Source organism: Cryptomeria japonica, chromosome 5, assembly GCF_030272615.1.
Source record: "Cryptomeria japonica chromosome 5, Sugi_1.0, whole genome shotgun sequence".
NCBI lineage: Eukaryota > Viridiplantae > Streptophyta > Pinopsida > Cupressales > Cupressaceae > Cryptomeria > Cryptomeria japonica.
The window spans coordinates 731,997,423-732,069,511 of NC_081409.1; the positions used below are offsets into that span (position 1 = coordinate 731,997,423).

Sequence of the window (72,089 nt, forward strand, 5' to 3'; positions counted from 1 at the left end):
TATTCCAAGTTCTCACATAATTAGACCTTGATCTTAATTTTGTTTGATTCTAAATGTTTTGTGTCAATAAAAAAATTATAGTTGAATTTGTATCTCTTAAAGTAATTTAAAAGTTATATGGTTTTCTATCTTTAGTTAGTACATATAACAAAAAAAAATTACAAATCAAATTTGGAATTATTGGAATCTAAAATAGTCAATAGAAAACCAACTTCCAAACTTAGAGATGAATTGCTTTATGCTATGGGAGAAAACTTTGCATGTGTCATGCTAATTACAATTGGCAACCACTTGCATATCAAGAATATTTGGAATTTAGAATCAAAACTCTATCAACCCATTGTCAACATTTCTTTTCTCGAACTTTTATTATATAGTAGAATCCTTTATTTTTTTCTTTTGCATGGTTGAACTTCTATTCATGCTTAGTATTTAGGCAATCTCATTTAGAATGATATACGTAGAACTTCCTCTTACAAGGCATAATCCTCCATTGATTCAAGTGATTTCTTCTATTAAAAAGGGTCAACAATTGAGGTCAAGGTTAAATTCCACAAACATAGGGACCCTATCCATGTTTGTCTATACATCACAAAGATTTAAATTAGGATTGAAACCTAGAGCTCAATTTGTTTGATTGAAGTTGAACATTGGTAGAACATTAGGTTCTTGTTCAATTGCAAACAAAGATTGCATACGTAGTTAATTGATGTGTGATTTCATTCTCATTCCAATTATCCTCTTTGTAGAATGAAGGCAAAGGCTACAGTAGACAAATTAGAATAAGAAGAAGATGCTAATATGTCAAATGGTTTAGATAATGTAGTCATTGACATGAATTTTGCAATCAAACAATTTTAGAATACAAAATTTTATATATAATTCTTCATAAATTTAATTTTTTACAATTTATATTTTTCTTAAAAATTATCAAGTGAAGTACAACCTGAGTTGGCCTAGTGGTGGAGAACTCATAATCTTGAAATATAGTTCATGAGTTCAAATCCCACAAAGTGGGTAGGGTGCGTACACCTTATCAGCTTTGGTCCATTACCTATCAAAAAAAAAATATCAAGTGAAGGGTATTTAAATGACCAATTTGAGATAAATTATAAAGCAAAAAAAACACTATGTACCAAACAAAAGTGACCATCAAATTTCAAAACTATTTAAATTCACCAAAGACCCATATCACCATTTTATAATAACAATACCACAACGAAAACACAATTTAAACTTTACACATATTTCCTTCTCAATTTTAGGAGCTCTTGACTGAACACAACCTCATAATTGTTTGCCAGATTTGAATGAATATTAAATTTAGTCTTTTTTATGTAATATCTTGATATCACAAGAGATAAGATCACAATCGTGTACAAAATGGCTTCAATGGAATGGATACCTCTCAGTCTTTAACTTTTTGCCAATAAACCTATATTTAAACTCACGATTCTATGAGTTTAATGTTAAACTTTCAAATAAAAACCAACAATCAAACATGTTTTCAAATTCAAATCTTCCATTCTATGGTGGAGAATTCTCTTCTTCATTAAGATTGAGCCTTCAATACTTGTTCGTCATCTGCTACACTGGTACAAGTGTGGTTGTCGTTGCACCAAAAGATCGAACTGTTAATGCCCGATACAACCACTAGACTTATAGAATCCACGGGAGGTGGTTAAGCCATGTCACAAACCCAAGCTATGCGCTGCAGAGCACAAGGAGACCAAGGGCGCACACCTTGCAACAATCCCCCCCAATGCAAGCGAGGGGTTTGAACCTGTGACCAAGATTTGATGCCACTTGTTACAAGTGTGGTTGTCGTTGCACCAAAAGATCAACCTCTTAATGCCTAATAAACCACTAGACTTATAGAATCCACAGGAGGCGGTTAATCCATGTCACAAACCTAAGCGGTGTGTTGCACAGCACAAGGAGACCAAGGGCGCACACCTTGCAACATACACATGGTGCAAGCATGAACAGTCTCCAAGAATGTTTGTCAAAAAAACTAGACAGAGACAAGACAACTTGACATGAAAGCAATACAATTGGTTTTGATAAAATGACAAGCAAAATTTGGTTTAAGAATACTAACAGATGGTATAGAATGAATGTTCCAAATTGTCTAGTTTTTGGTGAATTGATTAAACATGTACTCTTTGACTGCATGTGTCTGCAAAAATATGTTAAGAAAGATGAGTTCAAAGATTTGAAATTTATATTGGAAAACTTGCGGCATGAGAGGATATCTAGTCTTGTTCCTTGTCCGATGTGAACAACAATTCTTATTTTTTATTAGATTAAGTGGATAAATGTCTCCACTTAAATTTTGTGGTGGAAACACATCTTCTGACACAAGGAGAGGAGAGTACCTATTAAATTCACAAGTGGGTATATTTTGATGTGTTGTTTTGTATGATTATCTCTAATTGCAATTATGACAAGAAGATCTAAAACACTATTCTTCTTTTTCATTTTATCTCAACAAATATGTATTGAAGTATAAGAGGTGGAAAACTTTTGTGACTTTAGTTTCCTCTTATTCTTCTTCTTTTTTATTATATCTCAGCAAATATGTATTGAACTATAGGAGGTGGAAAATTTTGGAGACCTTGGTTTCCTCTTCATGATTTGAAAGAGAGATTAGGAAGTGTGGTTTTTAAGAACTATCAAGATATCTTTATTGGTATGTAAGTTTTGATGAAGGATCTAGATCCATTTGGAATCAATCAAATGGTAATGTGATTCGACCCAATTATGTCATTAGAATGGGATTTTCTCCTCTAGAAGACAATGATAAATGTATGCCAAGACAAAAAAAAAATGGTAAACAAAGTTTTCTATGAATAGAGGATGTATATAATTGAGTAGAAGGTATTGAAGTGCGAAAAGAGCGTTCTATTGAAAATAATTGAACTGTATTGAAGTGGGAAAAGAATATTCTATTGAAAATAATTGAATTGTGTGAAGACATGTATAACCATAAACAAAGACTACTTATGGCTACTTATAAATGAAGATTATAAACAATGAAAAGATTATGAAAAAATGAACAAATACATATCCCAAAATAATTTGAATATTTATATTACTAATGATTCCCTTCAATTTTTGGAAAATATATATTCAACTAGTGTAGGGTGAATGGATGGAGGGGGGACAACAATTTTAAAATTAGAAGTTTCAAATAGTTACCAGGTAATCTAGATGGAAAATTTAGTATAGGATTGTTTGAGCTTTATAATCCCTCTCCAAGTGATAGAACGTTTGAAACCCTCAAAAGTGGGTCAAATTCTCTTCTAAAGATAAAACCAAATTAGTTGAGGTAAAAAGAAAGAAGAAATAAAACTAAAGGGGGGAGCAATGAGCCATGATAGATAGACCCTTCAACACAATATTTTTAGTTTGTCTATACACAAAATAACTTAATTTCCAAGATTTCCTTAAGAATAACTAATAAAGAAATACAAGAAGTAAGCAATTCAGCACTACAAACACATCAACCCTTTCACAATTAGCTCAAATGAAGAGAAAATAAAATGACCACAGCATTTTCATTAATACTTTACAATACATAATTACAAATTTGGTCTTAATTTGACATAATACTTAAAAGACTAAATTACTAAGGAATTGCTAAAAGAAAAGGATGTATGTTAGATCATTGAAAATGAAAACAAACTTTTATTTTTACAATCTTGTAAGTGACAAGCCTTTATTGTACTAAATCCAAGCTATAATAAAAAATCATGTGAGAGAATGCATATTGCCAATCATTAGCAATTTTCTTTCTATATCAATGGATTACACTTCAAAAGAAAAAAAATCCTATATTTTCTCTATTGGTTAGATAGCAAAATTTCTTGATGTTGATTTTAATTTCCTATATTTGCTAGTATGGGCTTTCAAACCATGTGTAAAGTATACTTCACTTGCAATATTTCCACATAAACTTATTCATTTCATATTTCTTCCAAGCATTTATGAAATCATTACCTTCAATCCTAGATATTTAGGAATCATTTATTATAACTTCATAACATCAAAACCCATGGTTTATGTACCTTTATGTCTTACATCTCTTCACAAAGCCCTAGATTAGGTTTATTTTCTTGTGCTCTTGAAGCACACTTTTCCTTTCACAAAGTATCAAAGCTTTACCTTTGCTTACTTTATTTATTTGGGTGTATTTTCCCCTTTTGCATTATCAATAGCATTGATCTTCTTTTGACACTTCAATAAAAAAATTCTCTAACATCCATGGACCATTCAATCTTCCAAGCTACAATGTGATCTAATTATTGGTGTCTTGGTTATAGGGCCTGGTCTTATTTGTTTTGGAGCCTACTTTATTTTAGGGGCATAGGAGGATGCCCCACTCCACTACAAAGTCCAAGAGGACTATCCCCTCAGTGGGAGTTTCTAGATAGTCAAATTTTAGATACATATTTAAATCATAAATATTATTTTTATGTGGGGTAAGTGCACCAAGATGGGGGACAAAAAGGGGGTCTTAAAATGTCACTTTTTTCCTTAAATTAGTAAAATCTGAACTTAGATAGGAAATTGAAGATAGTTACACTCAAAATTTGAAAATGCAACAAGAACAAGAGTACTATAAATATTAAAATTTTCATTACCAACAACACTTACATGTGAGGATATTGATTTAGCAACATATTCATCACTCGCCTTCTCTATGGAATTAAGAAATGCATGCCTATTACATGTTTTTATTTTAAAATATGGTTGCACTATACCCAAACTAGCCTTATAGGCTTCCTATAATGAGCCAATAAAGTCAATTATGTCAAGTATAATATCACTCAAAATTTGTGAAAGAGAAAGAAAACTTATGGCTCAAGTCGATGCTTGACTGTCCATCTTGTCTTACAAGAATAAGATCAACATTACTTACAAATTCTTCTTTAAAAGAAGCCACAAGATCATCTCAAGAAGAAAAAAATCCTCTAAAAAATCTTCAAGCAATTTCTTTTCCTTTTTGTGTAAAACTAACAAACCTCATCCATATGTCTTCATCTTCAAATTAAAATTTATCTACGCTTTTTTTTAAATACCTTAACATGTTTGACTTTTGCCCGGATATCATACCCATCAAATCTAAGCATCTATTTGTAGACTTTGGCTTTTATAATTTCCATTCCATAATCAACCTAATTGATTCCTAGTTTTCCATACATAGTGTCTAAGGGAACAAGTAACTTGAACTTTTATAGCAACAAGGTGGAGATTGAGTTGCAATGCTTTCATTCTTTCTTCATACTCTTTTTTAACACTAGCCAGATTTCTAATTTTTTAATTTTTTTATTTTGTAGATGTAACGATATTTAAGCAATGGGTTTATACAAAATGCAAGGCTACTTGAATAGATTGAGTAAGCATCACCTGAACAATCATAGATAGCTAGTGCATCTTTCTTCATTACCCATTGTTGTGTATTACAATTATTTTTTGTCATTTTTTGGATAACATTGTTGTTCTTAATAGTGTTCTCTTCCCATTGTGGTCGCTTATTTAAACCCATGGGAATTGCATTTGATCTAGCAACAATATCATTAGTTAGTGCAAGCACATGTTCAACCCTTAACTAAAGTTCATTTTCTACTTACACCATTGTTTTTTAATCAAAAGTAGTGTTGACTAGGGAATCAACCCTTTAACATAGTCAAAGACTATCCACATTCCAATAACACATGCCCAGTTACGCAAGCAAACAAAGGGGCCTGCAAAACATTAAACAAAACTGGCCCAAATCGAGGAGGAATAGAAACATCCACACCTTGAATGGGGACGGTTTGGGGAAGAGGAAGGGGCCTCCTCTTCCACCTAAGGCAAACAATTGTCCAAGCAATGTTGTCCTTAGGATTAGCAAGGGGGGAATCATTCAGAGAGGGGTCCTTATGAAAAGGACCAGTAAGATCACCATTAGTAGGCAGTACGAAAGTTGCAAAAGAATGAACTGGTACCATAGTAGGTGCAGCACACATAGCTTCCAGAGGATGCAGAGGAGTTGTAGCATTTCATCGAAGAGCCACAAAGCTAGGTTGTGTGGTCTCGGAATCTGAAGGAATGCCAAAAGGATCAGTAGGTGACTCCTCACCCAATCCATTTGGAAGCTCCTCTAAAGCATAAATAGTTGAATGATCAAGTGTAGCATCCTTCCACTAGGTCGTAACTCCCTTGCGTTGTGAAGTAGAGCAGTTTGAAGCCAGGTGTCCTATAGAGAAGCACCTCCGGCAGTGGAAGGGGAGACCCTCAAAGTCCAGTGGTTGTATCCAAGGCCTATCCCCAACCATGAGAACCACATCAACAGGGAGAGGAGAAGTGACCAATGTCGACCAAAATGTAGGCAAAGGTGGAGTGACCCATCAAGGAAGTGTCATCATCCAGCATCAGGAAGTGACCTATGGAGTTGTCAATGGCCTCATAGCAGGATTGTTCCCAAAAGTACAAGGGAATATTTAGGAGACAGACCCACATAGGGCGCACGAAATTTGTGGCTTAGTGAGGGGGTTGAAGGCAATGGTCCAGGGTTTGACAGAGAGAGGGTAGGTGCCCCAAGCCCACAACTTTCCCAAAATCAAATCTCGATCAACTGAGGAGGTAAAGGAGGCAATGAAAAAGCCTTTAGCACACGGAAATAGCTCAATATTGTAAGCAACCAAGGGATTCCAAGAGTCACTTACCCAATGATGAAGGTATGGTAGGGAGGGCCAAAGCCTAGAGAATCTACACACCAGAGCACAGCGTTGATAGAACCCTATGTTGTCCATGACATCCGGCCCACAAACAACCACAAGGGATGACTTGGCAGAGGGGTATCCTTGCCAGAAGAAGTTGTCATACCATGGGCCAAAGCAGAAGCCATAGAGCCCATGGGAGGATGGGGTTGAGCAAGAGTTGTGGCAACAACAGGGGAGTAAGTGAAATCACCACTCGAGAGGGCAAAGCCCCTCGTAGCAACAGCGGTTGAGGGAGCCCGAACAGGGTGAACCACAGAGGAGTCCAGCGGCCTTGAAGTCGAAACGCCCAAGCAAACAGAGGCAGGAGGAGGCAAGCCAAACGAGAGAGAATTCAAACCAGGGAGAACAAGAGAGCCATTGCGCATCATGAGCATCTACATGGATTGTCATGTTTTTACATGGTATCTTGGACTACAAGGATAGTTGCAAGAGTTCCCTCGGATGTTGTATGTTGTGAATTCATAACTCATATTGTTCTATATTAGTACTATGGCTATCTTGAAATTTTAGATTAGTTGCATCATATTGACAATACTCATATTCATCCATGGAGTCATATCTTGATGCAAAGGATGGTCATCTTCTTCTTCATAATACTCAATAAATTCTTACTCATAATGAAGATGCCCCTCCCTACTCATTTGGGGTATTTCAATTTATATGCGTGGCATGTTGAACTTCTACAATCCAACCTCCACAATAAATTCTTGTTGTTCCTTTTTAAGGTGATACATCACCTTATCTTCTTCAACTTATTGTTTGCATGGAATCATGGACGAAAGAGAATATTGGTAATAATCATATATTTATATGTTAAGATAATTTGTGCCAAAATTGTGTGCTTTGTATTTCATATCCATGTTCATCTTATCAAGAAGCATAGCATTTATTTATAATTGATTCTCTTGTTGTTCAGCAATTGCCATCTACTTGTGTCTTTCCTTTTTGAGCCAATTTATCAATTCATCTAGTTCATCATTATAACCATATGATGTGCTAAGGGAAGGGGAGGATCAATGACCAGGATCTGCAATATAGTATTTTCATGCATCTTCTACTAACATCCATATCATTTATTTCTTAATAATTAGACCCACAAATTTGTCCATGTTTTTTATTATGTTGCTACTCGAATCTTCATAAGTGTACAAGTGTTGATCTCTTGAATCAATCAATAAACTACTTCTACATGCAAAACCAACTTCTAAGATTTGAGAGGTGTGTCTAAATGACTTACCATTATGATAAGCTTCCCATGATGGATGTCTTCATGAACTATTTGACACTGCATCTTCTTATTGTTGGTAATAGAGATGCCTTCTTCTCTCCATCTCAAATCCTTTTTATCTAATTTTAAATTTGGGGTTTGACTTGAAAAAAGTTGTCACTCTTGACTTGGAAAAAATCGAAATACTTTTCTAGAAATTACAACTACAAATACTAGGAAAGAATATTTCTCTATTCTAAGTTGTTGAGTTTTTAATGATGAGAAGAGAGATTTTGTCTCCCTAAAAATGGCACCATTTGTTGGTGTCAACTCATGGGCAATCAAACTCACTAAAACATATTTTCTTTTAGTTAAAATTCCCAATCAAATTGTAAAGGTTTTGAAGATATGAATTAAGATCGCACTTTATTGGTAATGGCTAATTTAAAGTATCCTTGAAAACCCACAATTTGTTTGCATAAGTTGGTGGGATGTCAAATTCAACACATGACAAAATGCAAACACAAACTTTCTAGTACTAGGGTCTTCAAAATAAAAAATGAATATCATCCCTAGCAATGACGTTATTTGTTTGTGAAAGTTGACAAGATGTCAAACTTACCCAAACGAATTGTTTCTTCACCAACTATGGTAAAAGTGTTTTCAAAATATGAACCAAGTTATCTCCTCCCTGATAGCAATGCCAATTTGTTGGTGATCTAATTTGTAAGTCCCAAATCTCTAAGGTTGGATGGTATCCCAAGTGTCAAGGTTGTCAAACCTAGGAAGAGTAACACAAAACCTATGTTCAAACCAAGAACTAAGAACCAATTATAGAGATGGGTAAGAAATCCTTCACTTTTAGCTCTACTAAACCAATGGTAGTTTCTCTAAGGTGTTGCAACTAATATCACTAGAAAGAACAAACACTAACCTTGACACAAACCACTCCCACTATAAAGTGAAACCCCTCTTTCACTTATAATTTCATATCTATATGTTGGTTTGTAATACTCAAGGTCAAGCACCTTATTAAAGAAAATAGTTTGCTATATAAATGTCTAGAATTTGATTGGTGGTAGCCCCTAATGCTATTATAGATTAGACATGGAATTGAGAATACACCAAAAAAATAAAATTGAAAATAAGTTTATATTGAGTTGTTTTGATTGTGTTAGGATGATGGGGATATGGAGCTAGTAGCAAATCAATCCCTTTATCCTATTGAGTAACAAATTATCTAAGTTTATATAAAATTTTAACACTTGTAACTAAAGGTGACACCTTAATCAAGATACCACAAAAAAGAGCATGCCTTTCAAAATGCATAGGGAAGTTGGGCTCTACACATACATTTAAAAATAATAATAAATGAAGAACATTAGATGAATCTATTTAATAATCCACAAGCATACCCATACATTTCTTTTATGGTTCTAAAAGGAAATATTACAAAATCATTATAAGAATTTTATAATCGTTTGGCTAGCCAACTAATTGACACACTCAAAAAATATACATTATACACATGGAGACACTTACTCAAGGTCGATTATGATTTTAATTACTTGGTCTACAAAGATCACAAATATTTTATTATAAATTTGACACAAACCCAAACCATTACAATATTAAAATGTTATTCCCAAATCTAAAAATTGTGAACCCTAGAATTCTAATGTGTAAGTTTTTTTCTCTACTATGCTCCCTTCATTTCTCCATTTTTTCCATCCTCTTTTCAAATAAAGTGTCCTAGATACTTAATACCCCAAAGGAAGATGTCACATATGTAATAAATTATATGACCCACCATGGGTATGTTGTAGAGAACGCCCATATTTCTTGAGCGTCATTTTCTTCAAATTGTGTGACAAATTTGCTTAAATGTCCCATGGAAACATGGCATAATGTTCCTCCTAGATCTACAAGTCTTTTCTTCATTTATGACACCTTTGGATCTAATGTGATAGGGCACAAAGAAGCCCACAAAAACAACTTCAAATGCAATTTGAATATGGCATGTAATCATTATATTAATTAGGGTGTCTTTTTTCATTTTTGTCCTAGATATCTATGCCCTTTTGATTAAACTATGTCTTATGGGCCTCAATGAATTAGATTTTATTATTGATGAACACTATAGACACATTAATGACATTTCTAGGTCATTTCTTTCCCTATTGTTGAGATTTTTTTTGAAGAGCCACTCCAAAATGATGAATAATGGTTCCTCGATAGCAATGGACCTTTTTTGTACTTATTGACCTTTTATGACTCATCAAATGCATTCAAAGTTCTCTAGGAGGATAGGTGGGAGCTAAAGTGAAAATGACAACAATGTTGAACTTTCAAGGTTAGGGGGAACTCATGCTAGACGCCTATGATTGAAGTGTCAAGGATCAACGTTGATTGGGAAGTCATGCCAAGAAGAGATGTGGAATGGAGGAAGATGTGTACTTGGGATGAGAAAGTCTAAAGATCCAATGAAAAACAAAGGGAAAATCCTAAAAGGAAAATGATTGGAAATTAGGGGTTCAACATGTGATAAAAATGGGTACCAATTGAGAGACAAGTCTGACACATCATAGATAGAAATATTTCTAAGCCATAACTCAACCTTTTTGTACTTGGGATGGATAGAATGACATCCTTGACAACCCAATATGTCGACAAAAGCAACACTTAGAAAATAATAATAAGTGTACGAGTCAGATATCGAGATTGGCAGGAAGGATGACAATATGAACAACCTCAACAACTCAATAGGCTGACAAACAAAGAACCTAAGGAATTGATCACTGTGGCTTCAATACTTGGAATTTTTTGGACCTTTTAAAAATATTGTAGCATGATGAACATATGGTGGACACCACAAAGTAGACATGCAAATTTTTACAAATGAAAAACCTACTTATACATCCTCAAAATGATTGAGAAAAGTGGGCTAAAACAAAGCTAGTATAGCCCATGGGTAAACATGACCAAATCTACAAATTTTGAGACTTGTTGAAGCTAGGCTCGAATAGATAGGAAATGAGTAGGTCATGGATTCCTGAATTGTTATAAGAGAGCTTGAGGGGTCTCAAGGGGAAATAGTTACCCTATTACAATTATAGTGAGATGTACTAGAGGAAGATCCTAAGTAGGGAATAAAACACCAATAGTGTAAGTGTAAGGCTTAGGTGTTCCTTTTCCCACAAAGGTCAACACACTAAGTTGTAAAGATCCACAAGAGAGATGCAAGTACCTCTACTAGTCGAGTATGATCATTAGGAGGCCATTGACAAACAACTATTCAGTGAATACTACTTTAAAAACATCATTAGAAGTGGGATCAAGGGGGGAAATCGCCTTAGAGGATCTGTTAGCACTTCAAGCAAACAATTGACCAAGAAGTTGTTGTAGAACAAGAGAAATAGGAGTAAAAACCTGAAGGCCAGGGGAGGCCACACCAATAGCAAGAGAGGGAGTAAATTTCAGGGGGGCAGCAAAGGCCACAACAGCAGTAAGAGGCACAACATCATCTCAAGAGGAGTCATCATTAGCCTTTGAAGAGTCCTCAAAATTGGAAGCCTCAACAATCAAATGATCATCATTAACATCCTTCCACCAAGTAGCAACACCTTTACGACGCGAAAGAGAATAGTCTATAGCTAAGTGGCTAGTTGAGAAGCAATCTACAAAAACGAAAAGGAAGGCCCTCATAAGCCAATGATTGAGTCCATGGCCTATCCTCAACATTGAACCACATCCCCAAGGAACTCAAGTCAACACAAATTTGAGTCTTTAAAGCTGAAACTGAAGTCCTGGTCGTCAATATTGTCATCAAGGGACAAATCACAACAATCCCCTAGAGGTACTGATATCAGAGGACTATTTGACGTTGAATAAGAAAAACCAGTACTCAATGTAATATTTAAAGTTTTAAACAAGTTAACTGAACATGCAGGGGCTTCATGTAATTAGATCCAATCACCATGTCTTGGTCCCGATTTTTGGTATTAATAGAACAATTGACTTTCAATCTAGAAAGTGTATGAGATCCAGTTCTCAAAATGTTATTAAATAGTAAATTAAGTTTTAACTGTGAAGGCAGGAGCTTCACGTTTTAGTCCTTATCTTTGGTATTTAACGCTGGAGTTGAAACTTTTCAAGCTAGAATATGTAAGAGGTCACCTGACATACACCATTGTTGAGAAGTAGCGCTTCACCTATATTTTTTAATGTTAGTTTCACTAAGTATTTTACATTCAACAGCAGAAGTCTTTAGGTTGAAACTTCTCAAAAAGAGACAACTTAGTCCAGAAGCATTAAATAAAAATAGCACTACACAGATAATGAGTTGCAAATTAAGGAATGAAATATGTTAAACATCCAAGTTTCGGGTATTTATTATAAAATGCAATCTTGTAAATTAAGATGCCATTGAATTTCACATGGCCTAACCAAAAGATTGCCTAAGCTAAAAACAAAAATAAAATACAGATCTTACCAATTTAGTATCCAAAAAAACAAGAAAAAGGAACAAATGCCTTGAAGGAATACGTAGTCCAAGCATATTGTGAGATTATTTGCACAAGTTTTCAAATTTGAAAGTATATATATGAAGATTAATCAATTTAATCCACTTATTTTAAATAAGCAGATTGAACATAGTTATATTCACATACATTCTATAAATATGAAAACCTAAACAGAGTGCCTGTTACATGATGGATCATTTTCATGACGATTTCCATAAAATTGAGTAAACCGCAAGTTTTCAAATAGCAGCAGCAGTCATACTTTTCATTTATAGTTGTAAAATAAGTGGATTAAACATAGTTATATTCACATACATTCTATAAATATGAAAACCTAAACAGAGTGCCTGTTACATGATGGATTATTTTCACACAGCAAGCTAATACTAGATTTCCATAAAATTGAGTAAACCGCAAATTTTCAAATAGTAGCAGCAGTGATACTTTCCATTTATAGTTGTCCATGAATAAGTTTAAGGAAAAAAAGATTATTTAGGCATTCTTTATGTTGAAAAGAATGTCATAAGTTTTCATACTATCACATTCAAGCCTAGAAGCATAATAAGATAAAGTTATTTCTGACTACTATTTTAGGCATACTTCAGTTATTACCAGCAATCTTCTGCAGGAAAGATAAATAAAAAATAGAAGCTACAAAATAAGATAATTGTATCTACCTGCAACAAAAAATGATTTTGCTTTATCCCTGAAGACAAGGAAATGTCATTTTACATTTTGAATAAATTCAAATAACTGATTTAGTATTTTTTTTTAAATAAACTAGAAAGAGAAGAAATGCTTTGAAAGATTGCATAGTCCAAACATTTTTTGAGATTATTTTCACGAGTTTTCAAATTTGAAGTATATATCTGAAAATCACTGTATTTAATCCACTTATTTTAAAATGCATGGATTGGACACTGATAAGTCTTTTTCATATATATTTTGTAAGTATGAAAACCTAAACAAGTGCAAACTGTTGCATAAGGGACTATATTCACACAATGACGGTGAGCTAATACTGATTATCATTGAAATCAAGCAAACCACAAATTTTTCAGAGTACATAAAAAAATTTAAATAGTAGCAGCAGTTTCACGTTTCATTTGCAATCAAGTCCACGAATTAATTCAAGGAAATGAAGAATATTTACACTTTTTTATGTTGAACAGAATGCCACAAGTTTTCATAAAGTCACATTCTAAAATAGAAGCCCATTAAAATAAACCATACATTTTTGGCAACTGTATTAAGCATACTTTAGCTATCACCAACATTCTTCTGTGGGAAAGATAAACAAAAATGTAAGAGCTACAAACTAAGATAGCACCAACAAATAATTTTGAGTAATCATTTACAGACAAGGAAATTATGTTTTAAATAAAATATTTCCAAAGGCAAATGCGGTACAACCTTTATGCCATGATCAGGAAAATGGGTCTCACCAACAAAAAAACATTTCCTCTCTTCCTAAAATTTAAATTTAAGGAAATACAATTGCATCAAGTGCAGGCCATCTGTCCAATATAAGACATAAAACATACCAGGAAACTTCAGAACATATAAGGAAAGTTTGCACTGATAATATCATCAAAAGTGTTTTTAGCTCGCCATGTATAGAACTAACGATGTAAGATTTCCACGTGTCCACTAATTTCCTTGCAAATCAATGGAGTCCTTTTTGCTAATATTTTACTCTGAGCTATGATATGTGTTGTCATTTTATGACAGCTTTGGTCCATCAGTGAGAACCGATCAAAGATATGTTCCATGGACCAGCGCTGCTCCAGTTGAACGAGGAGAGAAGAATCATGAAGTGTGAAGTGTTGCCTTGTCCGGAGGAGGTTCCTCCCTTGGCCTTTTCTTCTTCCCCGGAATTCCGGAACTCCGAGGTTCCGAAGTTCTTTCTCTTTCCCTTCTCTCGCTTTTCCTTATCCGAAACTCCGGAAGCCCGAGGTTCCGAAGTTCCTTCCCTTTGCTGCCTCTCCTTTCTTTTCCCGAAACTCCGGAACCCCAAGGTTCCGAGGTTCCTCTCCTTCTCTCCCTTTCTTTTCTTCTCTCCCAGAACTCCGGAACCCCGAGGTTCCGAGGTTCCTTTCTTTTTCCCTTCTCCGGAACCCCGAGGTTCCAAAGTTCCTTTGCGTGGTTTCCCGGAACTCCGGAACCCTAAAGTTCCTTCCCCTTCTTCTCTCCAGAACTCTGGAACCCGGAGGTTCCAAAGTTCCTTTGCACAGTTCCCCAAAACTCCGGAACCTCGAGGGTCCGAGGTTCCCTCCCCTTCTTCAGTTCCCTCCTAGTCCTTCTTCCTTCTTTTCTTCGAAACTCCGGAACCCCGAGGTTCTGAAGTTCTCTTCCTCGCTTCCCCTTCTTCCCTCCGAAACTCCGGAACCTCGAGGTTCCAAAGTTCCTTCCCCCTTTGCCTTCTCTCTCTAGTTCCTCCGAAACTCCGAAACACCGAGGTTCTGAAGTTCCTTTTCTTCTCTTCCTCTCTCTATCCCGGAAATCCGAAACCCCGAGGTTCCGAAGTTCTTTCCTTAGCCTTTTGAAGTTCTCTGGAACTTCGGAACCCTCCGAAGTTCCTTGCTCCTCCCCTTGTCTTCCTCACTTCGGGAATCCGAGCTTCCGAAGTCTCCGGACTTCCTTCCAACTAGCGACACTTCCGGATGGCGTGATCAGCACTCGGGGCTTTTAATGCTCCAACAATTTTGGTGACTTGTGCATTTTCTTTTGTGGAGCCACAAGGGTGCATTAAATGTTTTTGGCAAGATTTCCATAAAGGGAGGTACGGGGCCATGCTTGGTGACTTATGTCATGTCTAACCTACCTTCTCAGGATTGCCCAGACTGACATGCAAGGGTCATGATAAGCCTTGTAACCATGTTTTCTATATAAAGGTCGTTGAGCCTCGTTGTAAAGGGTTCTCTCCCTGCTGGCTTGACCTATTCCATGCTCTCCCACTTCTCTTGTATTTATCTTGCATTTATGCAACTGTAAGTTTGGCCATTGGCCTTATAATTAATTGAAAATCACCATTCTTGCCTTCTTTCAACCTATGCATGTTGTGTATGTTTTCTTACCTTCATCATAGATGTATGCATTTTGTGGTTTTTCTCTCCATATATGCTGTGTTAATTTGTTTTCTGAGTGTGACTTGTGGGAATCCTTCTCCCCTCTTGACACTCAATGAATTCTAACCTCCATACACGCATTGGAGTCACTCGTACAACTAAAGTTTGTGCATCTCCTAGGTGTTTCAGTTAATTCTTAGTGTCATCTCGGTGGGGAGAGGAACAATCTCTTCTTGGTGCATCACCTCCTTCTATTTCAAGCATTCTCTCTTCCCTTCACCTCTGCAAGTTGTTAAGATAGGCTTAGGAATTAGTTTTAAAGTGTTGAGTTGGTTCAACACCTGCACCTAATTGAAGAAGGAAGCCGGCCTTCTCCGGAGATTCAACCCCCTTGCTCAAGGTCCCACACTTCGGGGTTGTTTCCATGTTTCACAAGGTTGCTGAGTTGATAGCTTAGCAAGGGTGCAAACTTTTGTGATAACAATATGATTTGTAGAACTGTGCTGTGGATAAGGCTTATATTGATAGACATTATCTTTCCCATGAGTTTCTAGAGCTTGTCCTAGAGGTACAACACTTTCCAACCAGAACTCTCTGAGTCTTTCAAAAATCAAAGCCCAATAGTTGTGGTCTCTCTGTGACCTAGAAATTGAGCTTGCAGTGGGAGTCCAACAGTATAAATCCACCCAATTTCTATCAAGTATGCCCATTAAACCTTGTACTTGTGACATGTTGATATAGTAGTAGGGTGCTGAGGCCCAAGGTAAGCCAAGCTCAGGATTCCCCTTATTAAATGGGCATTTGACCTCTACGATGCCACCTGAATCCTCAACAACAACAGAAAGGGATCTTGCAATCAGGCCATCAGAAGATGCCCCCAACCATTGGAGCTGTTCATTGTCCTCATGATATATCTGAAACCCCAATTGCTCCACAACATTCCCTGTAATGTCTTTATACCTTTCTACAGCCATGCCTTCTTTATGAGATCCCCACTACACAGCTTTATTAGAAACAAAACTCTCCTTTCTAAATACCTTTTCCTCCCACAACTCAACTCATCTGTCACCCCAAAAACCAAGGGCAGTACTAAATGCACTAGCAGTCAGCCTATGTCTTCTCAAATCATTCTTCTGAACCCTGAGTGATATCTGGTGGGCTTGATTCAGACACATCTGGTCCAGGAAGTGAGATTGCATGGGAGCAATATCCAGGACTTTGATGAGGTTGGATCCGGAAACTCTTACAACCATTAACTCCTTTCTTACTGTTTATTTTCTAAGAAAATGTTGTAAGCCATAAACTCCGTTGTCTGTTACCAAATAAATTTGTTGCTCCAGCAGATATTTTAGAAATAACTGTAGTGTAAGATACTGTTACAAAAGTTGTCTGAATAACAGAACTGTCTATATTAAGAACAACCTACGCTCAGAAAAAAGAGAAATTATTTGAGGTAATCCTAAACTTAGTAAGAATTTCCCAGCAGTACCAAACAAACTAGATTCTACAATAGGCTTTCTAACAAAACTTGGTCTGGCATGTAGGATAACAACAGTAGCCTCCGCATATGAAAATAAGGGGAAAACCACAACGGAGAGTTAGAAACCCTCCACAAGGCAACATACCTCAGATTGTGCTTTAAAGATCAACTACGTAAAAGCTGAAGGTATACAATTCAAATGGTCAAACCATCTCTTGGTTTATTAGATGCCTTTGGATATTGCCTCAAACCAATTCTGAGAATCACTGTTAATAAGAAAGATCATGATATGCTCTATAGGCCCCAATTCAGCACATTTCATATGAAACAGATTCGAAGAGCATCCTCAACATTTTGGTTAGTAGTCATCCCAATGGATTATATCATTAGAAAATAATCAAATTCTCAAGAATAACCCATCTCTTGCCTCTACATTGAAGTGGATATATCATCACCGTGTTTGTCAGACTGCCAATAAAGTGGTCAATCGATTAAATAATCTGATCACTAAAGTTCTAAAACTTCATCAACTTATCAAGATATGGGCATTGTTAATCCATCTTTACTCTTATAGCAAAAAGACAGAAGATCCATTCCCCATTAATTATCAGAGAGATTCTATCTCTAATTCCCATATTCCCAGTATATGACCTAATGTGGTTTAAGATCTTGGCAGTTGGTTATTTCATTCCCATATCATAAGCCCTGTAACCTATAATATTCATTTAAATCTCCTAGGCATGCTTTTTATTCCCAAAACAATGGCAGTTGGTGTTGTACAACAGTTCATCTCATCAAACAATTGACTGGCCTAGCATTTGCAAAACCGTCTTTGTTGTGGTGGGTGGGGAACAAAGATTCCATCAATGGTCCTCTCGGTACAAACCAATTGTTGGATGCGACAGTGGGGCAAAGTAAGAGAGTGGAAAGTTTCTAGTTCACTAACCTTTATATCACTTGATTTTTTTGGTATTCATCTTTGTTAATATGCTCTTCATAACGTTCCTCTGCTGATAATCCCTCTCATTATCTTTTTGTGATTGTTGAACCTTCTTGTTGTCCTCTTTATTACCTTCCCTATGGACGGCCAAAACCTTTATGTTATAGACATCATGAACCAGAAAATGGTGGAGAGGCACACTAAATGGAAAAATTTCAACAAATGTTAAGTTGACAGAAACTCCCCAAAAATGAGCCTTGTTACAGATACTAGTGGATCATTTGGAAAGTTTCGTTGGGAGATTAACGAAACGCATGGATTTCTCCATTGTATTGAATGGTTATTTTAGGCTCACAAAATAAATTACTTTGGCAGCAAAACCAGTGCTGGACAATGGTAAGGCTATTATGATGGAAAAGGATTCTTTCACACTATTGATTATCAAAATTATGATGCAGTGTCACTGTGAGGAAATAAATACATCATCTTACAAAGCTATGTTCTCCGAGCAATTGACCTATTTGGCATGAGAACTTCTGGCCTGTCTAGTGTCCTCAGATCAAAAATTTCAACACCCTATATAGCACTAATGAATTGATTCAAAATCAGATCTAAACATTGCAAACGTTGAGTTTTTAGTTCAAATAGGAACTTCTGCACAGGTTTATTGTGAACGTGTGGAAAGGTTCAAGTGGTTCGAGTTAGTCTATTTTGCATTTCACTTTGAAAGACTAAAGTGAAAGTCCTTTATTCAGCTAAATAAGTCTAAATAAAGCTGATTTTTGGAAGATTAGATTTTTGGAAGATCAGATTTTTAGGTAAATTAGTATAGAGATAGGAGTAAGATAGATTGCAACATACTGGGTAAAGTGAATTTCTGTACAGCTGTAACATCAGTTGTAGAGGTTGTTGCCTTATAAGTTTTTTGAAGGAATGAAAGACAGATTTGAAGGTGTAATTATTTGTATATGCTTCTTGTTATGTGATTGATGCAATGTTAAGAGTATAATTTTGTTTATCTAGCATTAAGCCATTAGTCATTGTGTTCAAAAAATTTCTTCAGATAACCATGAATCAACCAATTGGCCACAGGCCCAAAACTATAATAATGCACTTGTAACAAGATATGAGAGATTTAACGTATATAATTGTTACACGGTAAGCTCACAAGAGCTCTAACGGCCTTGAAATACTTATATCCAAATTATCCAGCAGAAGTAGAAAAACTTCTGTTATATAAAAAGGGAGAGTAAAAAGAGAAACAAGCCTGCCTGCCATTTATTACAATGCAATCAGGGTATATGTTCTGACACCTCTATGCAATAAATAGTGAGAAAGATTAAAAAATAAGGTCTTTCATTTATGGAGTTCCTTTTTATGTCTATTTCTTGTTTATCATGTCCTCTAGGTTGGTGATTTTCGCTGCAAAATTATGAATCAAAAAGATCATCCAATGGTCACAGTCAAGGAAGGACTTGGGAGAGTAGACAACCTCCTTCATGAACTTTGCAGTGGGCACCAAGGAGAAAATACCAAAGTCCTTAAGAACAAGAGCTGGGCATCAACAATATTGACAAATATTCATTAAAATTAATACAGGCTGTTTGGGTACTGATCCCAAGCTGCTTGTTCCTGTCCCTTAGTTGCCTTTGCTACTTCACTTGATCCAAAATGGATCAATACAAGTTGGTCACTATAAATGATGCCACTATGGTACTTTTCTGAGGACTTCTCATTCACTGGACATAAAATAGGACCAATTTCTGTCAGGCAATGATCAAATTCTAAGTTGCATGAGATACAGATGAAAATCAGGTACAAAAGCCACCTGGATAAACTGAACACCTAAGAGACTTCTCAATTATTTAAAAACAAGCATCAGCAACAGATTTGACCATGGCTGTATCTATCTCTAAGAAATCAAGTTGCACTTGACAATAGCTGTACGCATCAAAGACCACAGCCAAAAAGTGAAGTTAAGCAAAACATACCTCATCTTTTAGGCTTCTATCTCGAACTCTCTTATAAATCTTGGGACTGTAACATTCCCTTGCAAACGAATAGAAAGAGTTCCTTTCACTTATTGTGACTGTAATTAATGCATTTTTGCAACACTCGAGTAGTCTTGGATATGTTTTAGTGTAATTGAGAAGGCTAAGAAGTGGAATTGATTCTTGAGTGTTTGGGCATCAAATCGACTAACATATCCTTGAAGGTCTTTAAAAGGCAGTGAACCTCTATAGATTATATTTATTTTATTTACTTAAAGAGTTATTTTATTTTACTTTACATTTACAACTATAGAAGAAGTATTTTACTTTATTTATATTGTTTATTTTATTTTTTATTGAAAAGATATTTCTATTTGGTTAAGAATTATTTTATTTAGTGAAGAGTTATTTTATTTTATTTTATTTACTTCAGAGTTACTTTATAGTTATTTTATTTTACGTTAGAACTATTTAATAATTATTTTATTTATTTTTACTTAAGAGTTGTTTTATTCTATTTTATTTACTCTAAAAGATATTTTATAGTTCCGTTTGAGTTTTTTTTTAAATATATGTTGGCTGTGTTTTAATTTTTATTTACAGTCACAACATGACACTCCATACCTTGCTGCCATTGTAGAATACCTCTTGGCACAATTAAGGATTTTTAGGACTGCTTTAGGCATTTGTGCTTCAAAATTGACGAGTAGATTAGTCAGAACTTGATTGGGACAACTGAGATTCGTGTTGATAAGTAAAGAAGTGAAATATCCACCCTATTTATGGATCGATCTGGTACTAGAACACGATTTCTTGTTAATTATGACGTGGTTTCATGAGGTGTGTTTGTAGCTTTCAATTTTGCAATTCATGACACTCACTAAATCAGCTATCAAAAAGGAATAGGTTTATTGGTTCCTCTGCAACAAGAGATATCCACAATAAGGTTGAAAACAGTAATACAAATCAAAATCATGGATTTATAGAAGATGATAGAAGACTTTCCAATGGTGAAAAGAGATTCAACAAATTGGAAGAGGGCATTGCTAACATCACTCAATCCATGGGAAAGCTGAAACAATGGAGAAAATATTGGATGTTCTTGTGGGGAAACTTGGAGTGACTGTATGTATAGATGCCAAAAAATGGAAAAGTTAAAGACTAAAGAGCCTGAGACGAAGCAACCCTCTGCCTCCCAAGTCTAAATTGGAGACCAAAATAAAGAATTATCCATATAGTAGTTAGCATAAAATATCTTTGTAATAACATTGCTTGAGCTGCTAAAAACATCAGGATTAGAAATATTCAGAAATCTGATCTGAGCAATGATGCATGAGGTTGATATGATTGTCAAAGATGTTTGAATTTGATTATAAGATGTGCAAATTTTGCTGTGACTGATTAATTTTCTGAGTGTTTCCATTTGAAATCTTAAAAAAGGATATTTCAATCTGGTTGGCTAAAAATAAGCCAAAGTGACTAAAGGATGCTCTGGAGTATAATAATATCTGCTGCTATCAAACATAAGCAGATCCTAATCTCCACTTTGTTTCTATTATGTATATTGTCTTGTATTTTAATCACTTTCTATTATCTGAACACATTCAAGATAGCTGAATAAAAGCCCCGTTTACTTATTGAATTCCAAACCGGGTGCAATGCTTTTCACAGTGAACTTTAAAAAACTGGCAAGCCATTCCAAGTAGAAACAAAACAAATAATGTTTGGCAGGAACCAGTGGAAAGCATAAACAGGTTAGAGAAACCAGATGATGGGCCATATTCTTAAAAAAAAAATTCAAGCATCAACCATTCGGCCAAAATTGTTGGATAGAGAACCATACAAATTAGAATCTTAAAACTGCATGTTCAACTCTAACATAGAAAACAATCCAACAAAGATAGTCACCACATTTTGAATATTCCTTGGCCCTAAACTTAGTTTCTCTGAATTAACATCTGTTAAATCAATATTTCAATATTTGTGGGCTGGCCAGTACAAGTTAAAACTAATTTATTAATTAGCATAGTGAGATATAATGTCTTAATTCAAAAGTGCCATATCAATACATACTTGAATTAAGTCTATGAAACAAATTTGACAACATGTATAAGTAAAAAACACTGTCAAATTATGTATACTTGCATAACTGTCAGATGACAATTCTTTTCATGCTCTCCATTTCAAATACACGGCGTACAAACAAATCCCATACCTTAGTCTAAAAGATTAACTCTTTCGAAACACAAATTGACCATGTCATTTACAAAAAAGCAAAACAAGAAAAAAAAAACTTTTAGCATTTAACCTTCCATTTCTTCATCTTCTTGCTCATCATCCTCTAGTGCAAGATCATTTAGTAACTCTTCTAATGGTACAGAAGGAGCATCTTCACCATCAGTCATAGACACTGTCTCTGATGGTTGATAATTCTTATTTCTATACAAGGCAATCTTTGACCGCATCTCTTGGTCTTCTTCCAATTCTTCCAAAAACTTTTCATAGTCTTGAGTTTCCTTTGCATCCTCTGTTTTAACTTTAGAAGATGGCTCCACCTCCATAGGCAGATTATTAAGCTTCCAGGGCCGAGGCTTGCCTCTCTTCTTCTGGCGTTTCTCTTCATAACTTTTCTTAACCAAAACTACATCAGGAAGATTAAGTCCTTTATACTTGTCCATTTCTAAATCATTAGTATTTGCACCATAGAGATCATAACCAAGAGCATAGTCTCCAGGATTCAGAAGATGACCCAGATGAGTTTTCACATTAAAAATTGTGTCATTCTTTCCAAAGTCTGAAACACGAGCAACCTGTGCATCTGCCAATGAATACTTCATACCACCCACAGTAATCAAGCCAACATTAACCTCAATATCCAAAACAATATACTCTACCAACTGCCTGCCTGAGAGAAGAGACCTAAAGGGCACCCTCCAATATTGATTTGCATCCATAAATGCATGCCTTGAGGTAAATGTATCAAGCAGCATAATATTAGTACTCACTTTGGTGCACAAAACAAGAGGACCCAAGTTCCCCAAACTAGAAGAAACTTTGGGAGGAAGGCAAATCAGATCTTCTTTGCAAACAGGACAAATCTGAACAGAGAAAGTATACTTGTAATTATAAGTATTACTCTTAATATCCTGTGATACCAGCTGCTTATCGTTTCGATTCAAAGTAGGCACCACACTACCCAAAAAGTTCACAAACTTAGAACCATGGCTCCTATTAGCAAAGAAAAAGTCAACACCCTCGTGAACTTGCTTAATATTAACCGCCTGTGCAGCTGCACCATGCTTGAGTATCAACTGTTCAAGATAGAAAAATGTTCTCCTATGGCTAACATGTTGTCGTACCTGCACAACAGCCACATACTGATCTGGGTTTGTCTGAACCCTCCTACAGCTGTCGCACATATGCTCTTGTTGTACATACTCAACAACATAAGCCTGTTCTAATATAGCCCCATTAAGGACCTCCTTTTGTATTCTCAACTTGACTTTAATTCGTTTAGAATGAGGCTCAGTCCATATGAATTCAGCATGAACAAGCCTGACTTTATTGAGATTTTTAAGCCTTTTGATGCAGAAAGTCAGAAGCTCTTTAGATTCTAGCTGAGCTTTGATCCATGTTTTGGGGGGCTGTAAATAAGAACTGCATTCAGGGCAGTGGAGGATTGTGACATGTTTCTGCAAGCCCTCTGTGATGTCAACTTGAGAACGGATGCAATTTACACACATATTGGCTGCATTGGGTGGCATAGAAATGCCACACATGCAGCACAGGACTTGACCCATAGTCTTCTGGACTGTAAACATGTCTGCAACTGTACCCTCAGCGGCCATTTTTACAGGGGTTTGGAGACAACGAAAAAACACTTCAAATGAGGGTTTTCCAGCAACCAACCAGATCAGAAATAACTGCGAAAAGAAAATTCGATTCCATATTAATACTTCTTTAGCAGTTTTGCAAATCAAGATCAAAAACACTGAAAAACTAAAAGATGGATCCTAATAAAGTTGATTTCAAGTCTTTTGTGCAAATCCGAAAAACTACAAAAGAAGATTTTGACACTAATGTTGGGTTCTTTAGGCTTTTCTACAATAACCTAGATCAAAAAAATGCCCACAGTAACAGAATCTATGTCAAAGGATTATTAAGCTTTTGTTTCCAGTAGCACAAAACATATGAACGAATTTCTTACCTCTGGAAAGAATCCTTTCGATTCCTTATGTACCTCGCGAACTGAAAATGCTGATCGATATTTTTTACACTTTTTTGCCTCTAGCAGACGAAAATGAGAATCTGATAGGATTTTTGGATGGAGGATTTTTCAAGAATCTGAAAGGGTTTTAGAATTACAGGCATGTAGAAAAGGTTGTGTTTTTAGGTCATCCGTATATAGTTCTGTTGTTTGCCAACAAAGGAGGATACGTCTATTTTTAAACTAACATGATAATTAATTAATAGTAATAATTACAATAAAAAATAATAAATATTAAATTTTAATATCTATTGTTTTTTAATATATTTACTATTAATTTTAACAATATGCATAAATATTGGAAGCAAATCCTGCTCTGTTTTTTTCTTAATTATATTAAATTATTAGAAGAAGATTATTTAAAAATTAAATATTTGGAAAAGAGATATATTTAAAAGAGGAGTGTTTTGATTATTGAATTAAATGAAATTATGTTAATAATGTTTCGTTATGGTGAAAATACTATGTGTTTTTAATATTTGTTGCATGTTATTTTGTAAAAATGTTTTAGATATTTGGTCTTAGTACACAATTTTAATTGAGTTGGCATCTCCTTTGACTTAAATTCTTAGGGACTAAACATAATCATCTTCCCACATTCTCCACTTGCATACTATAAAATCACACTTTTATCAAATTTATAGTGTGAATTTGACTCTCTTGTTCAAATTTAATTTTTTTCTAAGCCCAATTCAATAACCTTCCAATTATTCTTGTTTATTGTGTTTTTGTAATGTATCAAACTATATGATGTCATCGAGACTCACCTACATAGCTTTTGAGTCAATTTTTATTGACCCATATTTCATGAGCAGTGATTCACAAGAACCCATCTCTCTTAAGCATTAACAGTCAACTTAGTACTTAGTGCTTCTAGGTGATGATCATAGGTGCAAAGCATCAAAACTTTAGAAGAGGTCACCCAACCCAATACTACTCTAGCTCAAGTGTGCTCAACTATAGAATTTCCCCTAAAATTAAGCCCACTTAGCTTGATACTTCATTTACCAATTAGTTAAATTAGTTTCATCTTTCAATTAGTCAAAAATTCGTCATTTTTTTTTCAAAGCTTTCAAATTGTGCATCCAAGTAAAGTCTAAAAGAGTGTCACCCCTAGGTCATTTGAATCATCAAGCATCTTAAGATCCATCAACAATCAAGTAGAAGCCTCTAGTATTTGCTCATTATTAGGACAGCCTCACTCTTAACTATGTGTCATAAAAAATCGTTCATTATTCATTATTAAACTTCTCACATTGAGCTCATATACACATGATGGAGCCTGTTAACTTAGACTAAGTCATTTAAATATTCACTACATTCCACTAAACTTTCATTAAGTCTTAACTGTCAATTACTTAGGCATATCACTTGCATTAAATCTCAAGTATCAATTGTCTAGACTCGTCATAGCCAAATCAAAAAATTGGGATTGTTGATTGTGCATTTAATATCTTATTTAATGGTAACCCTCTATAATAAAGAATTGTTTGAGATAAATGAGATCAAATAGATAAATGTTAAAGTCAAATTTTAAGATTTCATCTTTTTAGAAGGTGGATTCAAATTTTATATATTAAAATGCATAGTGTATTCTTTATGTGAATTACTAGACCAATTAAATTATGTAATTTAGACTAGTAAATAATGTGATTATCCATGATAAGCTAACCTTGCATATAATTGATGAATTATTGTGATGACTAATGTAGGAAATTAGTGCCAATGGTGGGAAAAGAAGAATCATCTAAACCCTTAATAAGACACTTCACTTATTGAAGCACTAAAGTGTGACCATGTGCCTTAGAGAGAAAGAGGGTTAAATATTGTGGCATAATACTTGTGGGTCAAGAATAATTTCATCATTCTATTGTTTAATTGATTGGAAAATAAAGTGATCTAAGATGTGTATGAGTGTTAAGGTTAAGAGGCTCATGTTTGTGTTTCAGTTTTGAATTTGGTCATATAAGGACATAGAAGGGGCCTTAAATAAGTCTCGTCACCTCTTACTATGCATTAAAACTTTCCTAAGTCTAATCTATATGGATTAGGGGGATTTTAAAGCCAAATTTATGAGTTTGTAACTTGTTTTGACCTCTCTTAAAGTTCATATATAAGAGTGGTGGTATTGTTTAACTTGCAACTTTAGAAAGTATCTTAGTCTAGTCTTACCCACTTTCCAACCCTCACATTTACGAGGAAGACTTCAAGGAAGCCAAAAAATGGAGTATTCATAAGTTTTTCTTTCTCACCCATGTGAGTGCATTAATGAAAGTCACATCTCCTTGAAATTGAAATAAGAGAAATGAATGAAATCCATGTGTCATTCTCTCATTAGGAGAGAGGAAATGACATGACACCATTACTTAGTTTCTCTCTTGAGTCTCAATTGATGAGGGGGGGGTCCTTGGTTCATTTTGTCAGTATTTTGTTCTATTTTGAAGATAGGGTTGGGTTTTCTTTGAGAAGATAAGATGGACTCTTTATATTTTTTAAGGTTGGAGATCATATTGTGAATAACATGGAGAAGGAAGGAGGCTTCATCCCTACAACCATTGTAGAGAGATAAGTCATCCCATCTCCATATCTCTTTTTCTTAAATGTGATTAGACTTGTGTGCTTATGTAGCTTTTTTGGGGGGGGAAAGGGGTAAAATATTATTGAATCATAAATAATAAAACAATATCAAGAAGCACCATCCAAAAGGAGACCCAGAAAGGACCCCAACTATACCACCATATCATCCTTAATAATCTTATCAAAAGATTGAACACAATCTTGGGGAAAATCACCCCTTCCCCAAATATTCCAGCCAACCATCTTCTTAGAAGCCCACTTTTCCAAACAGTTAGTCGCCCTATTCCACTCCCCATAAGCATAACAAAAATTAACAAACTCCAAAGAATCCTTCAAACTTAGATCTTGTCTAACCACCACTACTAGATACCAAGCAACATCCTCCAATATCTACATATTCAGCATGTCCACAACAACCTGGGAGACAAATTCATAAATGACCTTACTCTAACCAAGAGCACATCCCTGCTCAAGTATATAAAGAGCAACCAAAGCCTCCATAAAGTTATTATGCTCTTGGCCCTTATAAATAGAAAAAAGGAAAATCACATTTTCCAAACTATCTCTTCCAATACCTTCAATTCTTGCACGTCTAGAATTCCCTCAAGAAGAGACATCAATATAAATCTTAAGGATACTTGGGGGCAGAGGAGGCCACTTACCAACTCATTAAGCCTTCCTTTTAACATGTTGACCCTTGACTTGTCGACTCCAAAAAAGGGGATCACTATTATCTCCCCTCAAAATGTTTAGATTTTGGATAATAGGCATGTCATCTAGATCCACATTTACAAAGAGATAAAACTTTACCTTCAAAGTTTCCTACAACATATTAACAATTATGTATCGCACTTGTTGCACCAACATCCTCCTATCCTAAAACATCACATTAAAAGGAAAATGGACTCAATAAATTCAACCTTGATTCTATTAGGAAGAGGGTTGAATGCATATTTAATTCTATTCCCTTTTGATTGAGTTGAAAATGCAATTGAAAGGATGTAATTTGAATGCTAGGTCTAGGGCTAAATGATGTGAAGTTGATAGTAATAAGGATATATAGGAAATCTCATATAAAAAATGAAGCCACACATGTAGATATAAAACAAAGATGCAGGGGGGAACCTATAACAGAAGTTAGGGCAATGACGCACAAGACCAAGAAGGATTGGGCGTCCTGGTCCTCTATGGGGATCCTAGTCCTCTTAAGGTGTTTTGGTCCTTTTGGGGCGTCTTGGTCCTCTAGGGTGTCTTGGTCCACTGCTTTGTGTTCTTGTAATAGCCAAATTTATTTGCCTTTGTCTCCTCTACCAAATTCTTCACCCACAACTTTTGGATTTGTCACCTACACACAAAAGAATGAAAAATTGTGTTGTGGACAAGGATTTACATAAGTCAAACACCATGTTTGGAATTAATCCTAGAATTAATTGAAATTGAAATGGAAATGCTTTATGAAATAATTGACTGAATTGGTTATACCTTTAATTGATGATGCAATGTTCTTAAGACAAGTCCTCCATGTGGGTACAATAACATGATAAATCACACAAAATCCATCGTGAAATGATAATTGAAGATAACTTGATGTAATTTGTTGCTCCTTGAATCAAATCTTCTCTTAAAGAAAAATTATTGTTTTTCAATTGCTAGATGAGAATGTGATGATGATAAATATTGAAATGAATTGAGAGGGATGCCTTATATAGGAATTGAGAAATAAAATCACCTTTAGGCTGACCTAGAAAAATGATATCTTCTCACTGAGCAAAGTTTTGGGTAGAGTAGGACCGCCATATTATCCTCCCAAAATTTAGGGCAAAAAACGTTGGATTAATATGCTCAAGGCATCCCGATCCTGACAATTTTAGCCCATTTTTTTAATGGATGTGAGACAAGAGGGTTCTAATGCCACAAATGAGTTTGTTTAAAGATATATAATGTTTAGTAAAGGAAAATGCATATTTAGATTTTAAATGTGGTGGGATGTATAATAAATCAAGATAATAAAAGATTAAGGGAACACCTAGAAATAAGGGCCCAAATAAGAGTTTGAATTTATTATAATAAAGGTCCTATAATGATAAAGGAATGAGAAATGCTAAAATGGATGCTAGGAGAGTGTGAAATTGGACACCCTAATTAAAGATACACAATTTATCACGCTAGGAGAGTGTGAAACTGGACACCCTAATATGAAAATCAATGCGTCAGTCGTAGTTCAACCTTGTTATCGTTTCAGACATGAGCTTAAAGTGCTTTAAGATGTTATATGCCTCAATTATAAATGCATCTAAGTTTCTTCATTGTTCATGTGTTGCCACCTGCCTTATATGACTTACTTAGATATGGGAATTTTGACGTACAAAATTTCAGCTCAAAGGTGTAGATTGCAAAAAGCTTATTCAAAGAGCTTTATTTTCAATCTTTAAAAGTTGGACCAAATGGGATAAAATTTGTATAGCTCAACATAATGCATTTAGCTTGAAATTTTCTTCTAGTAGCATTTATTTAAGAGGTGGGTAAAATATTGTAAATCCATATAAATTTTAGTTTTAGGGACAACAATCTCCCAACAAATTTTCCTTAAAAGGTTTAGCACAAGTAATCTAACAATAGTGTTGTATACAACTATTCTGGAAGCTTTATAGATGTCAAATGAAAGAGGAGAGGATATTATCTTAGTTGCACACATTCAAATTTTATCTACACAATAGCTAAATGTCGCAAATAGAGCTTAAGATTAAAAAAGAGAGGCATACAATTTTATGGTGTGTTTGTCAAAGACGTAGCTTCTTTTTTATGCATTGGATGACTTTAATAACTTTTTTAAAATGAATATTTAGTATAAATGGTAAACAACATACATTAAGTAACACAGCCTTTACCAAGCAATGTTGGAATCAGCTATCAAATTGTTATCCTAGTCTTTATTACATAATTACATCCATGATATACAGTTTTTAAAAATTATACAAATTGTACATGTATTTGAATAGCTATACAAAAAAATTCATTGTGTTCTGTCGAAACATAGACTCTTTATATTGATCAAGGTTGTTTTAATGATTTGGTTGATTCCCTATCCAGGGCATACATTCACTTGATACTACTATTCCACTTCTTCAGATCTGCCACTAGTGGTGGTCCTTCTAGTTCCTCCATGTTCGCCTTTGGTCCTAATAGTGCTTCTAAGCAAGTTATCTTCCTCCTTGGATACTTTCTTAGGGATAAGCCTTCTACATATTACTTTGGCTTCCTAACTTTTGGGAGAGTTCCCTTAAGAGGTAAATAGTTTTTGGTAATACAAAAGGAAGGATTCTTTGATATCATCTTGATCTACCAGTTCTCTACCCTCCTCCCATACTTTATTGATCCTCTCCTTAAACTCTTTCTATCTCAACAAGTTGAAGAAAAACTTAGATTCTTTATCTCCCTATTGCAACTGATTGAGTTTGGCTCTAACCTTCAAATCTTAGATTTTTTTGGTTGGTATTCTCCTTAACGAATCTTTGGTAAAGGTAAGTGACTTTGAGACTCCTTGGGTAGCTAGATTAGCTTGAATCTGGGTTTCAAGATATATGACGTTATCATTTAGTTCATTTTTCATCCTCCTATCATATTTGGCCTTCTTTCCGCCCACCGTTTGAAATAGGGTCTTCCTACTACTAACAATTTATTCCATTTGTTAATGGCAAATGGGATGCTCTTATCCAATTTATTAATTTATCTTATCATCGAAATTCACACATAGTGTCTATCTCATTAAGTAGACTAATATTGACAATGAATTTATCATTTCTAATAGGGGGTTTGCTAACATAATTATTCATTATGACCATAGCCTTGATAGGGTGGTGATCAGAGAGGGTGTAGGGACACACCCTAACAGTGCTACCATCTTTATCCTGATTAAAGGAGAAGTAATCCTTATTGGCATGTATTTTCCTTCCTTGCTAAAAATAACACAATGTATACCAAATAGTATTATAATCTTTATTTTTGCCTTCTAGAGGATCAAACAATCAAAGGTTTTCTTTCATCCTAGTCTAGTAGAATTTCCCAATGTTTTTCCATTCAGGATCCAACCCACCCAACTTATCTTCCTGGTGCTCAGTCATATTAAAGTCACCCTCTATCACCCAAGGAACATCGAGAAGGCTAATGAGCCATTTCCAAAGCTCAATTCTTGATTTGTGGTTGTTAAAGGCATATAGAGAGCAAGGGGAAAATGTGTATCCTTTGTTATTAATGATGACCCAAACTACTCTGTTGCAAGGGGAGACCTCAGTATCAAAGACCATATTACCCCATTTGTTAGCTACCTTTAATATACCTAGTTGATAACTGGAATGCATCCCTCTAAATATATTAAAGATTCACATCCAAGGTAAAAGTCATGGCTTTGACTTCCTACAGAAATATTGCAATTGTGTGTTTGTGTTGGTTTAGAAATCTCCTGAACACACATTTCCTATTCAGGGACTCAAACCCCCTAACATTCCATGAGATGCAGTTTATCTCCATAAGGAACCTTAGTTGGAAGTATCCAAAATTTGTAGCCCTAAAGCTGTCAAAACACTTAGGTAGATCCAATTTAGTTTCTTTGTTCTTTGGTAGAGGATATATATTACTTTTGGATCTTCCTTTCTTCTTCTTAATCGTTGATATTTGACCATTTCTTGTGGGGATTAATTTATCAGAGGCCTCATTTTTTAAGGGCTTTGTGTTCCTTTGGATAGGAAGGCTCTCCTCCCTAATGATAGGATTACATGAAATGGCCTTTATTATCTAACCAAACTCTATGGGGTGGGACTCCTCCATGTCCATGATGCATCCCACATTACAATTGTCATAAGGAACCAAAGCTAGGCTAAGACATCCCTTTGTTACCTAATGGCTCTCAACAAAATTCGCATTGAGAGCACTAGGTGGGGGATCATCCTTGATAGCCTCATCATTGAGGAGGACCAAAGGGATATACTTGTTATCGATGTTATGGATAATAATAATATGGATCATAATACTAAGACGTCAATGAAAGGGTTAAGGGAAGGTTGAGAGAGAGATGCATTGAAAAGTCCACTCTCATCGGAATGGAGCTCATTAGCAAAAGAGTTTGCAAGGACACTGAAGTTGTTGGACAGTTTCAATGAGAAGGCCTGCTCCTTGGGGTCAAAATAGATTATCATACTCATTTAGCTTCTTAGTACTATGGCTCTTGTTTGAAAAATCCCTAACAATCTACTTAACAAGGGCTTCATTATCTTTCAAAAGCACATCACACTTTGATGACTAAGGGTGAGAGACAACAACCAATTGGGTAGAGTCAAAACTTGTATGGAGAACATCATCAGTATTATTAGAATACTAAGCCACATCCATCTTATTGATAATGTTTTCCCTTATTTTATCCAAGGCAAGCTCTTGAGCATTTTTCCTCCTAGCTTTACTTAGTTTGGTTTGAAAAATAAGGTCGAACTTACCTTTATGGGTCTCCCTACTTTGGGACAGCGAGACAGAGCTAATCAAACAGGGAAGGGGATCAACATTGAATTTCTCAACCTCAAAGGAACTATCAAGGGTGGGAAGATCAATAACAACTTTTGAGCAAATATTAGCACCATTGTCGACTAAGGCATTGGGGGTGGAAAATTAATAGGAGGACCTTTATAAGCAATGCAAGCAATATCTTGTAGTGATTTATGTCACGAGATGAGGTAATTTTTCTCATTTCTAGAGGAGGGAGAATCTGAAGGCATGGGAGGAGGATGAAGCACACCTTGGCTAGGTAGGGCCACACTTGAATTGGCATGAACAAGGAGATTAGGGTTTTGAATTGTTGCAAGATTGGAGGGAGGTTTACAAAACACGTTGATGAGGCAGTTTTTTTGGACATGACCTTCACAGCGACACATAAAGCACACATTAATTCTCCCAAGCACTTCAATAATGCAAGACACAGGTTCACCGTAAATGGGAATCTCAATGAACTTGGGAGGTTGATACCGAGGTTGATTGGAACAAGCACTCTAACATCCATATGAGGAAGAATAGATTGGCATTATCTACCCTTAAAACTTTCCCAACCGATTCCAACATTTGCAAGATCAAATTCAAAAGTAAAGGGTGGAGGTTCTTGACAATAATTTAGCGAGGGTATGATAAAGCCAGAATTTCATCATTAGCAACTTTGTGTGACCATTTTAATACCTAAATGTACAACTACCTATAGACCAATATTGTCTCCCAACCAAAGCCTTCTGTGACCTAGCATTTTTGAAAAATATTAGGAAAAGACGCTTTTGAATCATTCTACTGAACGAGCAATACAATCCTATTTTTTTAATCAACCCATTCTTTAACCATTCATCCAAAAAAAAATTCGAGCCAAGACCTTATTAACATCTATGGCCGCTAGAAAAATAGCAACGCTTTTCAAGCGATTTTTGTTTTTTGTATAATAACATTAAGCTTTGCAAAATTAGGAATGATAAAGAGTTTAATAACAATACTGATAGGTTGCTTACGTCTTCCTTTGTCTAGTTGTCCATTTCCTTTAGTTACGACAATAAGACATGCCTCAAATTTTGTAGATTTTGAGACGGCTACTAGGGTTTCTATCGAAGCACTCTTGAAAGATTTGATACCGGGTGAATTCTAGTTATTATGAGTAGTAGCCTCAACTAGCGGGTTGCCATCAACAATTGAAAATGGTATCTAGAAGGGCTACAAAGCATTAATTCACCCAACGTACAAGCACACGAGCTAGAGAAACATGCCACAAACAACATTATGAGAATTAAAAGCCAAAAAGACCAAAGAGAGTGGGTTGGGTGGCTTAATTGGGTGGAGGAGGTTGGAGCCCTCCTTCACTACGTGATAATGAACACTTGGTTAGGGTTTCTTTCTCCTCTACTCTTCCACCCAATTCTAGTCCTCTACAACTTTAATAACTTTCAAAAGAATATAGGCACACCATGCTAATATACCAATTAATATATATAAATGAAATAGAATAATCTCATCAATAAGGCTTGTTTAACATAATTTTAACATGTTAACCTCTTTTTAAAAGTAGAAGGCGAGATGAAGCCCTATGGTAATATGATAATCACGTGTAGGGGTTTATAGTAGTAAGGATGATAACTAAGCATGGTTTTGTCTAGACAAGAACCTACCACATAGAAAACATATTTCAACAAAGCTTGTTGGGGAAGACTCTGAGAGCTTGATTGATACTAAGAAATGTTCATTAAAGAATATGTATAAATTGATATTTGTAATCTCTGGATAGATTGAGATGAATTGTGAATTTGGGAGGAATAAAAATATTTTGTTTATACATTTCCACTTCATAGAAATATGCATTGTGATGGTTTTATCTCAAGTTGAATTTGGTGGCTATAATGGAAGTTTGATAAAATAAAGGTTGTGTTTACACCAAGTTAAAGAATTGTTCGCAAGAGACACTGCACAAGTTATCTGGTGTTATCATTGATTGCAACCCAAGTTGGTGTACCCATCTGCAGTGAATGATTTGCTCATACCGGAAGTCAAATTAAAGATTGGTTTAAGTCTAGCAAGCTTAGAACAAAGCATCTGACAGTGTTTGGTATTTTGGTTGTTATTTTGTTTCAGGTCAATATTTTGTGTTACGGATCTCAAGGAAGATTGATAGATGTCTGGAGTACCTTATTCCAAAATTTTAGCCTCTGGTTATGATTGATGTGTGAGTTAGAAGGTCTGGTGTATCGGGTTTTGGTCTGGCAGTGCAATACAACCGACTACCATGATAAATCCTTGTGCAGATTAAGTGGAGCGACTTTGGTGATTGTTTTTATGATCGAGGATGTTTATCCAACATATCTGGCAGTTTGTGTTTAATTATTTTGGTCCACACTAGCATTTAAGTTCGGATTTTGTCGCCAATTCATACACAGTTCATAAAATAATTTGAGCCGACATGTAGCCAATATGATTTCTTGTTGCGGATATATAAGAGTGATGGTTTTTATCATTTTGGATGTGTGGAAGGTGTTAGTGATCGAATGTACGCAATTTTGCGTGCCCGAGATAGAGATTGGTGCTCTGGATTATAATAGAATAGTGTAACATAGTAGTGAGAGATGAGGTGTATGAAATTCATGTATTGTGCTTAACCAGAACTATACTTTGGCATTTGTAGATGTTTTTGATCAATTCAATTGATATGTAATCTTTATATTTGATTTTAAGGCAATGAGCCTCTCTCTTTTGAGTAGTGAGCTCTAGGCAGTGTGCCTGAATGCATGTGCATTCCCTAATTGTAATATTTCTACACTTCTGCAGAGTATACCTATATTGTGGGTTCATCCCCACCGTGGTTTTTCTCTTAACTGGGTTTCCACGTACAAAAATCTTAGTGTTATGGTGTTGTGGTTATTTTCTTTATGTTCTTTCATCTTTCTTTTGTTCATATGCATTAAGTGGTTGAAAGAACAATTTAATAAAGTTAAGGATTGCAAAACACTGATTTACCCCCCCTCTCAATGGTCCTTGATTCCAATAATTGGTATTAGAACCTGGTTCCTTGAAAGAAGTCTAAAAACTTGAGGAATATTCGGGAAGGTGATTCAATGAATTCTGATATAGTCTTCATCGAGAACTCCTAGTTGCACTAGATGATCTTGACCATTCCAAAGTTGAAGTCCAGGAGTTGCAGGTGAACCGTAAGGATGCTGAAATTTCATTCAGTCATTGAAAGAGCAACTGACCAAGTCTAGGTAAAAGAGAAAGGAACTTTGTGATTAGCTGAAGCAGAAAGAAAGAAAAAGCATTGAAGATGTTCACCTAAGTCAAGTCTTGAAGGAAAAGACTGAAGAATGTGAGAAGCTTGCAAAAGATAATGTAGTCCTAAAACATGAGATGGAATCTATAGTGATGGGGTTGACCAAGGAAATTGAGGGAAGAAAGAAGAATGAAGAGAATCTTAATCTGTCTTTGAAATAAATGTCTGACGAATGTTTCAGATTTGATTGTGAGATTGGCCAATTGAAGCTTGATTTGCAACAATCCAAGCACAATGAGGAATAACTTGAAAAGTAGATTGTCACTCTTAGGAATGAACTTGTGACTACAAATGAGTACAAGGAGAAGTTAAAGATTAGCTCAGCCAAACTTGATGTATTAATTGAAAGCCAAAAGAGGGTATATAACAAGCAATGTCTTGGATTTGAGAAAGGTGAAAGCTCCAAATCTGGTCAAAGCAATCCTAATCAGAAGAACAAATCTAGAAGGTCTCTGGTAAGACAACCTAATGCTCAAAAATATCCATCATTCAATGGTAATTGTTTTGTTTGCAACAAATTTGGTCATAAAGTTATTCAATGCAGAAGTAGAATGAATCAAAATGGTCCATCTTTCTTTGGTCGGTGTTTCAAATGCAATAAATATGGACATAAATCAAGTGAATGCAAAAGTATGATGAATAACTCTTTCAATAGAGGGAATGTTAGATGTTATGCATATAATAAGTTTGGACACATTGCTAATCAATGCATATCAAGAGGAAATCAAGGGACTTGCAAGTATGGACAAAGAAATATTGTGTGCTACAATCGCAACAAATCCAGCCACATTGCAAGATTCTGCAGCAGAAGAAAAAATGTGAACAGGAAGGGTCCAACAAACAAGAACAAGAGTGTGCAAATAGAAGATAAAGGTAAAGGGAAAATAGATGAGATCAAGAATCAAATGAATAAGACACGGGTAAATAAAAGTGATACTGATACTTGGAATGGGTCCACTCCTGAATCTGGTGCTAGAAATTCATTCGAGAATTCATTTAAGGCCTCTGGCCTAGGGGGAGTTTTCAAGAAAATCCCATTTCCCCCTGCTAACGATTGGTGCATGAATTTGGTTGGCTGATAGAAGTTGTATTGGGCTATTGCATATGATTTGGATTATTTTTTGAAAGAAATAAGGTAATATTGAAGATCTAGAGATGAATTTCTGTAAAGCAGTTTGAGAAGCAAGGGTATCTGAAAGGTTCAGGGCAAGAGCATTTATTGCACTAAAAAGTTAGATGTGCAAATGATACAAGGTAACATTACCTTATCATTTGTCACTTGGCATTCGAAGAGAAAGAGCTTAAGAGTGCTCTACAAGTAGATTTTTGAGAGATCAAAGTGTGAAGGTGATTCTGTGGGAAACCGTAATCCGACGTGAAAGGTATTTATTTGTGAAACTTTTCAAGTTGAAATTTTTGAAAATGGACACTCCATTTGTTGTTGATATCACTGAGAGATATCGCCCCAAATTCAACAAACATCTAATTAAATATGTTGAGGTAAACCCGTTAGGTGCATTTTCCTCAGTTCCATATGGAATTCTTCATGTCGAAGACATTAGGGCATACATTCATGCAAATCTTGAGGAGCTAGGAGGATCACAACTGTTAAATTTACATCCTAATCAATTATTAGGAGATAATTTTAGGCTTAAGCCAAAATATAAGTGTTGGAGGAGAACTTTGCCCAGATTGTCAAGTTTCCTGTATTTGGTGAAAATGAATGGGTCTAGTATGTTTTGAGCCAAATACATGATGAATTTATGTGGTTGAGCAAGTCATTTAAGATTACCAAGGGTGCCATCAAGTTTGTAATTGGTTTGATCTCATCTGATGATTTGCCCATGCTGAAGTTTGTGAAGAACCGGCTCGTCACTGATACAACCAGTCCAAAATTTGACCAGAGGGCAATGAAAATCAATGACATACTCGAGCATGATGTAAAATTTACTTCCATGGTGATTGATTGCAAGATCTATCACTCGAGCCAGGAGAACTCTATATCCAGTACTGCAATCTATGCAGCCTATGAGATGGTCAAGGAAAATACAAAATATGACTTATGTGAGTTGTTGCGGAATGAGCTAATCAAGGATCTGACCAAGATAAAGCAGGACAAGAAGAACACTTTCAAGTATGGTACTCTGATCTTGTGCTTATTCTTTTACTTCATGAATGAGGTTTTGGGAATTGAGAATGTTCAATGGGCATATAATAGACCAGTGGTTGTTCAAATTATAGAACTTTTATACAACATTGGTGATAGTAAGGCCCAAAAAACTTCTCCTTGGGGCTATTTCAAGAATTTTCAAGGCATGATGCATGATAGGGAAAGGATCCCTAAATCAATTGTTGAGAAGTATAAGGACTCTATTTATTTCATGGTTGATACTGATCAGTGCTTGATGGAAGCAGTAGAACCTAGGACAGTTTGGATCATGCCAATGGGGTATGAAGTTGATGCATAGATTGTGGATATGTATTCTCAACATCTTTTGAAAAAACCAATAGACACCTCAAAGGAGAGATTTGGGACATTTGCAGAGAAATTTTTACAGGTGCATTCTCAGTTCGAGAAACCTGAGATAGTTTGGAAGGTTAGGAAAGAAGTTGAGGAGCATGCAGAGAGCATCGACATTACAAAGGAAGTTGTGAGGGAGGCCAGGAAGAGCTCACAACAAGTTGAAGAGGAGAAATATGCCAAGAAAATATCCACTATTTCGAGATCCTCTCCTAGAAATCCAAGGCAAACCATAAGATTTGTACCCTCCTTTAGTTCTACTAAGCCAACCAATAGTGAGAAATCACAAGTCAAATCATCTGACAAGGAAGGAAAAAGGAAGAAAGATAAAAGTTTAAGAGAATGTTAGGATAACCGGTGGACAACTAAGAGTGGGGGGGGGGGGTTTGAATCAGTTGTCAATAGATTATGAAACTTTAAGCACACAAAACCTTTTACCGGAATAACAAATATATCAATTAAGCTCAAACACAAATCATAGAAGAATTACCATCCATCCACAACACATAACACCAGGATTTGTATGTGGAAATCCTGGTAAAGGGAAAAACCACAGTGGGAAGCCTACCCATGGTCAGATAATACTTCTGCAGTAAGTATGCGATTACAATAAGAGGGGCTTGCATATGCAAGAAGGCACACTGCCTAGAGCGCAGTGCTCATCACAAAAGGAGCCTCATTGACTACAAAAGAAATCTAGACTACAATCCAGAAAGATGAATGAACTGCAAGAATAGCATCTCCTATGCCTGAGTACAATTTCAGTTAAGCTCAATACCGGAGGTCTTAAACCTCTTACACAAACCCAATTCGATCACCTATGATCGACCAAAACCTCTGCATATGATTACATCTTTATTCACACACAGATAATCCCATAACCCACATACCACGATCTATAAAGAGATCTTACATCATATGTATACAAACCTGAGACCTAAACAATTAGGTCAGCCACCTAAAAGATAATACAATAAATCTATTACATAATCTCACAAATCAACGATAAACCAAGTCGTCCTAAGACCAAAACAACATAAATCAATCAATAAATCCAACCAGTAACACATCGGGAGCATCAACCAACACGTTACATAAACCGGTCCACAACCTAACAGAATAGAATAGTATTAGGTCTAGTTCTAAATGCAACACCATCAATTAACTAGAACATGAACATGATAACCATCAGCATCCTGGTAACCTTCTAGAAGTCGTACCAACACCACTTATCAGATTCATCAAAAGATCTTCAACAAAGCTCTGTTGGTAAAACCCTTACCAGTAACCAAAAGGCTTACTAGAACAAATGATAGCTTCTGGATCATCAACTATCGAACCAACTAAATGTGATATGCATCAAGAACACATGAATAACCAATCCAAACCAATTCCACAAGCTGGAACATACCGAAAAAGATCTCAAGATCACCATCATAAACCAACCACTCTACCGGAACCCAGTAGACAACAAAACAACTAGTGTTGACATCAATGAAAAACATCAATGCAAAGCATAATCAATTCATCCAAATTTCCAAGAATCTCCCCCTTTGGCATTGATAACAACACTAGATGTGAAAAACATCCAAGTGCCAAGAAATGCCAAAAAAGTCTCCCCCAATGGAAGACATCCAACAATTTCCCCAAAATGATATGACAATGAAGTTCTAAACCAACATACCACACTCCCCCTATGAATGATATCCTTGTTAATCTCTTCTTTTCACATAAATATCTCCCCCCCTTTGACATCAATGCCAGAAATATGACATAAACATCAAAGAAAAATCATAAATCCTCTTAACCACACAACTGACTACTCCTCTGAGTAGTAACACCAACTCATCAATCCAGAACGAATGATAGCTCTGATAGTGCATGTTGGACTGATGTCAATCAGCATCACTCAAGTCTCTACCGGAGGGGCAAAAACCCCCAATTTGTCTCTAAAGTATTCAAATGACTCCTTAAGAAAAGGTTTAGTGAAGATATTTGCAATCTGCATGTTCACATAAACGAATTTGACTTCATTTGCTTCCACCTTCTCCTTCAAAAAATTATACTTGATAGAAATGTGCTTTGTCTTAGAATGAAATATCAGATTCTTTGATATGTCAATAGCAACAAAGTTATCATAGTGAATAACTATCAGCTCATTACAATCTACCCTTATATCCTTCAACATTTGCTTCATCCATAGAACTTGTGTACAGTTAGTAGCAACAACAACATGCTCAGCTTCAGTAGTAGATAAAGAAGTACATGATTGTTTCTTGTTGATCCATGGAACAAGTTTCTTTCCGAGAAAGAAAGCTCCACCAGATGTTCTCTTTCAGTCATCAACATCTCTAGGCCAATCTACATCTGTGTATGCACATAGTGTAAAGTCATCATTTTTAGGATACCACAAACCATACTCAGTTTTTCCTTGTAAATACCTGAAAAATCCTTTTCACTGCACTCTCATGATTCTATCCAGGATCACTTTGATATCTTGATACAATACAAACTGCTTTCATTATATCCGGTCTAGTCTAAGTCAAATATAACAAACCTCCAATCATAGATTTATACCTTGTAGGATTTACTAGAGTCGATGCATCTTTCTTTGTCAATTTCTCACTTGTAACTATAGGAGTATCAACCACTTTAGAACTTTCCATACCAAATTTCTTCAACAAATCCCTAGCATTCTTAGTTTGATAAAAGAAAATACCTTTATCAGTCTGAGTAATCTATAAACCTAAGAAAAATTTCATCTCCCCAATCATAGACATCTCAAATTCATTCTTCATATTATCACAAAATTCCATACATAACTTATCCTCACTTCCAAAAATGATATCATCAACAAAGACTTCAACAAACAATATGTCATCATCAGTGATCTTATAATATAAGTTACTGTCAGCGTTACCTTTAGTGAAACCAAGATTCAAAATATATTTGACCAATCTAGCATACCAAGCTCTAAGGGCTTGTTACAATCCATATAAAGCTTTCCTTAACCTACAAACCATGTTTTTATCATTTGAAAGTGAAAATCCATTAGGATGCTCAATGTAAAATTCTTCCTCAAGATCTCCATTAAAAAATGTACACTTGACATCCATCTGATAAACCTTGTATTTCTTATGGGCAACATAAGCAAGAAATAGTCTCACAGCTTCAATCCTAGCTACTGGAGAAAAATTCTCATCATAATCAATTCCTTCCTTCTGAGAATATCCTTTACATACCAATCTAGCCTTATTCCTCAAAACTTATCCATCCTCGTTCAATTTATTCCTAAAGACCCATTTAGTTCCAATAACATTCTTATTTTTAGGTTGGGGAAATAAAGTCCATATGTTGTTCTTTTCTATCTAATCTAATTCCTCTTCCATAGCTCTCATCCAACATTCATCTTTACAAGCTTCAATAACTGATGCTAGTTCAACTTGAGAAATTAAACATACCTCATTAGCTACCAACCTTCTTCTTATCATTACTCCTTTGTTCTTGTCTCCAATGATCTAATCTTCTGAATGATTTAATCATACATACCTAGGAGTCTTCTGACTTTCTATTTCTCTGTTTTGATCTTCAATTATTGTTGAATTTTCTGATACTACCGGGGTAACTGGTTCAACATTCTATTTTGGTAAAAGTGCTACCGGTTCAGTTATGATCAACTCCACTTCTGGTTCTCTCTCATAAGTTCTTATTTGACCTTTGTACAACTTGTCCACCTTGACATTAGCACTCTCCACATTTCTCTGCAATATTTTGTTATAACATTTATATGCTTTGCTTTTATTGGAGTAACTAAGAAATATCCCTTCATCACATCTAGGATCAAACTTTCTAATGGAATCATCTCTTTTAATATAGCATTTACTACCAAAGATTTTGAAATACTTAACTGTAGGTGTATGACCAAACCATAACTCATAAGGTGTCTTACCGATGTCTCCTTTGATATGAACTCTATTGAATGTGTATACCACCATGCTCACAAATTCTCTGCAGTAAATATGAGGCAGATTATCTTCCATCATCATAGTTATAGATGAATCCAAGATAGTTTTGTTCTTTCTTTCCACAACACCATTATGTTGAGGTGTTCAGGGTGCAGACAACTATCTCCTTATCCCATGCTTCTCACAATAATTGTTAAATTCATTGGATGTGAATTCACCACCTTGATCAGACTTTAATTAAGCATTTAATCTTCAACTCTATCTCTATTTCAACTTTAGCTTTAAAGAACTTGAAATTTTCAAAATCTTCAGATTTATCCCTTAGAAAAGTAACCCACATCATTCTAGAATAGTCATCAATGATTAGCATGAAATATCTATCACCCTGAAATTTTTTTATTCTAGCAGGACCACACAAATCAGTATGAATAAGATCAAGAACATCATTAGATTTTTCTTGTATACTCTTAAAAGAAGTTTTGACTTGCTTTCCCATTTGACATTCCTTACATACCAGATTATAGGGCTTCACAATCTTAGGTATATCTCTAATAGCCTTAGTTGAACTGATCTTTACAATGCAATCAAAATTCACATGACACAACCTCTTATTTCATAGCCAACTCTCATCAATTTGTGCAAACAAACATGTCTTCTCACTGGAGTTCAAATGAAAGATGTTACCTTTAGTTTGAGTATCAGTTGCAAGATCTCCAATCTAGATTTGTTGATGATTTTGCATTTCCCATCCTTGAATTGTAATTGAAATCCTTTATCCACCAACTGTCCTACACTCAAAAGATTATTCCTTAAACCTTCAACATAATAAACACTATCAATATTATGCTTACCATCCAATGATATAGTTCCTCTTCCTCTGATCATGCATGCTTTGCAATCTCCAAATCTAACCAAACCACCATCAAATTCTTGCAAAGATAGAAACTTCCTTTTATCTCCAATCATATGATGTGAACATCTACTGTCTATCACCCTTTCATCCTTGTCTTCAATTTTATCAACAAGGGCCTTTTCCTCATTTTGAATGATAGGTTTCAGAATATCTTCCTTGATAGCCAAAAATACCCATTCATTTTCATTGCCAGATCCACTAGCTGAATCTTGTGTCGGTTCATCATCAGAATCAGTCACACCTTCCTCATCTGCATAGTAACATGATTTGTCTTTGTTCCTCCTGTACTTATGTTTGTTTTGATAGTCATGGTTAGGCCTAAAAGATATTCTAGCTTTCTCTTCAAATCTTGAATTCCTTATAGGACATCTAGATGCAAAATGACCTATCTTATTACATGCAAAACATTTGAAAGGTGATTTTCCTTCATACTTACTTCTTGTCGGACCTTTAGGTACTCGTCTAGCAACTAAGGCTTCAAGTTGCTCAAAATCTTCATCTTCTTTCTTCATTTCCTCTAGTTCCTTCACGTATAAATATTTCCAATCACTCTTATCGGTTGATGATGTAGATGTATGAAAAGCAGATTCAATCTTTGCAACTCCTTAAGGACCAAATTCTTCAAGCTCAAGGGCAGATAACTTTCCAACCAAAGTATCCCTGTCGACAAACGTGTTAGACATTGTTCTCAACTCATTAATTGTAGTATCCTTCATCTTGTAAGTCGATGGCAAAGCTGCTCTTGGTAATTTAGAAAAAATCTCATCTTTGCTCAGAGATCCACCGCAACACTGAATTTCCATAACAATTTCATTAACTCTTTCCATAAAAGTAGTAATTCTTTCATCTTCTTCCATTTTCAGGTTCTCATACCTCACCTGGTAACCATCAAGTTTAGCAATTTTAACAGTAGGGTCACCTTCATTCAGAGTCTCCAACTTATCCCATATAGCCTTTGCAGATGATTGGTCAGTTAATTCCATTATTTGTTGATCAGAAAGTGCACTCAAGAGGGCTTCTCTAGCTCTACAGTAATTTTCAATGTTCTATCCAAGTCTGTCGGAGGAGGATTTTCAGATGTCGAATTATAAGGGGTATATCCTTTTTTAGTGATCTCCCAAATCTCTTTCCCAATACATCTCAAATGGGTCTCCATCTAAATCTTCCATCCTCGGTAATTTGTTGAATCAAGCTTAAGGGTTTCTTTCTAGAAAACAACTGCAGATGAACTATTAGATGCCATAGGATCTTCCTCAAGTGGTTAAGCTTCTGCGGAGAGGACTAGGCTTTGATACCAATTGTTAGGATAATTGGTAGACAACTGAGAGGGAAGGGGGTGAATCAGTTGTCAATAGATTATGAAACTTTAAGCACAAAAAAAACTTTTACTCCAATATCAATTAATCTCAAACATAAATCACAGATCAATTACTATCCATCCACAACACATAACACCATGATTTGTAAGTGGAAAACCCGGTAAAAGGAAAAACCACGATGGGAAGCCTACCCACAATCAGATAATACTTCTGCAGTAAGTATGTGATTACAATAAGAGGGGCATGCACATGCAGGAGGGCACACTTCCTAGAGGGCACTGCTCATCACAAAAGGTGTCTCACTGACTACAAAAGAAATCCAAACTAAAATCCAGAAATATGAATGAACTACAAGAATAACATCTCCTATGTCTGAGTACAATTCTAGTTAAGCTCAATACCGGAGGCCTTAAACCTCTTACATAAACCCAATTTGATCACCTATGATTGACCAAAACCTCTGCATATGATTAAAAATTTATTCGCACACAGATAATCCCATAACCCACATACCACAATCTACAAAGAGGTCTTACATCATATTTATACAAACATGAGACCTAAACAATTAGATTAGCCACCTAAAAGATAATACAATAAATTGGGTACATAATCCTACAAACCAATGATAAACCAGGTCAGCCTAATACCGAAACAACATAAACCAATCAATAAATTCAACTGGTAACGCATCGGGAGAATCAACCAACATGTTACATAAATCGATCCATAGCCTAACATAATAGAATAGCATTATGTCTGGTTGTAAATGTAACACCATCAATCAACTGGAACATGAACATGATAACCATTAGCATCCTGATAACCTTAGAGAAGTCATACCAACACCACTTATTAGATTCATCAAAAGATCTTCAACAAAGCTTTGTTGATAAAACCCTTACCAGTAACCAAACAGCTTACTAGAACAAATGATAGCTTCTAGATCATCAAATCTTGAACCAATGGAATGTGATACGCATCAAGAACTCATGATTAACCAATCCAAACCAATTCCACAAGCCAGAACATACCGGAGAAGATCTCCAGATCAACATCGTAAACCAACCACTCTACCGAAACCCAGTAGACAACAAAACAACTAGTGTTGACATAATGATAAACATCAATGCAATGCATAATCAATTCCTCCAGATTGCCAATAAAGAATACGTAACTGTTGAAGATGATAAGGAAACTAAATCTGATGAAGTTATAAAAGAAATAAAGACAAAGGGAACCAAAGCTACAAGAGTCTCTAAAGCCAAACCATCTGGTGAAGAGAAGGCAAGTAAGAAAATGAAGATAGATAAATCTGATATGTCTATTAATGATGTAGAAAAAGCTATCACTATAGAAGGTAACTTAAAGCCATTTTTTGAGTTTTATGATAAATTTGATGATGCTAAGAAGAGAATATTGGAAGAAGCCACAATAGAATACTTGAATACATTCAATAGGGCACTTACACAAATCATGTCTGAGATTCCAAAAAACCTATATAATCTCTTAGAGATGAGAATAGTTAATGCCAACATTGAGGAGGAAATACTTAGAGAGAAAGTGTTGATAAGTTTATGCCTTGTTATATTAGATGAATAGATGAATTAGATATTTAAGGAAGTAAAAAGACAATTCAAAAGTAAAACAAGGGTGAATAAGCTTATGATTGGAGGGACAAATGTAGTGGTGAAAGAGACAAAGAAGATATTGAAGGCAATTCTTGAAAAGCATAGATTTGATGTAGTCTCAGGAGAAGAAAAAGGTGGTGATGATACATCTGTTCCAGATGTTGAGCAAGTTGAAGTAAATGTTTCCTCTATTCCAGAAACAAGAGTTGGAGAAGAGATAAATAAAAGTAATGAAGAAACAATGCAGGATGTAGTTAAGGATACTAATCCTCCAGACCAAACAAATGTTGGGACAGTAAAGGTGACAAAGGAAGAAGCAGAGAAAGTGATTGAGGAGAAGAAGATTGAAATCAAAGTTGAAGCAAGAGACACAATAGGGGAAATGAAGGAATTTTTAGAGAAAGATAAGCTAAACTTGGATGATCCGGAATTGACTGAAGGGATTATCAATTTGGCCACACTTTCTCCCATCCAGAAGATAAAGTTTGCATCTTTTGCATAGGCTAAGGCAAGAGAGGAGATCCTGAAAAACTCACATGTAGGACAGTGAGCTACTAAGTCTTGCAACCGATATCTTGAAGAAGATAATGCCTACATTTGTTAAGGACACATCTGATTCTCCCTCCAGATAGCTGAAGAGCCTAATCAACTCTATAAGTACTCACTTTGAGTACTTAGAAAAGTCAGCTGAGATTAAGGTCTGGAATGAATTTAATGATAAAATATTGAAGGAGATGATTGTAAATGATAGGATTGTGGTAGACACTTGTGTAAAGAGTATTCAAAATGCCTTATATGAATGTGACAATGTCTACAAGTCTTGTTTATCATCTTCCAAATTTGTTGAAGACATTGAGAAGTGGATAAAGGAGAATGAGAAGCAATTGGCAAATATTTCTCAATCCTTTGATCCCTTGACTACTTATGTGACTAGCCAATAAGGTCAAGTTGTATCATTACTTGACAAGATTAAGAGCTTAATGCATGATAAGGACAAGATTGTTGGTAGAGTTGGTGAGCTTCGGAGTCTAATTTCTCCTATGTCTGAAACAATGCTTAGTGCTTTAAAGGAAGCCCAAGATGTCATGACCACAAATGATCCCATAGATCTTTAGCCAGTAGAGATGCAGGCATTTCTCTTCAATGGTCTCATCTCAGTTTTAGAGTATCTCAAGAAAGGTTGGGACAGTCATTTGAATTTATTGAAGAACATTTTTGCAAATATATTTAAGTTTATGTAAGATAGGGATGTCTATGTGTACATATGATGTTCTATATAGAGTTTTGTATGTAATTTTGGCATGTGAATCCCTGCCTTTTCCATTGACATCAAAGGGAGAGTGTAGGGCAATGAAAAACGTAATAATCATCTCAAGAGGAGTTTTTGAGTTTTGTAGTGTGAGCGGTACTGATTTTGACACTTAGTCATTTTTCACTAAGTGTTGCCATCAATGCCAAAGGGGGAGACTGCTGGCAAAAGACACTGTAGAGGTTATCTAGTGTTGTCATTGATGGCAACCTGAGTCAATGTACCCATCTGTAGTGAATGATTTGCTCATACTGGAAGTCAAATTGAAGATTGGTTTAAGCCTGGCAAGCTTAGAACAGAGCATCTGACAATGTTCCGTATTTTGGTTGGTATTTTATTTCAAGTTAATATTTTGTGGTGCGGATCTTAGGGAAGATTGATAGATGTTTGGAGTACCTTATTCCATAATTTTAGCCTTTGTTGATGATTGATGTGCGAGTTAGAAGGTTTGTTGTATCGGGTTTTGGTCTGACACTGCAATACGACCGACTAGCATGATAAATCCTTATGCAGATTAAGTGGAAGGACTTTGGCGATTGTTTTTTTGATCAAGTATGTTTAGCCGACATATGTGGTAGCATGTGTTTGATTGTTTTGGTCCGCACTAGCATTTGAGTTCAAATTTTGTAGCCAATTCGTACATGGTTCATAAAATAATTAAATGTTCTTGAGCCGACAAGTAGCCAATATGATTTCTTGTTACCGATATATAAAAGCGATGGTTTTGATCATTTTGGATGTGTGGAAGGCATTAGTGATCAATTGTACGCAGTTTCACATACATAGGATAGAGATTGGTGCTCCAGATTATAGTAGAATAGTGTAACAGAGCAGTGAGAGATGAGGTGTATGAAATTCATGTATTGTGCTTAATCGGAACTGTACTTTGGCATTTGTATATGTTTTTCATTGGTTCAATTGATCTGTAATCTTTGAATTTGATTCGTAGGTAGTGGCCCTCTCTCTTTTGAGTAGCGAGCTCTAGGCAGTGTGCTTGAATGCATGTGCACCCCCTAATTGTAATATTTCTATACTTCTGCAGAGTATACCTATATTGTGGGTTCATCCCCACCGTTTTTTTTCCCTTAAATAGGTTTCCACGTACAAAAAACTTGGTGTTATGGTGTTGTGGTTATTTTATTTATGTTCTTGCATCTTTCTTTTGTTCATATGCATTAAGTGGTTGAAAGAGCAATTTAATAAAGTTAAAGATTGTAGAACACTGATTCACCCCACCTCTCAGTGCTCCTTGATTCCAATAATTTTAACATGTTGGCCTCTTTTTAAAATTGCAAGGAAAGATGAAGCCCTATGATAATATGATAATCATGTTTAGGGGTTTATAGTAGTGAGGATGATAACTAGGCATGGTTGTGTCTAGACAAGAACCTACCACATAGAAAACTTATTTCAACAAAGCTTGTTGGGGAAGACTCTAATAGCTTTATTGATACTAATAAATGTTCATTAAAGAATCTATATAAATTGATATTTGTAATCTCTAGATAGATTGAGATGAATTGCGAATTTGGGAGGAATAACAATATTTTATTTATACATTTCCACTTCATAGAAATATGCATGATGATGGTTGTATCTTAAGTTGAACTCGGTGGCTATCATGGAAGTTTTGATAAAATAAAGGTTGTGTTTATAGCAAGTTGAAGAACTTTCCTGGGGACCTAAAGGGTACATGGAGGGATAGATGGAATTAACAAGATTTAAAAGTGAGTATGTTGTGAGACAAGTTATTGTCAACTTTGGATAGAACCTAAGTTGTAATATAAAGTTCTTAGTTTGAAGGCTCAAGAGTTAGAAGGGAGGTGATCTTAGCTTAATTTTTTTTTTAATTATGATGTATTTATATTACCCTCTCAACAGACATATCCCATTCAATTATGAAGTGGGTTAAGAGACATGAAGAGAATCAAATAAATATAAATATACGAATTAAATAATCAATTTGTTTATTCACTTTAATTAAATGATCTTTTTTGTTTAATTAAATTCAATTTCCATATTCCCATGATTAAATAGTTTCTTCAAATTATTTAATTATCTAATCATGTCCTCTAAATTTGTCTAATTTTATTTATCCATCATTTCAAATGAATTTCATTTGCCTCCAAATTCAAATCAACTTCATTTCCCCTCTCATTTCAATCTCAATTTCATGTTTTCAAAAATCCAAATTTCCCCCAAATGATATTTCATTTCAATTTCCTATAGCACGTGTGGAAATTCCTAACTGCCACTGACTCTCAATTAGTCTTCAATCACCACTTTATGATTGACCAATCAATTCAGTCTTCAAATCAACCAAATCAGTAAAGAATTCAATCAATCCTTTTAACTCTTAATCAATTCAGTTCCACTTTCAATCAAATATCTTAACTAGTCAGTCAAATGAGTTATTTCCTCAACTAGATTCAATTACATCGTAATTATCTTTCACCTATTTTGTCTCGTGAAATATCAGCCATTGATCAATTTTTTTCTCAACTCAATCTCAAATGTTGAATTGAACCTCTTAAATTCTATAAATTGAACATCAATCTTATTATCATCAACCATTATCTTTGTAATTTGTGTGCTTACATCTTACAGGTTTTCGTGAAGTGTAACTTTGAGAGCCATCACCCACACAAAAAGAAGGAGAACAATGGAGGCCAAGTGCATTGGACTCAATAGAGGTTTATATGTTTCATGATTGTTTTGTTGATTTCTCTTGTATTCTTTATTGAGTTGTGTTTGGATTGTGTTTATTATATTTAAGGTTTAGTGGTTGCCTTTTATGTCTAATTGACATGTTGAATTTCCCCTCATACATATCTGGTGAACCCAATGTAAACTAACAACAACCTAACCTACAAATTTCATGAAGTTGCAACTACAGATTTTGAATTACGCAATTGATATCAAATTTATGTAATTGCAAAAGGATTTACACAATCGATAATAATATTTCACACAATTGACAATAATATTTCACACAATTGACGATTGGAATCATGCAATTGCTTGTTCGATTTCTAGAGTTATAATTATGCATTTTGATGCTTAATGTGTCAATTTTTGTCAATTTCTTGTTCTGTTTTCTGGTTTTCTAATTTTTAAATTAGGATTGTTCTTACTAATGTCTAAAAATTAACATGTGGCAATCGTGAGTCAAAAACAAAATTGTTCAAACTAGTAACGCGTGTTTTGCAAGGATCTGATTTCTTTTGTATTTTCACTACTTGGTAGTTAGAAAACACTTTGTTTTTTCTTAAAGGAATTAACCATTGTATAAATACTAGTAGAGTCAATCCACATTTGAGCCAATTTAGGCCCTTGATGCACACTTTTGAATTTCAAAGTAGCCAAGTCCACAACCATAGTGTTTTATGTGTATTCTAACTGTTTCATCACTTAATTTGTCTAAAACTTCCATCAAAACAACTTGCAACATTTCAATTTCCAAAATTAAGATAGAGTTCCGCAGTTGCCATTTTAATTTTTGCATCTTCCTTATCAAAATTTGCATTTGACCTTAATCTACTATGCAATTGCTAATCAATTTTTGCATTTGACCAAAATCCTTTTTGCAGTTATGAGGTCTAATTTTGCAATTGATTGCTACAATCAGTAATCAAATGGGTCACTTACATCATTCAATTGGGATCTAAATCAATTTTATCTTTGTGAGTGATCAAGCTTGTAGAGTCTGTAGGGACATATAGTTCCATCTTTTTAGAGTCATATTACTTACAAAAGATCACGTTCGCAACCTAAGTTCCCTTAGTGTCATTTTAGAATAAAATCAAGTTTCCAAACATTAGCATCCTTAGGAAAATTGCATCATAGAAATCAGCTATTCTTAAGGAAATTAGGAAATCGAATCATAGGATTAAACCTTCGTCATTATCAAAGACACCAAGACGTCATCAAATATTCAATCATCAAATTCAACCCTTACGCTCATCAATCTAGCATAGGGTCATAACTTTTACCAGATCATCAAACAACCATCAATCTTATCTTCAGGTCAAAGTTTCTCTTTCAATTTCATAGGTGAACATCCATAAATTCATGCTCAAAAATTTCCTAGGAATCAAGCCTATAGAATTGCATAGTAGAAATTCGTTGTTATTATTATATTAATTAATAATAATAATTACTTAATTTAGAATGTATATAACGATCAAGGAGGGGACATGACAGTCCACCCTTCCCGAAATTGCTTGTCCTCAAGCAATTGTCAATTTTCTCAAACTGAGTTATCTCCCAATATGAATAAAAAACACGGAGCATACACATAAAAAACACGAAGCATACACATGGATAATTATTATACATCCTTGATCATTATATACATCCTAAATGAAGTAATTATTATTATTAATTAATATAATAATAACAACGAATTTCTATTTAGAATTTATTTATTTATTAAATGTATTATTTAATTAATATCTATTAATATTTATTACTAATAATATTCCCGAAATATTCAAATAAAAATAAATAATAAAACTATAATAATATAAATAAATAAATAAGTAACAATAAATATAATATTTATTAAGACAACTAAAATGGAAGGAATCTAAACATAGACAACATCCAAAGCGATTAATGAACATTGGATCGACATCCAAATTAATACGTCTCCACAATAACATTAAGGATTAATTAGAATCAACGACATTAAACTAAAGGAACAATTTATCTTGTGATCAACTGAGAGGAATAGACAAAAGCATAAGTAGCGATCGAAATCTGAATATGAGTATCAATCAAGAAATATCAATGCTTTATACTTGCATGTTTCTAATCAAGGGAAGACCTTAATTAAGACAACATGGCATCTGTGTATCAACAAAATTATTGTTGAATAGATGACTAAAAACAATTAAAGATATCAAATACCATATTGGTCATCAATAAACAATATGAATTATTGGGGAGGTATCGGATCAAAGCATGGTGAGGAGATCATTTATCTCTATCAAGGATGAAAGGACCATGTGGTTGTCAAGAGACTGACCAGGTTTATAGCAATAATAGCGATTAATATTTACCATCAGGGGCATTTGAGCATAATCACAATATCGGCAAAGGCTAACATATAAATAAACACCATTAATAAATGATGACTATTCAATTAAGGAGAGAAGACCATCCATCCTTGAGGACAACACGATATTGTCCAAGCATTAAGTATATTAATCGATTAGTGGAGAAGATATATTAGTCACCGGTTTGTAAGAAGACTAATAAAAGGTCACGACTCAATGATTATAGAGAAATTGACATAAGGATAACGATGAGGTGGATAACATTAATAATGAAAGGATGCAACTACAAGGAAGTAGTGTGATGAAGGTAGGCAATCGCCACAATCCACGAGACATGTCTCATCTACGTAGTTCCTCATCCCAAACACATGGTATAGAAGAAAAATCACAATCCCTCATTAGGGGGAAAAAGGTAGGCAACCCGTGGTATAAGGAAAGCTGCGAACAACAAAAGAAACTGCAGATTGGAAGCTGCTACGGCGGGTGCAGACAGGTAAGGGATGTCACAAATGTATATGTAAATGAATATAGTTAATGGAGATTTATATATATTAATAATGAATATTTTAATATATATATTAATGAATATTAATAATGAATATTTTAATATATATTAATGAATATTAACAATAAATATTTTAATACATATATTAATGAATATTTTAATACATATGTTGATGAATATAAGTAATGAACATTTTCTTACATATGTTAATGAATGGTTCTTAGATGTTAATGAATACATATCAATGAATAGTTAGGAATATATGTTAATAAATAAATGTGAATTGTGGATAATGGATATTTTCTGAATATATGTTAGGGAATACATGTTAAATTAGGAATATGTAAATGTGGATTATGGAATGGAAAATAGTAATAAATTATAAAATGTAATATAATTGTGACTACATGATGGAGTATATAAGGAGGAAACTCCCTTAGTCTAATGGAGGGATTATGATAATCCCTGGTAGGTAGTATATACACTAAATATCTATATGCATATATGTATGGCTTGGTTGACAAAGTTCATTCAAGAAGAGACAGATTTGGCCAGTCCCCTTTAATGGACTTGGATGATGAAATGCATCATCCAAGGCAAGGAATTGACATATGGTCTTCCTTGGATGGCTTGGGTGTAAGAAATTACACCTAAGATAGGAATCGAATTAAGCTTTGATTTCTTGGATGGCTTGGGTGTAAGAAGTTACATCCAAGATAGGAATCGAATTAACCTTCGATTTCCTGGATGGCTTGGGTGTAAGAAGTTACATCCAAGATAGGAATCGAATTAACCTTTGATTTCCTGGATGGCTTGGGTGTAAGAAATTACATTGAAGATAGGAATCAAATTTACCTTCAATTTCCTGGATGGCTTGGAACCAAGATGGGTTCCAAGAAGGTGATCTTCACAGCTGCCTAAGGACATATCCCCATGTTGCACTCGTATCCTTTTTAAGAATTGTGATTGGTGTTAATTAAGTACTTTAAAGTGAAGAATCATTTTTTCTTTGATTAATTTATTAAGGACACAGATAAAAGAAGCAAGATGGTGGCACTGGAAGATAATAGGAGCGGCACTGGCGAACAGAACAGGGTCACCAATCTGAGGTATTTTGGCTCCCAGTCCACGAAGGTTGGTTCTTGGAGCGATGAAGCGGACATTGCTTTTCCCATTAAGACTGGTAGAATGCAAGTTGTCTAGGAACTAGATAAAGAAGGGGTAACAGATAGGTTTCAGGGCTCCAAATATTCCAGTCCGCAGTTAAACCATGGAAATCCCTACTCAAGTGGTAATCTGTGCCCTATTGACTTGCACAAGTGGAAGGCGAATGGTTTTAGTTGGAACAACAAAGGCTAGTTCCGCAAGGCTAACCATCCTATATCCGAGGGCCCTAGAAATTGGTATCCACCACCTTAACCTAACACTTTCGATGCGCTGCTCGAGAGAGACATCCCTTATACCGACTCTTTTTTGGCTCCCCTGACTAATCATGGTAATTCCCAAAAATGGAATGGGAACTTCAAGCAAGGAAACTCTAAGGCAGATCAAGCAAGGTTTTGGAGATCTAACTACCGTCTGATTAATCGGATCCCTCGACCGAATCTGGAAAGACGCCTAGACTTTCAGAGAGCAGGCTCTCTCTCTGAGCAGCCCCGTTTTCATAAACTGGTAAGTAAAACCTCAAGAGCCACTATCTTTTTGGATGAGAATAAAATTAATTCTGCTCAGTAAAATTTGCTTGAGTCTTGCCTTTTTATCAAGTGGGGTGGTGGAAAGCGGGTTAAGGACAACTTTGAATCCTAGTGTAGAGTGTAGTGGGGAAATGATATTAATATTAATATTCTCCTGAATGATTCCTATGTGATTGAATTTATGAACAATAAGGAGCAATGGCAAGCTAAAAACAGAGGTCCATATATCCTAGATGGCATTGAAGTTCACATCATCGATTGGTAGCCCAATTTTAATCCCCGGACATATGTCTTGCCAGATAGCAAGGTATGGATAAGACTGTATAATTGTCCCTTGGATTATTGGCACATTGATGTAATTAAGGACATATGCAAAAACATTGGTACATTTGTATCGGCTGATGATATATTGGAAGATAAACTATGGGGAAGGTTTCTCAGAATTTGTATTAGCACAAATCAAATCAACAAGATCCCTGACGAAGTCAGAATTATTGGGGCTGGAAAGATCTGGATTCAAAAGATTGATAGGGAAGATCAGTTGTATATTTGTCCTAAATTCTTCTCCTTGGATCATTCTGGAATTAGTTGTGATGTCTTGACTATGATACAACGAAATTATTCCTGTATGCAATCTCCTATTGAGGATAAACTGCAACTAGAACCTCTCATTACCAATGACTTCGGGGATGCCCTTTGCAACGATACTCTTGAGAAGGAGAATGTTATGCTAACGGAGGAAACCCCTTTGATCATTGTCCCCCCCTCCTTTGGTCAAAATGAGAGCCAACAAGATCTTCTCACACCGCTGGAAAGGACCAAATCCCTACAGGCGGACATTGAATCCAAGATTGTAGACTCTCTTCCACCCTCCCCCTTTGTGGCGAGGAATCAATTGGCAATTGAAGACAGAAATCCACCCCCTCAAGATATGGAGAATGACACTATAGGGGTGTTGGGAGGGAAGAATGTCTCTCTGATAGGTATTGAACTAGAAGATGGCAAAATTAAAACCTCCTCCTCGGAGGGGGAGGAGGACTTTGAACTTGACTCAAAGCTTATAATGGAGGGTTCCTTAAAAGGTTTTGGAAAATCAAATTCGACTATTAATAAACCAAATTTTAAACCAAAAGGTGTGTGGGGGCGCAAGTCCAAAAAAGTCATGCTAGCAATAGTTGGTGCTGCCCGTGGTCAAACCAAACTTAATTTAGGGAAGGGAATTGCCCTTCCCTAGGAGTCATGAGACTCTTATCTTGGAACATCAGGGGCATCAATGCCCTTGACAAATGGCACTTGATTAAGTGCCAGATTGATGACACCAAAGGAGATATTTGGCTACTACAGGAAACTAAATGGAGGAAGGCTGAGATTGAGCCCAAAATGAGAGTTTGGGAATAGTGGAATGGGTTTTTTAGGTAATCGAATGGAGCTTCCGGTGGCTTGGGAATTATTTGGAACCCCATGAATGTTAAGATCTCACTTGTGGTAGAAGATAAGTATTGGCAACATTGCTTGGTCACTATTCTTGGATGAAATGAGAACTTCAATCTCTTCAATGTGTACGGACCTTCTTCTGCTGGTGATAAGTGGGCTCTCTGGGATCTCCTATCCATTCAGCTAAATAATATTATCGATGGTAGTTGTGTGGTAGCTGGGGATTTTAATGCGATCCTTTCTAGCACTAAGAAAAGTGGGGGTATTCAGAGGACTGGTACGTCCCAAAAAGACTTCTTGGACTTTGTTGAGAAGAATCACCTCTTAGACATTGTTTCAAAAAATGGAATTTTCACATGGTCGAACTGGAGATTGGGCTTCACTAATATTGTTGAAAGACTTGACCGGTTCCTTGTTTCTGGTGATTGGCTAGGCCAAAATCTAGCCTTAGAATCATCGATTCTATCACTCACCGAATCAGATCACTACCTGATCTGTCTGGAGGTTGCCTTGGCTCAAGCAGAGAGAGGTACTCTGTTCCAGTTTGAGAAAATGTGGCTCAGAGTGGTTGAACTACATGATCTTATAGCGGCTTGGTGGAATAAGCCGATATTTAGGAATCATTCGAGACTTCTCATTCTCAATAAAAAACTCAAGTATATTAAGGTTAAGATCAAGGAATGGAATAATAACCACTTCAAGAATATTCATATGGAGAAATTAAGAATTAAGGCTGAATTGGCAGATTTAACGAACTCTGTTACGTCTTCAGGAATGACTGAGGAGCTATTCATCAAAGAAAATTCTCTCAAATCTGACCTAAATGAAATCCTTAGATGTGAGGAAATCCACTGGCGACAAAAATCAAGGGAGTTATGGTTAAAGGAAGGAGATAAAAACACCAAATTCTTCCACCGGTTGGCCATTGCCAATTGACATAGAAACAAAATATCAGAGATTATGAGTTCAGATGGTGTCATCATTAGGAATTATGAGGATATTGCGTAGGAAGCTATAAGTTTCTTTGGCTCTCTACTGAATGGTGACCATCAGGTCGATCATGAAGCAAGAGCCAGAATTCTAAATTCAATCCCATCCATCATTTCTACTAATCAAAATACAGCTCTCTGTACGCCCATTTCTACTGATGAAGTAAGGAAAACCACCCTCCAGTTGAAACCAGATAAGACTCTTGGCCCGGATGGCTTCCCTATCGCATTCTTCCATCATTATTGGGATATCATTACTCGAGATTTACACCTTGCTGTAGAAGAATCAAGAAAGAAGATGACTATGTTAGGGGCCATCAATCACACCCCTTTAACTCTAATTCCGAAGAAGTAGAACCCACAATAGATGAGTGACTTTAGGCTTATCGCTCTATGCAATACTGTATATAAGATTGTAACAAAGATCATAGCTAATAGATTGAAGCCCCTCCTTAAGCACATCATATCAGAGGAACAAAGCGGGTTTTCCCCTAGAAGATCCATTGTAGAAGGTATCATTGTTGCTCATGAAACACTCCACACAGCCAGGAAAACCAAAGACTCCTATATGATTTTAAAACTGGACATCCTGAAAACTTATGACATGGTGGACAGGGATTTCTTATTTGATGTTCTCAATAAATTTGGCTTCTATAAGGAATGGCTCACTTGGGTCTCGAGTTGTCTCTCTTCCCCCAAATTCTCAGTTCTGGTCAATGGTTCATCCCACGGTTTCTTCTCTTCGACAAGAGGTATTAGAAAAGGTGATCCATTATCACCCTTTCTATTTATCATAATGGCTGAAGCTTTAGGTCATTCCATAAGAGCTCTCCATCAAGATGGTCATTGGGTTAGAGTTAATGTGGCAATAGGGGTTGAAAAAATGACCCATCTTCAGTTTGCTGACGACACCATTCTATTTGGATCAGCCTGTAGGCGGGAAGCCAGATCAATCAAAACTTGCCTTGATGACTACTATTTGGCTTCTAGACAGAAAATCAACTGGCACAAATCTGAAGTGTTTTTTGTCAACACTCCGCTCAACTTATAAATGGTATTATCAAGGATTCTCAATCTCAGAGTTGCTAATTTCCCAGGGAAATTTCTTAGTACCTCGCTCTTCATTGGTAGTAACAGAGCTCACTCCTGGAAGCACCTCATTGATAAGTGAAAATCCAAGCTTGCAACTTGGAAAGGCAAGTGGTTATCTTCTGCTGGGAAACTCACTATGATAAAGTCGGTCCTTTCAGCGCTACCAATTTTTTCCAAGGCTTGCCTACGATTACCGATGGTAGTTGAAGAAGAATTGATTTCTCTAATGAGAAATTTCCTTTAGAATGGGTCGGATGATGAAGGTAAATTTCTCCTGATAGCTTGGAAAAAGATCTGTCAACCAAAAATGGCTTGTGGTGCTAGTATTCGCTAAATATCAATTATGAATTTAGCAATGGGTGCTAAATTGGTTTGGGAAATCTGTAGCGGTGGGAAGCAAAAATGGGTAAGATACCTGAAACATAAATATCTGGACTCCCTATAACCTAAGAGGATTCTGACTATTAACAACCCTCCCAGGGGTTCGACTATCTGGAATTTTATTTTGGACAACAGGGAAATCATAAGCGATCAGGTTACCTAGGAGGTTAGGAATGGTAGGGATGCCTCCTTTTGGTTTGATTCTTGGTCGGGTGAAGCTGCCCTATGTCACATCCCCTCTCTACATCATGTTATGGAGGAAACTTGTCACCTCTAGGGGCATAATATCTGTGATTATGGTTATTCGATCCTAGAAAATGGTATTTCTAAATGGAAATGGAACTCCTTGGATGAGCTGGACTTGGATCAGTTTCAGAAGGACTTATTTACTGACATTCTCAACAAAAGGATTATTTTCCCTTCCCCTGATAAGGATATTATTAGGTAGTGTGGCTTCTCTGATGGAAAATACAAGGTATGATTTGGCTACAAGCTGAAAGAAGCGGCTATAGACAAAAAAGACTAGCATGTTACTCTATTTTGGCATCAACACCTCCTTCCCAAAGCGGGTTCCTTTGCTTGGTTAGACTGCCAGAGGAAAATATTAAATCAAGAAAGGCTCCATTCAACGGGTATCAATGGACCCAGTAGATGTCCTTTATGTCTAGATCAGGAAGAGACTGTAGATCATCTTCTTCTCCATTGCAAATTCTCCAGTCATTGTTGGTGGTATTTCATGGAAAAAATGAGATTATTCGACCCCTTCCCAGTAGAGCTGGACAAATGGTTTTTGCAATGGCCTAAACCGGTAGGAAAGGCAGTTTTTTTCTGATTTTCTCTTCATCCTCCCATCACTTCTGATTTGGGAAATTTGGAAAGAAAGGAACCGCAGAATCTTCCAGGGTAAAGATATGGGCCCTCAGTCTCTTTGTACGAAAATTGAGAATCACCTAACTGAGCTCCTGAATGTGGCAACCCAATCCAAAACACTTAAGAAATTTTTTTTCATGGATTGGGATTGTAAGATTAAGATGGCTCTTCCAAACCTACTCATCCCTCTGATTTTCGGTCTTGGCTCTTTGGTGGACCAGACCAATCCAAGAGCGGGGGTGATTTGGGATGCACTAGTGGTTGGGTGGAGCAAGGTAAACTTTGATGGTGCTTCTATAGGAAATCCCAACCAAAGTGGTATTGGTTGCATTTAGAGGGACTCTGATGGTCTCTGTATAAAAGAAATCTCCGAAAAGATTGGAGTGGCTACTAATAATGAAGCGAAATTCAGAGTGGCATTGAGAGGTCTTCAACTAGGGAAGGAGCTTGGGGTGTAGAAAATTCATTTGGAGGGTGACTCATTAAATGTCATTAACGTGATCCACTGCAATAGCACCCCTTGTTGGTGCCTTAACCAGTGGCTTCAACCGATCCTGGTGTTGCTAGCTACCTTTGATGAATTTCGGGTTAGCCATATCTACAGAGAAGGTAATGGTGAAGCCGATAGACTTTCTAAATTGGCTATAACCGTTAGTGACCCCCCCTAAAGATCCACCAATGATGTTTTCTGTTGGGCCGATTGACATGGCCTCCTCACTCAGGTTGATTCCTTTGAAATATGGCACGTACCGGTGGGTCTCTTGATAGGTGCACGCTTTGTGTTTCTATCTACCCCCTCCGGTTGTGGAGCAAACCGATGCTTTACTCCCTGGTAGCCACGACTCCCCCTCTCCACCTTTTGGTCTTGGTTTCAGTGAAAAGATCGACTGACTTCCTTGTTAATCGATTAAGGTCTCCTCTTATCATCATGACGTGACGCATTGCCGACACTATTGATTAGTGCCAGCTTTTGGCTCGTGGCTATTTAATACAAGTGTACTTGATTATCCAGTTATGATTGTAGCCTTCAATATTTGTTTATGATCACTTGATGCTTAAAGTCGATCGACATCAAGTTGAGGAGTTTTGGAGGAGATGGTTAGTCGGATACTGGCTGCTCACGCGTGTGGGCATTTATTAGAGACATAGGTGTAGGGTGTCGTAATCTCTAGTTCGACTCCTTGCTATTTAATAAAGGAATATCCCTTCTTTCCACCATATTTTGCTTTCCTCTCTTGGAAACTCGGTATGGAGACCCCAATCCTCCTTGAAGCTAGTTGTCGACAGATGGCTTTCCTGGGCAAAATCACGGACATGCGTCTACAAGAGGTCCTTTTCTCTCGACATCCTCTCATTCTCTACAGCTTAAAGAGGATCCTGGGAAAGGAATTTATTATGGCTTATCATAGGTACAGAGCCAATGTTGATATTCCAACCTTTTTTCTTGCAATATTAATCTACATGGGGACTAGTAAGCAGCAAGCAAAACTGCTAACCCAGATGATGTTCAAGCACTGCCTGTTGGGCCAATCTCAAAATTCCGCTTCCCCAAAAATACAATATGTCACTTACCAATAGAGTGAAGGTGAAGAAGCTTGTGATTGTTAATTCTTTGGATTTTGTATCCTTCCAAGCAACTTGGCCCATCATCTCCAGGAACATTGAGTTCCTTTTGAAAGCAACTGGTATACAAGGCAGTTTCACGTCAAATTGGAGGGTAATTTTTCTCTGTGGTGAAGATCTAGAGGTGACTAATGACCTTGGGATCCTTGAGAATGGTGATCTAGTGGATGGAAATGACTAGGGGTTTGGGCTAGGTGAAGAATGGTATCCAAACGACTACTGACTCCCTAAGGAGAAGGCAAAATCAGCAGCTCATTTGAATTATGGCCTTGAATGTCCCATTGTCTTAGATGTGGCCAATGCGCTCGTGGATGATGCTTTTGATAACTCTCTGTGACTCTGGTTGACTCTAAGCCCTCCGATCTCTCTGCCTTTTGAGATTGTTTGTTTTTGTCTTATGACCTCTGCGTCTTTAAGAGGTCGGTATATTGTTGTCCTCATCCAGTCCTATGTTGATTTCTCTTTTCCATGGATTAGAGCTATGGTAGGGGGTTTTCTTCCTGATTCTTTCCCCCTACCACTCTTATTGAATCGAGCCTTGTATTCTCCTTGTTTTTTAATACAAGGGTGCTTCCATTGCAAGTTAGATTATTTATATATATATATATATATATATATATATATATATATATATATATATATATCGATCGATACCACTATAATGTCCTTACTAGTTAGGGATCACTATCCTGCAAAACAGATTGTTAGGATACAACAAATATATATATATATATATATTTGTTGTATCCTAACAATCTGTTTTGCAGGATAGTGATCCCTAACTAGTAAGGACATTATAGTGGTATCGATGATCTCCTCACCATGCTTTGATTCGATGCCTCCCCAATAATTCGTATTGTTTATTGACGACCAATATGGTATTCGATATCTTTAATTTTTTTTAGTCACCTGTTCAACAATAATTTTGCTGATTCACGGATGCCATGTTTTCTTAATTAAGGTCTTCCCTTGATTAGAAACATGCAAGTATAAAGCATTGATATTTCTTGATTGATACTCATATTCAGGTTTCGATCGCTACTTATGCTTTTGTCTATTCCTCTTGGTTGATCACAAGATAAACTGCTCCTTTAGTTTAGTGCCATTGATTCTAATTAATCCTTAATGTTATTGTGGAGATGTATTAATTTGGATGTCGGTCCAATGTTCATTAATCACTTTTGATTATCTTGGATGTTGTCTATGTTCAGTTTCCTTCCATTTTAGTTGTCTTAATAAATATTATATTTATTGTTACTTATTTATTTATTTATATTATTATAGTTTTATTATTTATTTTTATTTGAATATTTCAGGAGTATTATTAGTAATAAATATTAATAGATATTAATTAAATAATACATTTAATAAATAAATAAATTCCAAATAGAAATTTGTTGTTATTATTATATTAATTAATAATAATAATTACTTCATTTAGGATGTATATAACGATCAAGGAGGGGACATGACAAAAAGTGTCCTTCCAAGTCCCATTCATAACCAATCTCTTAATTAGGATTATGATATCCCTTCCATCCTTTCTAATGATCCAATGCAAAGTCAAGAGCAAAGCACAAATTCCAATGGCCCTCCTCCATGTCAAGGTAAACGTATCCCTTTGTCTCCTTGTCCTAATCCCCCTGATTATCCTTATCATCCCATTACCTCCACCCACGTTGTTCATGAACCCCTTACTTATCAAATTAGTTCCCCCCCTTTCATCTGATTTGATCCACTTTATGATCATGTCATTCCTTCCATGTCATATCCTACTCAAAATGGACTTGCATCTTGTTTTAAAAGAAACAAGTATCCCATTGCTAAAAATATTTGTCAAAACATGCATTATCTAGGCAAAGGGTTAGGCCTACATGAACAAGGTATATTAGAGCCCCTTCACATAAAAGAAAATCCAAATCATCATCGCATCGGCTACATATCTCCCTCTCCAAATAATGGCATCCTCGCAAAATCCCACATCCATCCATCTAAATCCAATCATACACAATCCCTATCCTTAAAATCCATTTTGGGTCCTTGTATCCCAAAATCAAAACCTTCCTCCCTTTCATCCATCTTACGTCTCTACCTCCTTTCATCCACTATCCATATGACCCCTATCTCACAATCCAATTACCCTACCATAAATTGAGATCAGAAAAGGCACACATCTTTGAAAACCTTCCTACCATCTACCTACATCAACCCATCTAAAATTACTTCATATCATTCCTATCTATCAATGAATATCCTTTCCCCTGCAAGCAATTTCGATGCCAAGCATAAAATCCATAAGCACAAAAATCCATATGCATCAAAAGATCAACATGTCCCATCTAAAAGACATGTAAAAACAAAGAAAAATTTGATCCAAAAGTCTAGAAAGGCCCATTACGCAAAAAGAAAAATCCAAAACTATGTGGATACCTAATTTTATCATAGAAGCAATTCATTCCAAAGAGCCATAGAGGAAACAAAAATGAAAAACCATGTGGATTCCTAGGTTGCTTGTACAAGCACTATAGCCTAAACAAAAATCAAGATTGGCATCCAAACTTTTTATTCACAAGGCTTCCTTCATTCCTTCATCTAAATATCGGTCACCTTTCAAACATATTTTTGGTCTCTATGTCCCAAAATCCACTATCTTAAATCCTCTATCACCTCCTTCATCTATTTTGGGTCTTTATGTCTCGAAATCCACATATACTCCTTCATCAAAATCTCAAAATCTAAAATGCACTTATCCTATTTCACCCTACCACCCCTCAAGGTGTGTCTCAACATTGATCTTGAATACATTTCCATCCACCCATGCACAAATATTCCAATATCCTATCCATTATCCAACACCTATATCTCATCTATCCATCCCCCTCATCCAATCCTTTGCATAAATCCTTTCCCCATTCCATTCATTTCATCTCCCTTTACCATCACCCTACCAATGTCTTTGAGAATACATTCAATATCCATGGTCCATTATAATGCATGTTTCAAGGGTACCATCCAAACAACAAGATGGTTGAGTCCTTCATCTCCTATCACACATCTATTATCTCCCTATATATATATATATAATCGCCACTTGGATGAAAACCCAACAAACAGGTGTCTTGTGTGACACAAAAAAAGAAAAGAAAAAAAGATACCAAAAGAAAAAATTCAAGATAAATAATTTGTCCAACGGTGAAAACCACTTCTTGTGGCATCTTGGGCAAGTACCACAATGAAAACATGGCAAACAAGCGTCATGTGTAATCCATCATCCCTTTGCACTCTACACTTGGGGGGAGTGGGGGGCAAGTTTCATCCAATCTATCCTACCTACCACATCTCCTATTATCCCTCATCCATCATCTATCACCCTATCTACATCCATATCCCATTTTTCACCTTTGATCTTGACGAGGCTAAGGATCTTCATAAGCATCACACATCCTATTTTCTTCACCTTATCTGCCCCCTTTAGTTCATATATCTTATCTTATCCATTTCTTGCTTACATCACACATTATCACTTTTGACCTTGCTTATCCTATCCAATCCTATCTCTATCCTATCCAAATCCATCCCTTGATCTTTGTGTAAAGTGGAAAATTGGATCCTAGTGACTCCCCACCTAGGAGAGAGAAAGGAAGCCCCTAGGATGATTTTCACTTAGAGGAACTTTACATTCAAAAGAGGGGTTGAATCCACAAGATCCAAATCCAAGAGAAGCAAGGATGTGAATTTTGAGTGGATTCCAAGGGTTGAAGTGTGATTTGCCCTCTTTTGTAAATGAGAAGGTCGACTTGTTGACTTTGTGGAACAAAGAGAGAGATTGAGTGAAATGAGGAGCTACTAGTTCGATATCGCGCTGTAATTTCAAATCTGAGCTAATTAGACTGATACGGATCTACCTTGCAAATTGGATAAAAATCATTGAGACCATGGCAACAATGTACATGGTCCTCCACAAAATCCGCAAAACAAAAAGGGTTCTTCTGTATCTGCAAATGAAGCCCAAACCTGCAACCTACACATAGAAAAGAGAGGGAGAATGGTTGTGGATATGGGTTTGCCTCAGTCAAACCCTGGTTGAGGAATCAACCTTGAAAGAAAGTAATTGCAAATGCTTGAATGTAAACAATGGAAATGTATACCTTGTAGATCTGCAATTTGTTGATGATGATTGCTTTGCTTCTTGAATGTAATCACAAGTGTTGCATGAAATGGCATGTAAAATGACAAAACCCTAACATACACATGCTTGCAAATGAATGTTGTAATATTGCTCCCATGGATGAATGAAGTAGACTTGAATGCTTGAATGCTTGATGATGTATATTTTTGCCTATGCTTTCTTATCATCCCTTATTGAATTTTGCCTCCCCCAAATGAGAAAACCAACTCCCTTTTATACATGCCTTAGAAGATTAATTCATCTCACCGAAGGCCGACATTGGGGAGATTTGGGATCCTGAAGTGCAGATAGGTTCAGGGAGACCTATCTTGGGGCCACCCTAAGAGGGAGGGATAGGGGCGCCACGCCCCTATCCTTCCCTATCTTGGGGCCCGGACAGGGTCTCGAGGCTATCTCAGGGATCAAACAGGAAGGGGTCAATGTGGTGAGCATGCAAATAGAGCTCCTAGTCAGAAAGGAGGGTGTCATCACTAAAGTGAGGACTTCGAATGTGGTTAAAATTGTAGGAGGACAATTTTATGACACTACAATTTGATCAAAACTAAGGACATATAATGCAAAACATGTTTATTAGATGTGAACCACATGTCATTGGTTGTACCAAGTTGTCACCTTACCTTACTATATCCAATCTCTTAGCTTGGATAAACATGTTATCTCATTGCAAGATAGTCCTTGGAAACCAAATCAACTTAGATTCCGTATAAGCTACATCCATCTATCAGCTATCTATTTCAGTCCCACCAATTCCTTCATACATTTATATTGTTCTATGCCTTGTTAGAAATTGGAGCAAATAAATATATCTTGCTTGAGAATAAATCATAAAATATGTCTTTAACCTCAATCAATAATCTAAATATTTCTCCAAAAGCCCAAAAAAAATTAAAATATCAAACTCCAAAATAAAAAAAAATAAAAAATAAAAAAATGTCCTGAAGAAAAAATTCAAAAAAAAATCAAATTTCAAAAAAACCAAAAACATTTATAAAATGTCCAAAAAAATTACAAAAACATTCATAAAATCATCCCAAAAACCCTAAAAATTTATGAATGTTTTTGTAATTTTTGTGGACTTTTTATGAATGTTTTCGATTTTTTTAAATTGGATTTTTTTGGATTTTTTTCTTATGGACATTTTCTGATTTTTATATTATGATTTTGATTTTTGATTTTTTGAATTTGATATTTTAATTTTTTGTTTGGGGATTTTGAAAAAATATCTATATCATTGATTGAGGTAAAAGACATATGTCAACATTTATTCTCAAGCAATATGTATTTATTTGCTCCATTGTTTAGCAAGGCATAGAACATTATGAATGTATGAAGGAACTAATGGGATGGAAATGGGCAGGTGATAGATGGAGGTAGCTTATTATAGAATCGGAGTTAATTTGGTTTCCAAGGACTATCTTGCAATGAGATAACATGTTTATCCAAGCAAAGGCACTAGATATAGTGAGGTAAGGTGACTGTTTAGTGGAATGAATGGAATGAGGTCCACATGAATGGACATGTCAAGAGGATTCCAAAAACATGTTTTGAATTTTACATCCTTAGTTTTAATCAAGATTAGGGGATGAATTTGGACATGATGGAAATAGGATTGGATAGGATAAGCAAAGATCAAATGTGATAATGGATGATGGAAGTAAGAAATGGATAAGGGAGATAGACTAAGGGGTGCAAATAAGGTGAAACAAATAGGATATGTGATTCTTATGAAGATCCTTAGCCTCATCATGATAAAAGGTGGAAAATGGGATATGGATATAGATAGCATGATGGATAGTGGATGAGTGATAATGGGAGATGAAGTAGGCAAGATAGAGTGGATGAAACTTACCCCCAAGTGTAGAGTGCAAGGGGATGGTGGATTACACATGATGCATGTTTGCCAGCTTTTCACCATGGTATTCACAACTAAATAAGCTACGTTTATTGAGATGGCAATATAAATACATCATAATTAAATAATTCTTGAGAATGGGCACTTGGCTTCCATTATGAGATATTGTAGGTTGGAGGGGGGCACAACCAAGCTAAGATCGACTCCCTTGTAACTCTTGAACCTTATAACCCACTAAGAACTTTATATTACCACTTAGGTCCTATCCAAAGTTCACAATAACTTGTCTCACAACGTACTCACTTTAAACCTTGTTAGTTACATCTATCCCTCCATCTACCCTTCAAGTCCCAAGGGAAGCTCTTCAACTTAGTATAAAAACAACCTTTATATTATCAAAACTTCCATGATAGCCACCAAGTTCAACCTGAGATACAACCATCACCATGCATATTTCTATGAAGTGGAAATGTATAAACAAAATATTGTTATTCCTCCCAAATTCCCAATTCATCTCAATCTATCTAGAGATTACAAATATCAATTTCTATAGATTCTTTAATGATCATTGCTTAGTAGCAATCAAGCTACCAGAGTCTTCCCCAACAAGCTTTGTTGAAATAGGTTTTCTAAGTGGTAGTAGGTTCTTGTCTAGACACAATGATGCCTAGTTATCATTCTTACTACTATAAACCCCTACATGTGATTATCATATTACCATAAGGCTTCATCTTGCCTTGCAATTTTAAAAAGAGGCCAACATGTTAAAATTCTATTAAACAGGCCTTATTGATGAAATAATTCTATTTCATTTACATATATTAATTGGTGTATTTGCATGGTATTCCTATATCCTTTTGCAAGTTATTTAAAGTCACATAGGACATGAATTAGGCGAAAGAGAAGAGGAGCAAGAAACCCTAACCAGGGGTTCATTTATGTGTAGTGGAGGAGAGATACAACCTCCTAAACCCAAGTAAGCCACGTAACCCACTATCCTTTTAATTCTCATATTGTTATTTGTGGAGTGTTTTTCTAACCTACAAGCTTGTGCATTGGTTGAATCAATGCTTCATAGCCCATCTAGATACCGCTTGCCATTATGGATGACAACCCACTAGCCAAGGCTAGTATTCATAATAACTGAATTTCGTTCGGTGTCAAATCTTTCAAGAGTGCTCTGATAGAAACCTAGATAGCTGTCAAGAAATCTACAAATTTTAAGGCATCTTGTTGCCTTAACCAAAGGTAATGGACAACCAGACAAGGGAGGAAGTAAGCAACCTATCACTGTTCTTACTAAGCTCTCCATCGTTCCTAATTCTGAAATGCTTAATGTTATTATAGAAGAAAAAATTTGCTTCAAAAGTGTTGCTATTTTTTTAGCGGTTGTGGATGTTAATAAGGTCTTCACTCAATTTTTTTGGATGAATGGTTAAAGAATTTGTTGATTAAAAAAATAGGGTTGCATTTCTCATTTCATAGAATGATACAGAAAGGTCTTCTCCTAATATTTTTCAAAGATGCTAAGTTACATAAGGCTTTGGTTGAGAGACAATATTAGTCTATAGGTAGTTGTACATTTAGGGTGTTGAAATGGTTTCTCAGAGTTAATGATGAAATTATTGCTTTATCACATCCTCGTTGAATTATTATCAACAACCTCCACCCTTTGCTCTTGAATTTAATCTCACAATGTTGGAATTGCTTGGGAAAGTTTTAAGGGTAGATAATGCTAGTTTATTCTTCCTCATATGGATGCTAGAGTGCTTCTTCCAATCAACCCCGGTATCGACTTGCCTAGGTTTGTTGAGATTCCCATTGATGGTGAGCCAATGTCTTGCATTATTGAAGTGCTTGGGAGAATTAATGTGTTTTTTGTGCCGTTGTGAAGTCCATATCTACAAAAACTGCCCTATCCTTGCACGTTGCAAACCTCCCTCCAATCCTGCAGCAGTTAAAAACCCTAATCCCAAGTTCTTGCCAATTCAAATGTGGCTCTGCCTAGCCAAGGTGTGATTCATTACCCTCCCACATCTTCAAATTCTCCCTCCTCTAGAAGTGACAAAGGTTCCCTCATCTCGCGACTTCCCTCATCTCATGGCTTAAATCAGTACAAGATGTTGTTTGTGTTGCTTCTAAAGATCCTCCTATTAATTTGCCTCCCACCAATGCCTTAGTCAACACTGGTGCTAATATTGGCTCCGAAGTTTTTCCTGACCTTCCCACCCTTGATAGTTCCTTTAAGGTTGGGAAATTCATTGCTGACCCCTCTCCCCATTCTGCTATCTATGTCTCATCATCCCAAATCACAAAGACTCATAAAGATAAGATTAACCCTATTGTTCAAACCAAACCAAGTAAAGCTAGGAGGAAAAATGCTCAAGAACTTGCCTTGGATAAAATAAGGAGAAACATTGTTAGTAAGATGGATGTGGCTTAGTCTTCTAATAATACAGATGATGTTCTCCCTATTATTTTTGTTTCCACCCAATTGGTTGTTGTCTCTCACCCTCAGTCATCTAAGGGATAATGCGTATTTGAAAGATAATGAGTCCCTTGTTAAGTCGATTGTTAGGGATTTCAAAAAAAAGAGCCATAGCTATTGTTGGGACTTCAAATTTTTTGTCCAATTTTGAAGAGTCAGGCTCAAAATTTTGTAGATTGCATTCAGAATCACCTTTTAGAACAAGCTTGACTAGCTCAGTTTGTGAGCTCCTATTTTTGCATCGGAGAAATGTCAAAATTCCTTTGGGGGATTTTTAGACACCTTATAAATATGCCATGTACCTGTTTGCAGATCCCATGGATCAATTATGATGCATTTGTGAAATCTCCTTTGGAGGTCCTGAGGTTAGGGTTTTTGATTTGCACCTTTTGCACTTTTCTGAGTAGCCCTGTTTGAGGCATTATAACTTTGTGCCAATTGATTTTAATGACAAACAAAAAGTTCCCCATGTTTCCCTACTATTTTTTGAAGCCCCGTGCCAAGTGGGAAAGTCCCATAAATCCATTTGCTAAGTTTTCAGAGCTGATTCCATTTATAAAAAGTTCAGTTTTGCAAACTGAATTGTGTCAAACAACAGTCAAGAGCCCACTTTGTGAATTTATATTTTGTGCCCAATTGACCTAAAATTCAAAATTAATGTACCCTATGATTCTCTATAATATTATCTCCCAGATCCCAAGTTTGTAGCTCCCCAACTCATCATTTAATCAGTTTTCAAGACCCATTCCAAACGAACTTTTGCAGGGTTTAATGAGCAACAACGTTCAGATTTTCAGAGGAGCAAACTTTGAGGGTAAATAATTTTCATATGTGACGTAATCAAACCAAACTCTCTTTCACACATGTTCGAGGTATATTGATGTATTAGTGTGCCAAGTGGTGGCTCTTGAAGTGATGATTTAATATTTTTTTCAAATCAGGGTTTGAAGGCTACTCGAGTTGATTCAACAGTTTTAGATCCTGAAAAGCCTGAGTAGGAGACTTTGACAGTTAATAAATTTTGCCTCTTATGTTATAATGGCGATCCATCAGGTTCCCTGGATTCTATGTATTAAAATATATCAGTGTGTTGGTCTGCAAGCTTTGGTCATGTGTTTGGAACAGTTTTCAAAGCTTGTTTTGGAGGCTCCTCAGGTGTTTTGGGCTAAAATCTAGGGTTGCAAGAAACGTCAAATTTGATGATTCTGAATTTAATTTCTCGCAACCCAAGAATCTTCAATCAGTGAATCAGAGAATTCTAAGTCGGTCAGTTGCACATAAACGATTTTTTTTTTTAGTCAGGGCCCATTTTGGGGCCCGAATAAGACAAAGACCCAGTTTGACCAGAGGAAGCTTGAAAATGCATATTATTCAATAATGTTAAGAATAAATAAATATTGATATAAGTGGAGAGGTGAATTATTTTAAATCATCCCTTGATTTAAATAATCCACCATGAACAAAATTCTAAGATTGGCTGAGCTAGTGGCCAAGAAAATAGTTATAAATTTTTTATAGATTTATATTTGAGCTTCATAAGATAATTCACCAGGTGTTTTCCTATGAATATTGGATGGAATTCAAATCACTTTGATGAGTTTTTAAAAATTTCAAATAAACTATACTTTATATATCCAACAAAATCGTGGTGGGCCCTAGTCTTAAAGGCAAAAGATGGAGATTTGATTTTTTTTAAAAGGCGTTCTTTAAAAAAAATTGTCCCGCTCTATGATCCACCTGTCAGAAAGCACGCGGGATAATGGGAATAAGGAAGGCTTAGGGAATGTTCCCATGCGGCTACTTAGCTTATTTTGGCTAGCAACCGCATGGGAACATAAGGTTAGTTTCTTACTTATCCCGCGCATGAAGTAAGGCTCTCCAGTTAGTGCGTGGGGCAAGTAAGATGACAGGGCGGGGATAACTAATTCTTATCCCATGGGTGTTGAGGGCAGGGTAAAAACCTACACGGGATAAAAATGCATAGTATTCAAAGGATTATTATTAGGGGAAGAGCACCAGTAGTTGAGCACCCTAACTTTGCGCTTCTCAAAATCCTACGTGGAAATTTCAAATCACTCCCAATTTTTTACAGTAGCTTACTTGGCAAGTCCCCTGCTTATAACTAAGCTTTCAGCACCACATCAGCAAGTATGGTGCCACATCGGCATTCTTTTTTCCAAGGTGTCCAAAACAACCCAAAAACAAAGTGAGACTAATAGGTGTATACACCTAAAAATGGTCTAAAGATAGTTAATTAAATAAATAGTTATTTGATTAATCCCCCTTCCCAATTAATTGAATTCACAAGCAATTTGATTAATTTCCCCATTCATCTACTTATCAATAAATCTAAAGATTTATTCATTAAGCTCATTTCATATCCCACTTTGATTAATTAATTCCCCCCATTTAATCAATTCTTCTAATTCCTAATTAAAATTAACAAACTCAAGTTTGTTGAGATTAATTATCATTTTCCAAATTATTTGAATTTCTGAATTCAAATGAGCATATGGCTTCTAACTTTTAACCATCTAACCTAACCCATTCCACCTAACCCTGGGTTTAACTAACCCTATCCTATCTTGCACATCCTAACCT

The 72,089-nt window shown here is 35.8% G+C and overlaps 1 protein-coding gene and 1 pseudogene across 1 annotated transcript; both read right to left on the reverse strand.

Annotated features, from left to right (window-relative positions):
* Positions 1 to 13,832: 13,832 nt before the first annotated feature.
* LOC131070858 (uncharacterized) lies at positions 13,833 to 16,821 on the reverse strand (annotated as a pseudogene).
* A 5,154-nt stretch (positions 16,822 to 21,975) lies between these two features.
* Positions 21,976 to 24,404, reverse strand: LOC131068865 (uncharacterized). Its single transcript, XM_058004168.2, has 2 exons — positions 24,187 to 24,404; positions 21,976 to 23,902 (listed from the first exon to the last, which is right to left on the reverse strand). Exon 2 carries the CDS (start codon positions 23,825 to 23,827, stop codon positions 22,283 to 22,285), a length of 1,545 nt encoding a protein of 514 aa, XP_057860151.2. The 5' UTR covers positions 23,828 to 23,902; positions 24,187 to 24,404; the 3' UTR covers positions 21,976 to 22,282.
* Positions 24,405 to 72,089: the final 47,685 nt, after the last annotated feature.

Coding starts and splice junctions, on each gene's coding strand:
- LOC131068865 (XM_058004168.2), bottom strand. CDS start 23,827: ATGGCCGCTGAGGGTACAGTTGCAGACATGTTTACAGTCCAGAAGACT.